Below are 72089 nucleotides of genomic sequence, written 5' to 3' on the forward strand. Positions count from 1 at the left end.
TCAGCATAGCATTCTAAGGAAAGGAAATGTTTGTGATTATATGGTGTGTGTTTGTCAGGTGGTGAGTACTTAAGAGCCCATAACTTAGATGTTAGAAAATCCAGACAAGCACTACAAAGCACAGGAAAGCAGGCTCCAGTGTTTCTCCTCCTTTTGAAACTACCTCATTCAGACAGACAAGCTTTTGTCACTTCAGAATGACAGGACAGTTCTCAGGAATAGGCCATTAATCAGTGGTTATCTTTTAAAGCTCAATATGAAAGATGAAAATTGAGTGAACGAGTTACTGTTTTGAACTTGATAAATATCAAGTTCCTACTGGTAACCACAAAGCAAAGGATGAGCAGCAGAGGAGAGAATTTCTGGCTCCAGAATCTTTGGTAACTGTACATTTCTCTGATAAGGAGCCTTCACCACTTTATATTGAGGCCACTTTCCACTGAGGAGCAGAGCTTTTGTGAAAACCATTTTCACAGAAGAGTAGAGATTTTCATTTAACAGGAGAGAGATTGGTAGTGTACCTTTGTTCGGGGGGGGGGTGGGGGGTGGGGGTGAAAAGACCAGAAAGTCTCTGTTCTGCAATGACATCGGTTAATCAGTTTCTCTATAATTACCACCATATGCATATAACAGTGCAATGCTACATTTTCAATATGTGAAAGTTCCATGGTTGCTCACCAGAGCTGATCAATAACACAAGTTTGAAAAGGTCTGATATCCTGGACTTCTGTTTGGGTAAACCTTCCTCTGCTGCCAATGGGAGCTGTGTTTCAGTAAAGACATCAGGATGAGTTCTCTGGTTTTGCTGAACTAGAAGGCCTATCCTTGCCACAGTATGTCCACGTTATTACAGAATCACAGAATCATCTACGTTGGAAGAGACCTCCAAGATCACCCAGTCCAACCTCTGACCTAACACTAACAAGTCCTCCACTAAACCATATCACTAAGCTCAACATCTAAACGTCTCTTAAAGACCTCCAGGGATGGAGCCTCAACCACTTCCCTGGGCAGCCTGTTCCAATGCCTAACAACCCTTTCAGTAAAGAAGTTCTTCCTAATATCCAACCTAAACCTCCGCTGGTGCAACTTTAGCCCATTCCCCCTCGTCCTGTCACCAGGCACGTGGGAGAACAGACCAATCCCCACCTCGTTACAGCCTCCTTTAAGGTACCTATAGAGAGCGATAAGGTCGCCCCTGAGCCTCCTCTTCTCCAGGCTGAACAATCCCAGCTCCCTCAGCCGCTCCTCGTAAGACTTGTTCTCCAGACCCCTCACCAGCCTCGTCGCCCTTCTCTGGACTCTCTCGAGCACCTCGACATCCTTCTTGTAGAAAGGGGCAAAATTTTGCTGCAATATTGCTGCAAAACAAATCACTGAGGTCCATAGGACTGCAGTAGAGCTATCATCCTGGCAAGGCACAGACATGAAGAATTAGGGAATCAAATAGCAGGAAGCTGTGTTGAGTTTTCATCTCCCCATGGCAAGTGAATCCAGCCTATGTGAAACACTGACAAACACTCCAACTGACTCTGGACTAGTGACAAGACTAAGTGTTTAACTTGGAGTCTCTTTTCTAGGAAGAGACAAAGGCCATGTTCACAAAGAACACTAGTATCAGAGGCCTTTATTGCATTATGAACTAATTTAGTTTCACATTCAGACTATTCAAGCAAGTCTAGCTTTCTATTTTCATCAGCTGCTGTTTATTAAGAGTTTGAAACAGAAAATGATGGCAAATCATTTTCTAATTTTTAATTTTAGTCCAAGATTGTTCTGATAACCATATTGGCTTGGATATAAACAACAATAAATGCAAATTGGCTTCCACAAAAAGGATAGACAGTTCCCTAACCACTGTAATTAATATTGCTAGGCTGGGTACTTTAAGGTCCTTGTGTTTCTCAGAGTTGCTATGTGCTAGCTAAAATCTGTTCAGTCAGGCTGATTTTGGCGTTCATCCACATATATTAATTTGGCCCAGAAGCATTCCAGAAACTTAATTAAGCTGGCAGGTTGCATTCTGTTATGGTCCATCTTGAACACAGTCACATTTTTAAAACTTGAATTAGCGAATAAATTAATTTGGGCTGCCTACTTAAAACTCTAACAAAAAAAAAAAAAAACTTCCTTTAAAAAAGTAGTGTGGTTTATATTAAAGTGTGTTTTAAAAGCACCCATTTTTGTGGAAGTGAAGACGCAGACTTTGCAGTGAATAGCTGATTAATGCCTCAAAGACAGTGCACACTCTACAGCTGGTTCCTTCCTTCAGCACTATAGTTCATTCCCTGCCATTTGTGATATACTCAGACCTTGACTGTTTAGCTGCTGGCTCAGCCCACCTAACTGTTCTAATCAGCCATGAAAACCTTTTTATTTACTGCTAAGCACAGTGAAAGATGGACCTGAACCAACACTTGAAGTTCAGAAGCTTTCTACATTCTAACCAAACACTCAGAGCAGAACCTTACTTCTATGCAAGAAAATAGGTACATTTTTAATCATTGTAATGTATTTTTACTTGTGTCTCCAGGTGGTGCCTGTGCTCTAATTCAGAGGCTACAGCAAAGCTTTTTCTAAAATTTTGTTCTGGGGTGCCTGAATATAGCCCTCTTTTACCCTAAAAGATGAGAAATACAATGGTTAATTTTTATACCCATTTATGACGCTCAAAGAATCTGCTCAGAGATCCAGTGATACATGGTGACCTGTGGGTCCTGGTTCGTGTTCTGTGGCAGAACGGGGTTCTATAAGGAACTGCAAAGGAGTTAGGTGCAAGAGAAAACTGATGTCCTTAGGAAGGCCTGCTAGCTAACAGAGAAAACCCTGACTTAACCCAAGATAGAAAGTTTTCCCTTATTTTCCAAGATGAAGGAACAAAAGTATAGGATTTTTTTTTTAATTCATGCAGCTAGGATTCTTCCAAAGAGGGGGTGAAAAAACATCTAGAAATGTCTCAAAGCACACCTGCTACACCTCCACTGAGTTCTACATTGGTTTGCCTCAGAAGGGGTTAATTGATAAGGCCTTTAAAATATTTGGTTTATATTTGAGTCCCTCTATGTGCTGTATTTTGAAGAACAACTTCTGGAGGAGGATTTGCATGTATTATTGTCGTAAATGGAAACTCCCATTGAGAAACTGAGCATGAGTATTATTTCACCTAAAAGTCTATTGTTAATAGCTGCATAATATATTTATTGAAAAAGATTTTAAATAAGCTAATTCAGTGAGTAGTTGATAGCAATTATGTGACTTCCCCATGCTGAACACAAGCCTTCAAACAGAGAATAGATCAAAACAAGGAAGCTCTTTGTTTTTCCTACTCATGAAGTCCCAAGCCACCTATGTTCAAATGACACATTCTCTATTCTGCCTACAGAGGATTTAACTGAAAGAAAGTTATTCCCTACCCAAAGATCAAATTAAGTCTATTCAGGAAACAAAGTTAGAAACTGAATTTCAAATAATTTAATTACACTATATAATTACTTTACAGGATCCATAAAGTATTCATTAAACAATAGTAATTCCTACCTGATTCCCACTATGACACACATTATGCCTCTGAAACATAAAAGAGTTTAAATTCTTTCTTTTACTGAGCTAATGAAAATGTTAAATTACACTAGCAAGAGCCAACTGAGCAATTGAAACAACCATTTCAAACAGATGATCTGGGATGATACAGTATGTTTCAAGGTGGGAAAACATTATTAAATAAATTGCTAGGGCATGAATGCAACACCCGGCAGTTAAACTCAGCGGGCCATAAATGATTCTAACTATGATTTCAGCATTATTAATGTGTTCATCTATCTTTCCAAAACAGTCAGTGAAAATATGGATAAATTTTTGAAGACAACTATTCTGTAACAGAAAGAAGTCTCATGTTGTCATTTAGTTACCATATGCATTCATAGAATTATTATTTGTCATTTAAATAACCACTGATTAAAACAAACAGAAAATATATATATATAAACCTGTATCATCTTTAGTTGCTATTTTGTTGTTCTAGTTCACTGGGCATTTAATTAAGATTTGGAAACCCAGTCTGCATTCTGTAGTCCCCATAGTTTCAGTGGAAATGCTGGTTGGAAGCATACTGCAATAACTGTCCCTTTTTCCATCAAAATTGACACCAGTCTCAATCCCTCTACAATATGAGAGTTAAGCCTGCATGCATTTCTCAAAAGGAATTACAGGGTGGTTCTTCTTACTTGAAGTAATGACATGTCAGCACTGCAAAACGCACTTAGACAGTGGCTGTCACTAATTAGATCTGGATTTGGAGTCCATCAGCGCTGAGGTTTGACTCACTCTGCCCCACTCTGGGGCAGAGCACTGCGACAACCAGGCTGGGCTGCTCTCAGGACCTGAGCTCATATCTTACTCAGGACTCCAGTGATCACTACATTTGTATCAGCAAGATGGGACAGTGCAGATATACTCATAGAAAGCATGACTCTGTATCTGAGGGTCTAGGCTGCTTGGCTCCCATCTCTGCCACACATCTCTTTTGTGAATGCAAGCTATTCACTCTCACTATTTTTAACTTCCCCATATCAAACAGAGAAACTATGACTTCAGCTTGTCCAAGTTGTTGATACAGACTTCCAGCCTCCGGGGCTACCTCCTGTTGGGCACATTTACTTAAATTTAAAACCAGGGACTCTGTGGTCCTAAAGCATTTCATGTCTGTCCTGCTTTAACTATGAATTCAATTTACAATGCCACCCCCACCCGGGGTCTTGAGAAACACCTCTCGTGATCGCTGTCATCTTGATACTGAAAATTGCCTTGATGGGCAGATGGGCAATCCCAGCTAGCTTTGGAGTTCCACCCTCTCCTGCTATGCATGCAAGAAAGGTTCCCATTTTTAGCTGGCTTAATTTAATTGTAAATGTGGCTACACCATCTTTAAGCAGTTCGTGGTAGAGAGTCCCAAGTCAGCTCATGGCCCTCTGGGCATTGCTACCGTATGAATTTTAAAAGCTATTATCAGTATGACAGACCAAGGTTTTCAGTAAGAACCAGTGACTGCCACAGAAATTGCACACAATCCCAGGGAGCCCCCCAGTCAAATAGATACCATCTACAGGAGCACACCAGTACCTCCCCTCTATTATCTGTTGTCCTGGTTTCAGTTAGGACAGAGTTAATTTTCCTCCTAGTAGCTGGTAGGGTGCTATGTTTTGGATTAGGATGAGAAGAGCGCTGATAACATGCTGATGTTTTAATTGTTGCAGAGCAGTGCTTACACCAAGCCAAGGACTTTTCAGCTTCTCGCTCTGTCCTGCTAGCGAGCAGGCTGGGGGTGCAGCAGGAGCTGGGAGGGGACAGACCCAGGACAGCTGACCCAAACTGGCCAAAGGGGTATTCCATACCATCTGACGTCATGCTGAACAATATATAGGGGCGACTAGCCGGGGTGGGGCTGGCTGCTCGGGGATAGGCTGGGCATCGGTCAACGGGTGGTGAGCAATTGCATTGTGCATCACTTATTTCATACACATTATTATTAATAATACTATTATTATTATTATTATTATTATTGTGGTTATTATTTTTCCTGTCTTAATAAACTGTCTTTATCTCAACTCACAGGCTTCACTTTCCCGTTTCTCTCCCCCATCCCAGAGAGGGAGGGGGGAGGGTGAGCGAACGGCTGTGTGGTGTTTCGCTGCCAGCCAGGCTAAACCACAACATCTGTAGAATGAAATGAACAAATTTAAAGCAGATGCATTTACAAGGAAAAAACTCTTCATGTCATTTGAGAAACTTTATGTTGTTTTTTTTTCACTTAGTAGGCAGTCCAATCACTAGAAACAAATGGAGAAGAGTGTGACCATTTTGGAGAATCCATAGCATTTTTCCAAGTGTTTTAGGCATCCTCTCAGACACAACATTGAGTGACCGAGAAAGGGGAAAGAGCTATTCTGAGAGCTGGATGAGATATGAAATTTCTTTATGTCCAGCAGATAATTTTTTACTTCCAAAAAATCATGTGTGTGCCAGAGGCACGCAAAAGAACTTAATGAATTGGAGAAAACTCACAAGTTTCTAGGTACCTTTCTTGCAGGTTCCTCTGGATATCCCATTCAGTTTGTCCAGGATCATGTAACAGTATTTTGACCCATAAGAGAATCTAATGGGACTTATAATAAATGTTTTAGTTCCCCTCTCCAAATTGATGAATTGTTGATGAGGTGGTGGCCAGTTACATAATACTTAGCACACACAGCTGTGTGTTTTGCAGGAACAAAAATAACCAAGAAACTCCAAAAAAAAAAAAAAGGCAAAGAACTGCCACAAAAATGCAAAATACCTGCCAAAGAACACAAGAACACAAACACAAAAAACAACTCATCAAAGAACACCACAGTGCCAAAGAGTGAAAAAACACAAAAAGAAAAAAAAATGCCAAAACACCTGCCAAAATGCCTTAAATGCCAAAACCTACCAAAAATGCAGAAAAAGTAAAATTTCCAAAACTCAAAGACCCCAAATTGCCAAAATCCCATGCCCCCCAAATCCCATGCTGTATTGCAAAAATGAAAAAGAAAAACCTTCCAAAAGTGTAAAAAAATCATTCCCCAAAATGGCAAGAAACCACACCATAAACTCAAGAACCAACAAAGAAAAAAAAAAGTAATAAAATCTCCCCAAAAATGCAAGAAAAGCTTGCCAAAAATGAAAAAATGGAGGAAATGCAAAGAAGCCTGATGAAACCACAATAAATACTCATCAAAAATTCAAAAATAAAGCATGCAAAAAGCAACCTATGGTAATTCCTTTTTATTTTTATTAAATTGCTCCAGGTGAACCTTGAGCAGGGTTACACTAGGCTCCATGAATATCCATGGAGACACCTATGCCACAGATAATTTGTTCTTATGTAGCAAAACCAGTTTTATTCCTATTTCATATACAGCCTGGAAAGAAGCAATGACTGACTCAGGGACACAGATAGAAACCTTCTGAGTTCAAGACACCCCCACCCTACCCCCCAAAAAACAGAAAAGCTACTGAAAAACATTTAAACTCAACTTAACTGAACATATCCCACCACAGAGTAAACTAAGACTGCAATACATCATCAAAGAAGTTGAGCCAGCCTGAGCATGACTTTCTGAAGGCAACTGTCACACTATCAGCTGTCTATACCTTTTTTGCAAGTTGAAAACACCACGGTACATTTCCAAGGTAAGAGGGCTGGCAATAAACAAAAATAAGTGGTTATGAAATCTTATTTGCCACTAAACATTTCAATTTTCGTAAAACTGCAGATTCTCCTAAGCTTCTGTATTTCAGTTAGGCTGGACTTGAAACATTCCCTCCATCTGTATCAGAGGGTAGGCAATAGACATTACTGCAATATAAATGACAAACACTAGTAACTGCAAAGTTTATAGTGCTGCAACATATTTCTAAATATTCTTGTTTGTAGCAGGACAGGAATACACACACATTTAGCAAGCCCTGGAAGAAAAATTTCTAGTACGTAAGAAATCAATATAATATGTTTATCATGTAATTTACCACAGTAAATTACCCAAGCTATGAGCAGGGATATTATTTAGATCAAGACTGTTGCTTTTGCATTTTTGTTTCTTCACCTAATTTATTCTGGTTATTCTATATCTCTGCAAATGTCTACCTAATTATGCAGGCTCATAATTTGACTAAAACGGCAAAGCAACAGTAAGAATCTATTACTAATGATGTGAAAGATTGCTCTCTGTTTATATTTATTGTTTAATTCCCTGTGCATTAGTTCTTCAGCATGTCTAGAAAGATGCATTCATATGATCGGTAGTGCTATGAATTGGTCTGCAGGCAGATTTGTATTTCAGCAGCATGAAAGTGATCTACAGACACCCTGTGCTCTGTACCAAAGAATCATTTAGAAAAATATATTGTAGCTTATGGACTGCTTAACCCTAAGATATTTTGAATGAAATAACTCACTCTGAATTCAATTATAAGCAGAGCACCACCTTCTCTTTACATAAAACTTTCATAGTGACCTTAGGAAATGGCGAAACAGAACCATTTTCAAATAAATTAACTCACCATTGATTTCTTACACATGAGACTATGAGGTCACCAGCAGCTTTTTCTGAGTAAGAAGCTGAAGGATATTTTACTTTCTGGTTTGTGTTAGGACTAGCAGTGAAAGCTCTTACAGAGCAAATGGGCACTTGCTATCGAACATTTTGTATTTGATATCAACTACTGCTATGAGTTGGACTTGATGATCCTTGCGGGTCCCTTCCAACTTGGGATATTCTATGAGCACAGAATCAATTCACAGTGGCCACCATCACCTGAGACAGATGGCTCTGTGGTGGTGTCCCTGGAGCGCATCGCACGCAAGGTAAGGAGAAGCAGCTTAATGTTTATAGAGAAAGATTAGGCTGAAGTGCGGTTGTGGTAATTCCTGCAGACTGATAGCAAGCTGCTGGTTAATTAAGACAGCTGATTCGCTGCAGTTTTTTAAACCACAATAATTTGGTTGTATATCTAAGCCTAAGAAGAACTTTCACCATTCTGTCCCATGTGAGCTACAGTAAAAGAAATATTTGCGTTTCAAAACTGCCTGAAGGAAAAGCAAACTTCCTAGAGAGTGCACCTGAAATTTCGCAGTTGTTGCGTCTGCTGGCCCATCTGCCCTTACAGTAGTAAATGGAATAGCTTACCTGTACAAATTGCTAAAGTGTGCTTTTATGCATCATACCAGAAGCCTCAGACTTCTGTGGCACTGGCTTGGCACAGAATATCTGCAGTCTCCTTGGCTTCACTCACCACCCCTTCCCAGCAAGTCAAGACACTGAACAAGAAATGGATTTCTCCAGGCCTCCGCCTCTTTTCAGAGTGAGGTAGAACCACTGTCAGCATCCCTTCAAGTTGTCACAGACCAGAAGGCAGATGCTGTCATGGCTGATACTCTGTTCTCTGTTTTGGGGAGGAAAGGGGGCAGGGAATTGAGCAAGTCGTTTAAGGGCACTGTGGTTTAGATCCCACAGTGAGCATATTGCTATCCATCACTATCAGCTGATTCCTACAGATACGATTCAGATATCCAGCAGGCATGTAATCAAGAGATGACCACACATCCTAGGATTCATTTTAGCTGATGTGTCTCAGAATCAAAATCTGTGATCTGAGCAAAGAAATCTTTAGCTGTAGCTTCTAGGCTCTAACTCCCACCACCAGCTGTGGTTCAGAAGCATGCAGCCTCCCAGTCCCAGCCATGTACAGACTGTCTCTATTGATTGAGGGTTCTTAGTTTAGAAACTTCCTCTTGCACACCAGCCAATAATCTGTCTGCCAGTGTCTCAGTCATGCCTCGCTTCCTTGGGATCATGTTCTCAGACTGCAAGCTTCTGCTGTGACAAAAAATGCTTAATTTGAACACTGGATGACTAAATACTAACTATAAAACACTAATGAATGCAGAGAATTTTGTAACACTGGTTTGGATAATAAACTCTTAAGGCTAGATGTTTGTTTAAACTTTCCAAATCTGTTCTATCATCTTGTTCTGGAGGGGAATCCACTCGACTAGAGATTTCTTTTAAAATGTCAAGGCCTTTCGCTATCCAGTTGAAAGTCTTTAAACATACACATCAACTGCATGGAGCACTAGTAATTCAGAAGTAACTAACTCAGAAGCCAGTAACTCTGGCTTTTAAATTAAGGAGAGTGAATAAAGTAACTCTGAGCAATTCAAAATCATTACTGATGCTTTTCCTCCTTATCATTCAACAGAGAAGCCTGATCAAGATGCCTAACTTACCCGCTTGTACTAGTGGTTCTCAATACTGCCCAAGATTGCTCAGTTCATTTGATAGCCAACTACCACTAGAACCCCAAAAGCCTCAAAAACAGAAAATATTTTTCTGATAACAGCCAATTTCCAGAAAACAAGCTCAGACATTTAGGCACTTCTTTTCCTTTTTTTTACAATGAATTTGTCTGTCTATTCCCTTTTCTTGGAAGCCTGACATGACAAAATACACATAATTAGCAACACGCCAGCAGTCTCTTTAGGGGTGTGTTCCTTTTATTTTGAACTAAAACCAAATGTAAAGAATTTTCATTTTATATATATCTAAAATAAAGAAACCCTGTGAAGTGTAGCTAGTAGAGGCTTGCTGTGCTTTCAGTCATTCAAGTCAAGATCATCTAGCAGCTATTTGTATGCATATTCTCCCCAGACTGAGTTGGTTTTGTCTCTGTTGATCTTTCCTGTTTGAACATACTTGTGCTCATAATACCTCTCCAAGGATAGCAGCAGAGTTATTTCTAGCAGAATAATTTCCTATTATTATGATTTAACTGTTGGGGAAAAAAAAATATTCCAAGAATCCGAATCTTGACTTCATACATTCCACCAGTGTCAGCAAGAAATAGACTCACATACATTAAGGTCTGACCCAAAGTCATTTTCAAAGGAGCACAGGGCTGACCAGCAAAACTCAGTTTTCCACATCCTAATGCAGTGCCCTAACCACTAGATTACTTTTGAACTCGCTGTGCACAGTCAGGGATTTGATTTTCAGAAGCAAGCATTTGCTAGCTGTTCTTTTCCACTGCTTAGCAGAAACTTGGTTCCATCAGGTTAGATCAGTGACTTGGAGATATAACAGAGAAAGAGAGACAGTATCTTCATGAAAACTTAAAAGGATCTGAGGGACTTGAATCAGGAGAATAAAGCCTTTGCCCACTCTATTTCACACACAGTCTGACAGGGAGACCTTGAGATAGCAATTGTAGGGAATAGCCATGATTTCTGATTCCTCCCTAAACCCCTAGTTATTCTTCTTCCATGGAAATCATTGATCTAGCTCCCTAAGATTAGCACAGAGGAGTATTCACAGGAACAGTGCCATCCATACATGCTAGGGCAGATGATCCTCAATGCAATTTCACATAAAATTTACAGAAGCCACTGGCACAGTTAACACTTATTTAAAGCATTTTTAAAATGTGATCGAGGCATGTTTCTTCATGTGGAACTTAAAATTATGTTTTTTATGTTGCCATACTGGCCCTGCAACTGCACATGAGAGACCTGAACCGATCATGTGGGGCAAACTTCAAAGTGAGATGAGTCAGAATTGCTATCCATCCATAGGAGGGATGCATGAAGCCTATGTATGTATATATGTGTATATATACATGTGTATATATAATATATACATATATATGTAATATAAACATATTTATAATATGTACATCTTTTACGTTATATTGCATATATATATAACTCTCCTAAAAAGAAAAGAGAGTAGTAACACCACCTACGCACCCACAAAATCAAACCCAAATAAACAACAGGGAGCACTGCACACTGAGTTAAATTCTGCTAGCACCTGTGATACAGTGAAATCTGCAAGCATAACAACTTTCAAATAGATATTTTTCTTACACTAATTATATTGTGTAGCAAATGATACAGGTTCATTAGATAGGGTTACCCTTGTCACCACTATTTGCAGTGGATTTAGGTCCAGCAGTTGGGAGGATGCGCTGTGTACTAGAATGACTGACAGCCTATATAAATTACTTCAGGACAAGGATGGCACCCCAGAATTAACAAGTGAGCTGTGTCAAACTGTTCCTCAAGCTTCACAGAGAGGTGGAAATTTCTCAAGGTCTGAAACTCAGCTGTTATACATCAGACAACTCATCCTGCATAAACATTTATAATGTTGTTAATTGTATATGCTTTGAGGGATTTAATGCATAAACACAATATATGCAAGATGCATATAATTTAATATACACAAACAAATGTAAACATAACATACATACATGCACATGTATACATGTAGAAGAGAAAGATACCTAAAATAAAATTCACATACAGACATGGAGCCCACTTTGAAATCAGGGACACTGGTTGATTTAAACAAGAGTTCAGAAAGACAAACCTTTTGATGATCATTTTAAAAATGGCATTCTGGAATTTACCATTATTTGCCACCTCTCAAATGTCTGATTTCTTTCAAAACCGACAAATGAACCTAAGGGACATATGAACCATTAGAAGGGGTCTGAAAAGTTCTACTTTGAATTGCCCTACCTTCTAGTAATTACTTCCCTTTGCATGGCATTTGTCCCTGTCATTGGGGACTATGGGTTGTCCAAAACAAGGTTCTGGGATGATTACTTCCAAATTCAGAAGATTTAATTATCTCATTATGGAAATTAAGCATCATCTGATAACTAATCCTGCTGCATCTTATTATAAAATATAATCAAAAGCAGACACAGTCTGATATTAAATACAAATTAGCATTAGAATAATGTGAATGCTAAGAAATAACCTCCATGTAAATAAAGATTTAAAACTGCATAATATTAGAGGAGCTATTGTAAAGCCACACACAAATACGTAATTACAGATATTTTGCAGAATGTGCATTATATTATCATTACATTATAATGTGGCCATTGGGGTCCAGAATTTACAGCTGTATTACAAAAGGGGCTCCTTCTAGCGGATAGTGGAAAGAATAACTGAGTAAGAACATCATGGCAAAGTTTAATTGAAATTTTATTAATACTTCTATGCATCACGGTTCGATTCATTCAATTTATAGCAGGTAAAATTTAAGACATTATAATTTTTAAATTAATAAAATAATCCCCAATCTCCACAGAAAGCCAACTCTTTTATCTGCTACTTTTCATTTTATAAAGCTTTAGCCTCCATGGGTAAAGAGATTCTGTGCAGAAGTTAGCAGTCAGCACTCATCTCTCTCCAGAGATACTTATCTGGTCTATCTCATGAAGTTTTTTATTATTTTTAACTATGTATAGATAAACTTGGCTTACAGCAAAATTCTCACAATCACAGCATCCTTTTGAACATTTCTCTAGCTTGTTTATTGACAAGGAAATAGAGATCTCTTTTCTTCTTTGACCTAATTACAAATAATTATCCCCTGGGGTACAAGGTTAGCAGCAGGCATACGTGGGAATGGTCACTTTCCTGCATTATCCATTAACACAAAAATACACAACCTGATTATCTATGATGGCCTGCTTCCTGCAATATTTTATCTCATGATCCTATCTGGATTAAAGACATTTTGCCTTTGGGAGCCATATGGTTGTGGAATAACATATATTTTAAAATATATAAATGAAGTGATAAGGCTCTGTGTAGAGATGGACTTTTACTACTCTGTGTTTCCAGGGGTGGGATGCGCACGGAAAGATCCTCCACAGCTCAAGATCCCTCACGCTCCTTGGCCACACTTGGTGGGAACAGACTCTGTGTGAGCTGTGCCAGGGTGTGGAGGTGCAGCAGAACAGCCCATCAAGGTGCCTTGCTACTTCCTCAGTTGCACAGAAAGACTTGATGCAGGTCTGGCTGCACAGACTATGACTGACATCAAAAGGAAATGGGGTGTAGCAGAAAACAAACTTCAAAAACTGGGAAGAGGCCCCCGTCCTAACAGCTCCTTTGGGGGATCACAAGAACTGGTTATGCGGCTAAGTCAATGTGATCCTAACAGTCCCATCAAAATGAAACTCAGTCAAGAGCAAGCGACTGAAGTTCAGAGCAAGGAAAACTGAGCAGACTTCTGCTCTCATACATACTAGTAGCTATATGCATATTCTGAATGCCTAAGTAAGAATAACAGTGCAGCAGTGAGTGCCTCACCCTGCTTAAGCTTATATTCTTTTTTAGTCTACCTGACCATCGTCTGCGAAGGCTGAGATTGCAGTTCTGAAGTTGATATGTGAAAATCTGGTTTTGAAAGATCTTCAGGGATCTGTACACTGACAGACAAAACACACTGCAGTGTAAATAGGACTCATTCAATCCATACCTGGTTCTACTCTAATCCTGCAGAGAGATTATAACTATTTGCTGGCACAAGTGTGTAACATAAAATCTGCTCTAGCCATTTGCAATGGGAATATGTCTGTCCCTCAGATGTTTACAGAAATTTATCTTTAGCCTCCTAAGCAAAAAATGCGTTTTTGGAAAATTTTTGGAAATTTTGCATGTAACTTGGACATCATTGAAATGACCTCTAAATATAACTACATTAAGTATCAAATATACCTTAAACTGAAGAACTTTGAAAAAAATGAGATTTTATTTTATTTCTTTGATACTGTACATCTGTCATGTCAGGGACCAAAAAGGGGGTTATTAGAGTACTATTAACTTGAGAACTCATCTTGAGAGCTTCAATCCACTGTGGTCTACTGTGTCAATGCTTATAGAGAGAACGTTTTTATTTCACAGTCCATTGAGTCAATGGATGGAGCTGTCTCAGTCTGCTGGGTTAATGTGGGTGCTGATACATAGTAAATGCATTTACAGTATTAAAGAGCATCACTAAATTTTTCATTAAAAAAGCATGAAAAGCTCCATATTCTGAATAATATCTTGGCAAAATAAAACAAGTCAATTATTTGTTTTTCAGAATAGGAAAAACAATTAATTCATACTGTAAATTATTTGCTAGCTTTGCCACCGAGATTAAAAGGGAAAAATAATTTTATTTTTCTGAAGTTACGATAGCCCAGAGAGCATGTTTAAAAGGTCAGCACTGCACATATCAATTCATATGAGGGATAATTATACACACAAGTAGTTCTGCATTTATGACAGATTATATTCATTAGTAATGTTTTTCAAGGTCAAGTTGTTGCTAGTTGAGACTGAACAATTTTAGATTTCGAAAGAGGCAAGCAGCTCCTGCAACTGCAGCAAAAAAAAAGGTGTTTTGTGAAGTGTCCAGTCACACCCATGTTCTGTGCAAAAGAGGTTACACCGTTAAAATGAGGTTTTCGGAACAAAACTGATGAACAGAATTCTAGCACTGGTGGCACAAATGGTGCTGTTTTAATGTTAGACCTTCCTCAGAGTCCTGATAACTCGATGATGATTCCATTTAATTCATGAAGCATGTGAAAGCCTTGAAGGGCTGGCAGTCTCACAGGAGACACTTCATTGGCGTTTGTTATCTGCTGTTTTGCTGACTCTTACTTTAGGAAACTTTAATACAATATGATAGAGGTTACAGACAGAAGTTCCACTGACTTTCCTTGTGAAAGAAGGTAGATTGAAATCAAGACAAATAGCAGCTGTCTAGGACTTAATAAAATAATATACCTTCATGAAGGAAGACTCATAATTTGCATGAGGACAAAGGAAAAAAATAGAGAAATTCGTATGTACTATGAAATTTGTGTCAAAGTGTCATTTGGTTATTTATATTTTAAGCATCACCAGTTGGAAAAATATTTAACCTTTGTCCACTGACAGAATTATTTCTTTTTGACATTATTCAAAGACTTAATCAACTGGGAATAATGTGCAAAATCTTCATATCACGTCTTAGCACAATATTCTTTCATACTTATTGTAGATCCTTCTTAAATCCTTACATTTAATGAAACCATTGTAATAAAATAAACATTTCTAAGAAACAAATTAGAGATCTTGTAATATTTTTAACTTACGCGCACGCATATTTTCAGTCCAAATACATACCTAATGGTTAATTAAGTCCTGAGAACATTGCAGTTTTCCAAACAGTAAAATTATTTTGAGATTTTGAAGAACTGGATTATTTCCTTTGATACAGATAATTATTAGCACTAAAGCTACAGAGAGAGCCTTAACTTTACTGGACTTCGCTAACACCTGCACAAGAAGCATCACTGCTGATACTGCCTCATATAAAGACTCCCTGCCTAGCGTCCACAGAGGCTTCTACAAATTAGGTAGTCCCTACAGGTGCCAATGCCAAGTTCTCCCTCCACTAATACACATCTTACATGCCTGAAAGAAAGAGTAAAGGGGTCCACAGGAGAAGGAAGATCCCCAGCACATGGCTGAAAAATTCATCTGCTAGTGTATCTAAGCCCAAACTAGATATTTTTGTCCTTCTACTGTGCTTTGAGTACTTATGGACAAGCAACACTCCAGCACTATGGCAGTTCTGGACTTCAAAACATCTGAAAATCATTGCACTAGCAACCAGAACCGAGGACATTTTTGTGAGGCAAAACAGGGCTTCTATCATCATATACAACACCAAAAAAAAAAAAAAGTTTGTCTTAGGGTGTGAATTTCCTTGTTTCCTATCTCTGGTTACAGAATTTCTTAGTTTTAAGGAACAATCATAGGATTATTAATTGAAGAAGAAACATATCTCCTACTGCACCATCAAGGTTAATATGTCAAAAGAGTCAAAACTTGCTTTGCAAGACAACAAAAAGTAATGCAGATAAGAAGCATGAAGACAGATCGTGAAATACATTCCCTTTCATTTTACAATCCCATTAAAAGTGGAAAATAGAGTTGACCTGTTTCCTGATGAGAAAGTGGTCTTCCCCAAGCTTACAGTATTTTTCTTAGTTGTTGATTTCCTTTAGACGGTGTGCTTCTACCATCTCCTGGTCTCAAAATGCTTAGAAAATCCCATGTCTATGTTTTATTTTTCATTTCCAAATTGCATCAGGGCATAACTTGTTACCAAGTTAACATATGTTTATGAACTTACACTCTCTCATGAATAGTATTATAGTAATACCTATGACCCAAGAACATAGAACAAAACCTTAACTCTGTCTCATACAGGGAGTTTCATCCTCCCAACTTCTGACAATGTCAGTGCAACCAACTACTGAATCAAACAACCATGAGCATTATTTGAACAAAGAATAATTTGGCTAAGAGGTTGGAAGTGATGGCTGTAGTACACCACACATTGTGGCACAGAGTAGCTATGAATTTACATTTATAGAAAAGAGTGTTAGCTATGCATATGGCACTTCCAATGAGAACCAGTACAGTAAATAATCTGTGTGTTGACCAGCTTATTAATGCCTTTACATTAATTCAGAATTATTTTACTTACTGTATTGTCTTCTTGCTACTGGTGGATGAGAAGGGTTCAATATTCAAGTGGAGGTAAAGTAATTCAGGATCTAAAATAAGAAAACAACTGCATAAGTCTTAGTTATCACATCCTGAAAAACAACATTTTAATGTGAAGTTGAAAGACAATTTTCAGGGTAAAAAAGAAAAATCAGAACAAAATGTAACTGTGTTCAAAATGTGCAAATTGCTTTTTATTCACTTACACTGGTATAAATCTATAATAATGCAGTGACTAATTGTGCCCTGAGTAGGCAGAAGTGTGCCTGACTAAAAAGATTGGAAATGGTAGTTAAATAATTAATGTAAAAATACGCTGATGATCCTAAATAAGAAAATGTGAGATATTTGAAATGAAATAGATGGAATTAGGCAATCTACTTACTACATAAGAGGCATTAGAAATATCCATTAATTGCATATGCCACAAATAAACAAGCCTATGAAGGAGACATTAACATCTTTCCACTTCTGCTTAAGAGGAATGTGCCACAATGCAGTTAGTTTCTCAACAATTAAATAAAGGACTCTACACATCTAAATACATTTACAATACAAATACAAACCACACAGCTTGTATGATAGTGAAATTACGAAATGAAGTACTAATATAAATGCTGGGGAGAGGGGGCAGTGATGGAAGAAAACAGACCATACACACTTACTTGATATTAAATGAAGATTGAGATTAATTATTTAGGTGCATATTGTAAAGCAAATTAAATTAAAAGTTGTATTCAAAGACAAAGCCAGCATAGGAAGAGTAATTCAAACTAGGTGCACTAAGGTAGCTGTAGCTTTCTTCTGAAGGGCTTTGAGAGCTTGATGCAGAGAGAAGCACAGGAAAAAAAAAAAAAAAGCATTTTGAAGTCTTTTTGAGACCAATTTTCTTAAGAGTGTGTAGTTGTGGTTCCTCTCTGACAGAGCAGTAGCATTATTCTGAATAGTGAATGGATGAGAGAAAGCTGGGGAGAGACACCTGAGCCTAACAACACAACCGGGCAACTTCATCAGCATCAGAGTTAGCACTGAGAGTCTGAAACAGCCTATGCAGCTGGGAGAGCCCTGCCTCAGACAGCTAATGAGGCATCGCGGTAAGTAACATTTTCAGCATCACTAAAAAAAGAAATCATTCAGCTTCCTCTGCCTGCATATTCTTCCCTCTCTATTTTCTTCTTGAGCAGACAGAGTAGAGCTGGGGGCTTTATTGTTGCTTGGTTTTACTACTGATTGAAGAGATATGTTTGTACTTTCAGATATATTTTGAAACCCAGCCTCCTTTTGCAGTAGTATTTAGGCCTGCAAAACTTCTATCCATGTTTTAATCCATGTGTAAACTTCTGGGACTGAGCTTACAGCAGCCTGTCAGAGGAATGAGTGCTCCAAATGATGCTATCCATCTTGTGTCCATGCATTTTGCAGGTGCAAAGAAGGATAAATGATTTTAGTCTAATCTAGTACCTGCCTTAACAGTACTCTCATCACCATGGTAACCATGAAGGAGAAACACACAACTAACCTTTAAGTGTTAGCAGTACGGAAAACATGTTTTGTTCTTTTCTTTGGGATTTTTTTTTTCAAAAAGGTATATAATGCAAAAGATTCAAAACCAAAGACTCTTAATTTGCTCCCCGTGCTTTGAGAGGCAATTCTGTTGTGCTTCTTCTTTTGCTTTTGTAAATTCACACTGTGCTTCAGGGAAGAGATTTTCTTGACAGACTTGCAAATCAGGAATAATTGAGGACTTTGACGAACGTAAAACTCACGCAAAGCTTCTGTGACCTTGGCATCATCTTGATGAGTAATACACAGTTTCTTGACTTCATTCAGCTTAGCACTCAGGTTAAAAACAACACTGAGAAGCTTCAGCAGAAAACTATGTACATACAGCCACATATAAAAACAAAGAGCAGCCTGGCCATCATAAAATGAGCCCTGAAAGACTAAAACAAGAATATATCTGCCTTTAAAAGCCAGCTTTGCACACACAAGCATTAACTGCTTTGGCACAAAGACAGTTTATGTGAAAACTCACAGGGGACTTAAGAGAAAGTCTTTTCTCTTTACAGTGTCAGGAAAAGAAGTCACACTGATGCTGCTCCGTTTTCCACAAAACTTGTCAGAATCATGCATTCACATAGGGCCAGCAGCCAGTAAGTGCCCAGCACATAGCCCCGGTTGACACAGCACAGTGGGAAGCAGGCTGGAGAATGACTGATAGGATTAAGGTCCATTCCTGGGTCTTGTGCTGGCACGCCAGGTTTGCAATGTCCCTGTGTGATGCAGATGTGATTATGTGTGTCACCCAGTGAGGGCTCTGAGCAGCCTCCGTTACATTTCCCACAGCAACACCACTCTGGCCTTGCGGAAGAGTGCCCTGGGCAAACGGCACCACTCTCCAGATGCGTTCTGCCCTTTGACTGTGAGCAGGTTGAGGAGACAGGAATCCACAGCTCCTCGTCGCTTGCTCCAGGCAGACATCTGTGTCCTCCTGTTAGTCTGTTCATCATCTGACAAAGTTTTAACCCGGGCATAGTCAGCATTTGTGAAAAGTAGCATGCAGTATCATAAGCAAGTCTACAACCATATTTCTTTTCTCTGTTACATCTAGTGTTTGTAGCAGCAAATCAAACAACAGATGTATAGCATCTAGAGTCAGAAAACGTGTTATGTTCCAAACAGATTTACTCTGCAAATATTGGAAGATATTTTCAGCAGCTAATATTATAATTTCTACATTTTTCTTATGAAACAACCAGGATATAATACTTAAACAGACCATGTACCTTAAACAACAATAACAAAAAGTTTATCTGTTTAGAAAAAAAAAAAAGAAATGCAACTTGAGAAAAAAAAGCAATAAATTACACTGAATTGTGTATCTGTTTTGCTCTGTTTTATATCTCAATAATCAGGATCTTTTAAAAAAATTACAAATGCAGGCAATCTTTCTAGTATAAATTCATTTGGGAGAATAGAGATTTAATTACTGTTTTCAGATACTTAAAGTGAGTGTAATACCTGATGACAGTGTCTAAAATTATTATTTTCCCCGTAAGTTTCCTTTCAAGTTAAATATTTAATTTTCTAATTTCAGATTTGTTTACTAGTCCTACAGGAATACACCAGTAGAATGTGCTTAAAAGAAGTGCTAATAAAAACTATCAATTGAGCTTAGATTGTCTACAATTTGAAAATGAAAATCTTATTTAAGTCCTCAACTTTAGTAATATGCAAAATAAAAGAGACAGAAAACTAAAGAAATTAAGGACCAGAAGTCTGATCTTATTACCATGGTACCACTCATAAATAAAGCCACTCTAGGTCACTCAACAATAAATGAAGATTTAAGCTAGGCAATAAATGAAGATTTAAGCTAGGTCACATTTTGAAAATCACAATGGATATCAGTCAGATTTTAGCCAAAAACAGTTGTAGCGTGTGAGATGATCTCTGATATTTAATACTTAACTAACACTTACTAAAGACTATAACATACAAGTTTCAACTGCACTTAAAAACTCACACTCATCTAGGTTAACAGTTTAACAAAAGCACAAATGTGACCTCTCTCCTTCCAGTCTGCTGTTTGGTGGTTGCCTTATGAAAGACAATTTAGCTAATGATTCAGTTAATCTTTTTCTAACCACCCTCATAAATCTTGGATAAACCTTATGAAAGTTCAAGCATTATTTTAAATTACTCCTATTTATAGTCATGTCCAAACAAAAAGACTATAAAGTAAAATTCTAACAAAGGTTTCTATCCATATGGTATTATTCTAAAGTAAAGATTTCTTCACATCCATAAGCCCCTTCTCCTGTCATTTTAAAGCTGATGCACTTATTTATTTCCCTTTTCCCTTCTTTATTTCCCTTCTCTTGCACAAAACTGATCTGCAAAAGACAAAAATGGGCAACAAACCTTTAGATGTTGTAGTTAAAGTCCATCTATGTCTTTTATGGTAAGCAATGCAAATTTTGGCTTGTAGAAATAACCTTATTAGGTATGCAGGCTTTTCTTTAGAAACACTATCATAAAACCCACAGCTAAGTCATTAATCTTTTCAAAAAGCTTGTTGAGATCCCCATAGGCATTTAAATGGATCATAACAGCCTCACATATGAAACGTAGAGCTGCAGCCAAGGATTTGACAGAAGTGCAAATTTGGACAAATAAGACCATCAAAGCTTCAGCTGAAGAGCTTTCTGTCCTCTCCCCAGGACCAGGGGTTGACAAGACCCATCATGGCAGATGAAACTATAAGGAAAGAGATAAAAATGCCAAATTCATGCCAGCAACCCATGGACTGTTAAAAGCCTCCCTGGTTGAAGCCATCAGATATTAAATGATTATATTATTGTAGAGAGACTGGCACCAGAGGATAAGAAATAGAGTATTTGCCCAGAGGTCAGTATCCCCGTTTGTCTTAGTGGGTGATTATGTTGCACTCACAGGAGTGAGCTGAACACTTGCTGTATTGAACCGACTGAATTATGGTACTCTGTTACAAAGGAGATACACAAATAGCGGAAAAGACCCAAAAAAAAAAAAAACAATCTGGGATAAACCCCACAAATAAGCTGTTATAATACCCACAGAAAATGAAAACTGGACCAAATCCACTTACGAATAAACCAGTCCTCTGAAAGAACAGGCCCAGATTTCACTATTCATCTCCAAATTTCAATATTCATCTCCAGACCGGTTCCAGGCTACTTTCCAGATTAGGTATGTTTGCTCCAGGTTTTCTTACAATACCAGGATAAAGTATTTCACCCAGAGATCCAGACCCAGATCTATTGTACTCTAAAGCTGAGATGGTCAGAGTCATCCATCAAAACTATTCAGACAGTACTATGAGTTGAATTGGAGTTAAAGAAGCAGAGAACTTGACAGATGCTGCACAATGAGACCAAAAAAGCTTTGCCAGATCCTGGAAAATACATGAATTTCTGAGAAACAACAACTACAAAGTGTTTTTGATGAGATTTGCAGAGTAAAAAGAATCATTGGCCAGGAGAGAGACTGCAGGTATGAGAAAAATGAACAGAGAGGCTGCAAAACAAACCTCACAGCTGAAGCAAAAGAACTAACCAATGTTCTGCTTTACTAAAATTTCATAATCTTCAGGAAGAACTTTGAAAACACCCACACTATTTGTTTTCATTAACCGTTCCTAGTTTGTGCTTTTTCAGCTTCAGCCAGGTAAATATGGAGGACTTCAGTAGTAATTTAATGTACAAAATACACATTTTTTCTTCCCTGCCCAGTCTTCATGGAAATGCTTAATGTTGTGTAAAAAAATAAGCAGCACATTTTAAAAGCTATACTGCAATGAGACACAGAAGACTGTGAATGTGTGTTTGCATTCAGGGAGAAGAGATAGGCAGCCTTTGTGATAAGTTTCACTTTTTTATACAGGCATCTTCTCTGAGATTTCTGCTAACTGAGTAGTTAATTTACTTTTTCTTTTTAAACAGGGTGTAAAATAACTGGGAAATGTTGCACCAGCCACACGGAGAATTATTTCCAGTTATAGTTAGCATGCAAATGAAGCATCGCTCCAGCATCTAATCACGCCTCATTTTGTTATAGGTCTGAGGAACTCATCTGCTTTAAGCGCATCAGTACTTTAGAGAAACATTTCATGATAGGCGTAAAAGGCCTGTGAGTATGCAGGATTAATAAGCAGAAAAATAGCTGTAGTCTTTAAGTTCAGCCGCAGCCAAGAAACCTAATGACCATACTCTTCGCTCCTAAAGCATGTTCAACTCCTGCCTTGCTGTACTGTCCTCAACAGTTTTGTACCACACAGGTTTGATTTCTCTACTTGAAAGTGCTGACTCCATCCCTGTCACCATGGGGAAGAGGACAAGCAGAAACCAGACTGGCCCCATCGAACATCAAACACTTGACCAAGGATGCATATTGGAGCTCAGTATCCCAAAGCACTGCCTGTAAGTACTTCAAATGGACAATTCAGTTCAAAGCCATAGGAGATGAATCCTTGGCTGTTCCTACTACTGAATTAATCATCAAATCAGGAACTCATATGTTACTGAAATAGACTGGAAAACTATCTCGCTGAGGTGAGAATTGAAAGAAAAAGTAAAAAGCTAAAAATATTTTATAAGCTGAAAATAGAAAGAAAATCTATGCTGGCTCATCTGGAATGTTTGGTTTCAATATTTTGTGTTTCATTTAATGTTATTCCTTCACAATTTCCAACTAAGAATTATCTTAGCTTTCTAAAAGAAAACCTATTTCAAACAAAATCCTGGAACATTTCCATTCTGAGAATGTCAAAACAGAGAAGAGTGACAGATCTAGAACTTTTTGCAAAATGGAAAATGAATCAGAATGACTACTTCCCCAAGAAAATGATGAATTGGTATTTCACAAGGACCAGATAGCAGAATATAACCAATGATACTTCTGTTACATTCCAGGATCTGTGAGCTGCAAGCACTCACCCACCCTCCTGCGTCAAGGAGAGAGCAGCAAGCTGTCAGAGGTGGAGCCCAGGCCCGGATGCTCTCTGGATTGCCTACCCTCCCCAGACAAATCTAAAGTCACTCTTCCTGCTCCCTTCATACCAAAGAAATGAGCATTTCTACTAAAGCAATGCTTCCTCCTCCGTTTTTGCCAAAGAGCTGTTTTCTCATTTACTCTTACTTCAAGCTGCTCACTACCAAAAAGAATCAAAAAGTAGAATTTGTTTAAAGACCCTTTGAGAGCTACAAAAAATCACACAGAATTCCTACAAAGTCCATTTTGGGACATTGTTCCTCAGCTGTTCCAGTTTTTAATAGGTTGTCATTTATGCTGTTGTTCCTCAAACTGTCTCGTGTTTAATTTTGTAAATTTACATAAGGAATGCAGAATCATGAAACCAAAGTTACAGATGCTTTACAGCCAATCAAAAACAAACCTCAAATATTATTTTGCTCATCTTTTATTTGTCAGTGGTCTTTTTTAGAGACTTCATATAGGTTTTGCTTTACATTTATGTAATCAGACTGCTTTTTATTGCAGCAGAAAGCTTCCTGCTTGGAATGCATTTAGTTCACAAGAAAATGCTTATTTATTCAAACCAAACGTTTTTTGCTGTGCTGTAAGTCAGGCTCACTGTGACTGTCTGTCTCTGCTCCAATTAATATTTAATTATTTATTCAAATTAGAGCAGCTTCTATGGGACTGTGCCAGTCCAGAATAGCCAATAAGCTGGGGGACAGAACAGGCATTTGCAGGTACCCCAAGTTCAAACTCCTATGGTGATTTAATCTGGGGGTCTGAGAGGCAGGACGATGACCACCTCCCCAGTGATAAGAATCACAGCCAACCTATTTTGACTTGCTGCTGAGAATCTCAGTGTCAAGATCAAAGTCGGATCTGTTGCCTCATATGAAAAGTGGGGATGAGACTAAATTACTTCACAGAAATGTGCTGAATAATTAGCAGTTGTATGGTGTTTTGACATTGCATGTTTTTTAGGTGGAGGAAGGGATATTGTTATGAACACAATTTCCTAACTGTTCGTGTGTGCCACTCATTGTAAATCTTCAATCAGAATTGGGCCCAGGAATGGCAAAAAGATTCCAGATGTATAAAGATATAATGTATGAAAAAGAAACATCACCGTTTCATATTGGTCAACATTATATGGTTACCAAGTCTGTTTTTCACAAATACAAGCAGAGCTACAAAGAAGTAATCCTGTCTAGACTTATTTATGTTGTTTTCATATTCAAGGCTTGCTAGACCCCACATAATCAAATCTTTAAGTTCAGTGAAACTGTATTTTGAACACATTCAGGAATTACAAATATAAAATTTTAGTTATGCTCTTTTTTTCCTAGAAATACTTTATGTAATGTCCTGTAATATTCATGAATATTTGTGTGCAGACAACTCCACAGTAAAATCTTCCCTGGATGCTAGCAGAAGTACCTCACCACCTACCCCAGTAATGCCCTACATTGTAAAACTTCTTTGTGAGCTGGCATATGAGTACCAAGGCAGGCTGAAAAAAAAAGTGTGCCGCATCTGTGACATAACTATGAGATGACATTATTTTCTCTTTTTCTTTTTTTTTTCTTCTTCCACGAGTAATTTCCTAATCAAAGCCCAGAAGTTGTTGAGCTAATGAAAATGTCACCTGCAATTTGATGGAGATAGTTTTGATTACCTAGGTGTCATCATGCATACTGCAGTGTTTTCTCAATGACTGCAGAATATCTCATTTTCCTCCCCTGAGTACAGGCTCATTGATAACTGGAGGAATGATGCAGAGAAACATGAGCTGTGTGGCTGGTAGTTATCAGCCTCACACACCGCACCAGTTCCTCAATATGTCAGGACTTCTATCAGAATGAGTAAAGCTGGTTAATGGCTTTTCAGTGCTAAATGAGTTAATTGATAATCATGCACCTTCAGATTTAAAACATTGCCAAAAATAGTCCTGATGCACACAGCAAATTTGTGAAATTGTGTACTATTGGTGCCAATTGCTTTGCATCAGACCCAAAATATTGTGCAATGTAATCAGTACCAATAGTACACGAGGGCTGAACACCAGTGTGTGTAGTTTTTGACAAAGAAAAATAAATACACCTCTGGCAACATCTTTCACACATTCCAGTCAAATTCACCAACCTCTGAGTTTAGAAACAAAAGGAGCCATGAGAACATTTTTCGATATTTCAGAACTAAAATATCTGTTTTAAGAAATGTAGCATGATTTTTCTTTTTTAATTTTCTTTTAATGCCCTTGTAGAATAATTAAGTTTTAAAATATTGTGAATAGAAAGGGGCTGTTTTTATTGAGTATCAAAGCTTAAGCAATTTTTTCAGTTTGTTTCAAATACTCAAATTATTAAAAAAAATAAAGAATACCAATTAACAAATATATACATGTATATGTAGTTGTTCTTTGATTGGGTCTCTACGTTATGTAGACATGGTTCACTTTCATAGCTTTCCAGGATTTGAAGGTACCACTTGCAGTCTGATGAGTACTCTCTCAAGTACATTACCTACCCACATTATGCTTCAGTTTAACATAAACTAGAAGTAGTAATACTCAGCTTGCTCATTTAAATCCAACTCATTGAGACCTGAGTACCTAATCCCACTGTGTTGTTTTTTTTTGTTGTGTTGTTGTTGTGTTTTTTTTTCATAAATTACCATTTTGGTATTTATATGCAGAGATGGTCAGGATATTTTATCATTTTTTTTTAATGATTTTTTTTGAAAAAAAGGTGTGTTAAAGTTTTTTTCAGCATTTTAAGTTTCTGACTGAAGAGAGAGCATGACTTGAACTGCTCAATCCTATGCTGCTTACCTAGCAGAAGAAGTAAAATTTTGGGCTACAACACACTTCCTAAGATTATCAAAGATTTGCTATAAACAAAGGAGTTTGCAGATGAATACCATGGCATGTTTGCATACAGGTTGTTCACAAGATATTCGTACAAATTCTTCCTTTCTGTGGCATCAATGATTAATGAAACAAAATGTGTAAATTTTGTTTCTGTGAAGGGAAAGAAAATACATATCACCCCGATGAAGTCCAATTCTGTTGAAGATCAGAAAAGGTTTACCTCAGCACTAGTACTGATGAATCAGCAAGTAACCTCACAAGCCCTTTAGAAGGACTGGATGCAGAAATAATTATTTCTTGAGACAGTCCCGGACAAGATTGTTGTTTTGATGAATTGGCACACATGGAACTCAGAAATGATGAATTGCACTGACATTAATTCTATTAAAAGTTGCCTAATATGCACATAATTTGATTTATGAATTTTTCAACATAGAAGAGCACCCTCATCTCATATAAAGCAAAACTGTCCTATTTCTAAAACATAGCAATATTATGGACACTAGATATTGAATAACATCTTCCACTCTGTAGCTCTTTACATTCTCAGCAAGTTTTATTGCAGAATATGACAATCGATACATATATCTGCATACTTGTAAAGTCAGACCTGTCTTGTCTACTGTCAGAAAAATGACAGTGAATATATCTACTAGTTCTACATAGTCAGCAGTGTCTCACTTAAGTTACTGTTTGCTAAGTAGACAAAATAAATGTCCGTGAGGTGTTTCTATCTCAGTACACTGGGATACATCACTTTTTTAGGTTCTTTCAGTCATGCAGTTCTACAATTCTCTGATCCATAACACTCATAACAAAGCTAAGCACAATGGAATAGAATAATTTATAAAAACTAAAATACTTCATGTTTATACATATTTGATTTATATCCCTCTCCAGAGTTGTACTGGCACTACAAACAAGCTAACATAAATGCCTTTTTCCATGAAACTAACCCTGAAACCCTATACAAAGCCATTTTTACTACTGCAGATGAAGAAAAGAGAAAAAAGATACTTTATTTTATAAAGAGAAAAAATGTTTTTCCCCTTCCTCAAGGGTAACCCTGGCCATGAATATGTGGATAACACAAGTTAACTCAGAACAAGCTGAAAATCACCTGGGGAAATGAAGAACTACCAAGATGAGCCAAATATCACAGATGTCAGTGTATATGCTCTCGAGGACTCATCAGAAACTAGAGCAAAGGGGTTTAAAATGTATACAGCTAAAACAAACTGGCAGAAGTATTTTTATTCCAGTCAAGTAAAGTAGCAAATTTCTTGCAAAAAATCTATGTATGCATGTATACGATGTTTTTCCTGCCTTGCGCTTGTTGTCTTTATTCAGAAGACCCCTTTAAGTTTCTTTGTAGTTGTAAGACAGCAGAGGAGAGACCACACTTGCAAATTCACCCAGTCTAGGGAAACCAGTAACTACAGAGTAATGAGCATCCATATACTGCCAGGTATCCAAAGCCACATTTATCTAGCACTGATGAGACAACAGCTCAGTAGGTTTCACTTGCGATGATGATACTTCACTGTGATGATACAGGCAGAACATCAAACATAGCTAAAGCACACATGAAAACACCTGAGAAGTAATAGGCATGCTAAAGGAACTGAAGGGCTCAATCTGAAGTCCAGAGATGTATAACGTAAAAGGTTTTTGGAGGTTTAGTTACGCTTTTTTTCCAAAGGTCAAGAAGGAATTGATTTAGCAGAAAAGGTTAGAACTGTTTTGGTGCTGTCTGGCGTGCTTTGCCCATCTGTAGGTGCTAATGGTGTAACAGTAGGTATATTTCCAGCTGAAACTAGAAGACACTGAACTAAACTCTAAAAATTATTCAGGAAATTTGCTTATCTTTGCCTTCTTGGCAATCCTTCAACCTTAATTATAATTGTGTTGGAAAAACATAGCATTCTTTATGGAACTTTTTTAAGCCTGACTTGTTCTGTTGCCATTATAAGCAAACTAAATAGCTGAGCAATTTAATTTAATTTCTCCAATACTGCCTTATGTTTTCTAAACAGGAACCATAGCTCTTCTAAGTTTGAAACATCTGAGATATTGATTACAGTACACTTTCTTTTGAGAGTAAAATGGATTAAATGGGTTATTTTTCTCATTCAACAAAAGCCATAATGAAGCATGGCTGACTAGAATGTGTTGTCTATACATTTTTGCTGTCCTATTAAAACTGAAATAAAACAGAAAATTTGGGGATGAGTAAGCACAGGGTTATATATTTAAACTGGCAAAAGGAAACTTATTTGCGCACAGAGATACTGAATTCATAGCTACAAACTGCCTTCGTATTTTGACTGGTAAGAAGGATTTGATTAAGAAAAGGTGATTCTGTGAGTTCTGGTTTCCTGTGGAATTGTGTCTCAATGTGGATTTACTAGATGTAGGATTTATTTTTTTTTCCTTCTGTCTGATCAAAGCCTTTTTGGCATATAGTCAATATTTTTTTTTCTCCCCATGTAGATTACAGGGGAGTTTTCAGCCCTTTCCTCACTGGAATCCCTAATAACCTCCCTTTTTGCTTTCTCTGGGTTTGAGAGGAGAGAAAAAAGACAGAGTTGGCCAAATACAGGCAGGATACATAAAAGCTACTGTCTTGGTTTCACTACCTTAGAATAGTACACTAGAACATTCACACAAGAAAAAAAAAAAAAAGGAAAGTAAAAAGAGAAATGACATAACGCCGCTCTTTGTTGGAGATCTGTAGCTCTCTGAGTGCTCCTTTTGGGACTGGGAGATGGGATATATTTCAACTCACACAGTGTCAGAGGGATTGGATTGACCTAAAGCAGATCAGGCAAGAATATGACATCTTTAAGACATCTGTGCACTTTCACCTTACAGGTCTACCACCTCTGCCCAGTTCAGCTTCTACCCAGTTTTACTGATATGCCATCAAATATATCAGCCAGATAAGAAAAAATGCTGAGCATAAAAGAGCAGTTCATGCTGTATATTTTAGCAAACTTGTTCATAAGGCTGCAGACCCAGAGATCAATCAAAGCCAGGTAGCCACAAGAGTTGTGACATCTCAGACCAGGTGAACAAAACCAGAAAAAGGGAGATGCTGCACTGAGAAGCTTCTGACAGGGGAAGTGTACAGGACCAGAGAATAAAGCAGCTGGTCACAGGTAGTCCTGGAAAGACCATTCATCATATATATATATATATATGTGCCAGTAAATGGAGGGAATAATCACTACACTAGATGAGAGCTTTTTCCTTAAAAAAATAAAAAAAAAAAATAAAGTTTTATTTGTAAACACGTAATTTTAGAATTCATTACACCAAGAATGTGGTCTAATGTGGCCTTATTCTCCCCTTATGGTTCCCCTGAGTGTCTTATCAAACCTTAAGCAGCACATGCAGCCAAAAAATCTCGTGTCTTGGTTAACCTGGAGGTTCAAGCCACCATTCCTGTCTGTGTCAATATCTTTTCCTGTTTAGTTAGACTTATTTGCATTTGTGAATCTGAAAAATACCTGTATTTCATGGTAATAACTAGTTTTGCACCTCAAGAATTCTTACATTGGCTTTTGTCAGTATGAAGGATTGTTTTCACTGGTAAAAGTGGCATATGTTCATCCACAGTAAGAACTGCAATGTACTTTAGCTTCCAACAAGAACTTAAGGACTTCATTAATTTTTGAAAGAACAAATACAAACAAAATGCCTCCTGTTCTCTCTCAATTAACATTCTGTGAAGCCTAAACAAGCACATAGCTACATTTTTATCAATACTCAGCTTCCCATAGTAATTGCATTGCAGTAGTGGAACCAACCTAAAGTTATAGAAATCTATTGTATTTGCCTTCCAAACGCACAAACAATGATGACAGGTAAAATCCTCTGTGGTGTACCAAAACGTCTAAAGAATTATGGAAACAACCAAAATAAAAGACAGATCAAAGGGACAGTGTTTCATACAATTTGAGTTGAAAGCAAGCAAGCAAGGAAATTTGAAACTTCATTGATTTAATAAATTAAAGCATAATCAGAAAGAACCCGTCAGCTACCTTCTTGTACAAGACTATGGCAAAGGGTCATCTATTTAGTCTTTCAGGATCATCTATTTAGTCTTTCTGAAATGGAACCAAATACAAAGTTCTAAAGATAAAGAAGGAGAACCTTTCTAACAGTGCCACTCCTCATGATCTCCATTTTCTCAAGGCTTCTCCATTTTCTGGTCTGAATTCATTCTGCATGCGGTTGGGCAGCAGATGGGGTGTTACAGAAATGCCATAACAAATCTAATAATTAAATGTCTACATTTCATCAACTATTTTAGCGTTCTTTCCCATCTCCTCCAATGATAAGTGCATGCAAAAATTTGCATTGATACAATTTATACAATCAAATTTTACACACACGAAAAAGACTCACAGCTTAAAGAAGGCTGACAATGCATATTCCCTTCATCTTAAAATATACATATATATATATTTAAATTTATATATGTTCACATGCATATATGGGGGGGGAGGGGAGAGAAAGACATCTCATAGCCACCACAACAAATTATAAATGATGCATGAAATGAAAAATTCCTGTTGAGTGCACTGAAAAGTGTACAGAGTGCCACAGAATCGTCGTTTGCCATGTTATTTACTTAGTGAGAGTCACTGACTCAAAAGTCAATAGAAGAAGACTCTGCAGTTATACATTTCAAGCTGCACAGTATATATGTGCATTTTTCATTTGTTTTTCAAACCAGTTCAAAAGTAGCATATTGCAAAATTTCTATCACCCCAAGCTTTCTAAACTTCCAACTATTAGAACCTAAAGTAGCTATGAAAACCACCTATAGCAATGTGCAAAATTTCTAAATAATGAAATACAATAGTCATTAAAAACAGACTGGTAAGCTGCAGTTACATGTTTCTGTGTTATAAATAGGCAGAGATGGTCAGTTATCCCAGATAATTATAGAGGAATCTCAATGATCAGTGGATTGCTAAATTGGGTCTTACCACTGCAATTAAAAAAAAATCAAGACTTAGTTTACTCTGAATTATTATGTGCAATCAGACTGTAGGTTGATTTTTACTGTCATAGCTATACTGAGCAAAACCTTAAGGAATTTATAATTGTGTAAAAGTTTAACTTTGTGACCATCAAAGCTATGCATTTTCATTCTAATTTCTATGGAAGAGCAGTTTCGCATTTTAACTTCATAGCTAGAGTTGATTTTGAGAAAATCTGCTTATAATATTGGTTGATAATCTCTGAAGTTTTGAGAAAAGATAAAACTGACAGAATAGCTAGAAGACAGATCCAAGAAACTAATTCCTATTAAAAATGAGAGATTTTTATGTATAAAGACAGACAGGAGCATCGTTAGTCTGCTCTGATCTTCTGTAAATTACATGGATTCTCTATTTGTGTAAGCTGACTATGCGCAAAGGGGTAAACACAACATACACCAGCAGCTGGAGACAAAGCACTGCTACATACCTTGCTGTACATAAGTAAAAATGTTATCCAAATTTTCCTAAAGACTAAGTAGCCATTCAGGACCTTCATCCAGTCTGAAGTGCACAAAGCTCATAATATATTTTGTTTTGAGAACTGGGGAAAGCCATTTGAACATCCCATTTAGAGGGTGGTGAGGCACTGGCACAGGCTGCCCAGAGAAGCTGTGGGTGCCCCATCCCTGGAGATGTTCAAGGCCAGGTTGGATGAGGCCCTGGACAACTTGAAGTGGTACCCAAGGCAGGGGAGTTGGAAGTGGGTGGTTTTAAGGCCCCTCCCAACCCAAGCCATTCTATGATTCTATGATCCCTTAGATATTATCACTGTATGTGTCTCAGAACTAAAATGCCATCATTTCACAAGCTCATCTCCTGTTCTGCAGGCAATGCATCTCTGAAACTTTAATTCAAGCACAGGTGCAGTTCCAGATACTTACGCTTCTAATTAAATAGTATTGAGTTGCAGGTGTAAATCAGTCAGAAGCCGATTCAGATTTTAGTTGGACTTCATTATTAGGTGCAATTTTAGCTTTGGTAAAATGTCAGTCTTAAATTTGTTCTCTGTATGCAAAGCTAAACTCAAAGCATACCTGGCTCCATTATATGCTATGGCAGAATAGTTCTAGCTATCCACATATAAAAACAATGGATAAATTACTTTCAAAAGGTGTAACAGACTGGTATTATATACAATCTAGAAAGAGACAAAAAAAGAAAACCTGACCACAATCAGCTCCTTTCAGCATTTCCATTTCATCTGCTTTTATGTGAATGATTAAAGAACTATGACGCAAAATGATGTTTAAGAATTTGCATAGTGAGGACGAGTGCAGGATCTGTCACATTACCTTCTCAGAATGCATCCCAGGACAGCACTTGCCTTTATCTCATTAAGTACATGGCATTTTCTCAAATCTTTTTCTTGCTAACCAGTTGAGATGTCTGAAACCCCACAAGCTTCAGAGCTAAGCTGTCTTGAACCAGTGGATTTACTGGCACAGTACACTATTTGCAAAACCTCTAACTGTATTTCATCACCTTATCCAGATGAAAAACAACATCCAAAATGAAAATAGCTTGGAAGCCCCATTTTAAGTTCTCTCAAACTCTCACATATTAATTACGGATTTTTTACATTGTCAGCTTTGTATTTTTCCTTATTCTTACCTCTTTGACAGTCTCGATTAGTTGGTATTCAACAGTAAAACCCTTCAAATTATGCACATATGTTTTATTCATATACTTAAAGATGATCTTTCAAACGCTGCTAATGGACCCCTCTTTCCTTTTTAAATCACATATTAGAATTAGAATCATATCTTGCTATTACCTGAAAACTTAAAATGGAAACCTGGTGGCATCTGTCACAGCACAGGGAACTCCGTAGATTCTAAGTAAATAGCCATGGCAACTGAATAGCCCTTCAAAATCATTTTACAACTAAAACCCTAAGGCAGCAGGTTCACAGTGTCAACCAAGGAATTTAACTTCCCTCCCAGTTACTCACCAGCAACAGTCTGGAAACAACGTGAATACAAGATGCATAACTGAGCCAGATGCAACCTAATGAGGGAAACTGTTTATTTAGCACAGCCGTAACTAACCATGGCTCAAGTTCTGTCCTCAGATGCCTGTGCAATAAAATGGGGATTTAATCTATTATGAAGATTTCTGGTTTTAGTAGCTTCATTGTCTCAACGACGGACGAACTCATGACAGATGATGGAGCTAGCCCTTTTGTGCAAGTGGCAGAACATGTACTTTCAGGCCCTGAATGAGGCCTAAAGAATAGCTTAAAGCTTATTCTTTCAGGCTTAAAGAATAGCTTGTCTGTGTGCAAGTAGCTATACACTCAAGTGTTCTGCTAGGCTAGAGCCTCTCCGTTCAAGGCAGGCAATCCACAAAGTCTTGCAGTACATATACATGTGTTGTCAAGCATTCCAATGCAGGCAAAATAAACTTCCATGCATATGAGGAATTTTTTTTCCTGTCTCGCTCAGCAAGAGGATATGAAATAACAGCACAGAACTAACAGTTTTAGAGATGATAGTCTCACATAAAACTTATCTACTAGCAGATTTGTGATCTACGAAAGGAGATGCTGAAAGGAAAAAAGACAGAAATGAGCATATTCACTGATATTTCACTCTGCCTCTTCCATTTCCATGCATTTTCACTTCTTTCACTCCTCGGTACCCTTTTTCTTCTGTGAATGAATGTGAGAGCCATGGAGCTGTGCTGTGGCAATTACACATAATTTTTAGTATGAAATACTGCATTAAGCACAGCAGCAACATATTTAGGGTAGAGAGCTTGGACTGAATGCCAATGATATAAGACTCTTAATATCAGTACCTGGAGTTTCACACACTTGACTTTTAAAAGTGGAACTCTTACATCTAGGCAGATGTTTCTTAGTTCAGTCTGGGAAAATAATGCAAAGCATTTATTTCTGTGTAAATGATGCTTTGATGAAATTTAGTATCATTACAAATTGAGTCAGAGAGATAGGCATATAATACTTCCACTGAATTAAAAGATTCTGTTGCCACTTGTTACATATTCTATTCCTGTCTGATCTGCAGATCCTTGAAATGCATATGGCAGTCAGTGTAGTGACAGCAGAAAAAAGCACAGGCTATCCCTAGTCTCAAATAAGGTTAAGCCATTTGGCCCAGCAAACTGGATTGTAAGTCTTTTCACTTTAGCACTAGGACGAAGAGAATACCTGGAAATCATTCAATTTCTCTTCATTGCAATAAACTCAGAAATTGGCACAAGTTGATTGTCAACATGTGTCTTCATGTTTCTTACTTCCTTCATATTCGACTTTTAAAGACACCTTGTTTTCTTTGCTTTTACACCTTCCTTAAAAACCCTCTCCAACTCTTTTGATTTCACTATACTTTTCCATTTTTTAAAATTCTCTTTGATGAAGAAAACTCATGTGGGGAAAAAACAAGCTGAATATAATGTTAAAACAATGAAAAAAATCCATTTAACACAGAAAAAAAAAATGAAATCCTATTGTTCCAGATTCATGGCGGAGTTACATTCTTAACTATTGCTTTTAAGATTGAAGCATATTTACAGGCAGAATATAAATTCAGTTTGACAATCTCCCTCTAAAACATCTCTCTCACAAAGGAAAATTAACCTCATAGGTAATATTTATACTACTTTGTAAATAGTATTCCTGGAAAAAGTAAAAGCCAAATTTGTTTCACCTGATTACTTAACAGAAAACAAAACAAAACTGGGATTTCATTTGTTAAGAGAACTAGAAAATGTGCATGCTTCATATTAAGCAAAGTAAACATACTTTGAAATAACGCATGACATTCTGCCTTTATTGCTCAGTTTGCACTGATTAAAGCATAGCAAAAACAACTTCAGTTTGTTTTTTTCTTGCTGGATTTCTGTGACTTTAAACTAAACTCCGTGTTAAACTTCCTTAAACAGTTTTGCAGAGGACATAACTTAATCAGGCCATTAATCTTTGCTACATTTTTTTTTTAAACCTTTTCTCCAGACAGACGTATGCCAGTCATATGGCATCCATGGAGGTCTTACTAATTCTAAAAAATTAAGACAGCAGACCATAAAAAAGTGTCATTCACTGAAATACAAAGCATAAGAAATAAAATATCTAAGAACCATAACAGCAGTAGTCAGAAGCACAACAGGTGCTACTGAAGCCAACTGGTTCATTGGGAAGCCGTTAGCTTCCTCTCCGTTTCTTCTCCACAACAAAGAAAAAAATCTCAACAATTCTGACTAAATTTACTGCCAGTCACAAACTAAATTTAAAAGGTTGTATTTGACCAATGGCAGGAAGGTTGGAACTAGAGGATCTTTAATGACCCTTCCAACACAAGCCCTTCTATGATTCTGTGACTACAAATAAGAAAGAAATCAAGTTAAATATCTCCACCACCCAAATTCTATCATAAGACCCCTGTATAAGTTTCATAGCAGGAAGACATCCCATGAGCAAGTTGCCCAGGTTCTACTAATCTGGTACCAGTTTTCACCAGCTCAGACTGAGATTAAAGAGTGAATTCTTAATCACAAATTCATAATCTTTTAGCTCTACAATTTAAAGGAGGGGATTTTTAACCAATTTCATAGCAAATTAGCTGCTAAAGTAGCATAAATGACCTTGAAAATGTCAGCTGGGATTATTGGAAAATTTAGAAGTATAGGTATAGCAGAAGTGGTAAAAATAACCATTTTTTAATGTGGTAAAAATAACCAATTTATTCATCTATTTCTCCTCATGAGAAATTTGAAAGACTATCAGATATGTCAATAATAAGGAAGCAATAACACATTCTCATTTTGTTTTTAGGACACCAGTTCAGTTCCATATAGAGGTAACACACATTAGCTGAAAACCATTCCGATCATTTGATAAAACATGATTCTCAGAGGGTGAATTACCAGTTCTTCCCTATCATAATCCTAATAACGTACTCTCCTTTCTCTTCATACCTTTGCTTAAAAGAAATATTTAGATTCTAGCACAGCACAGCTTTCACAAATCAAGAGGTCTATATTCTCCTTTTTTGGTCTAATGTGCTATTTAGCAATGAAGAACTGAAAAGAGAAAAGGCAAAAAGTGATGTTGGAATCAGGTGATTGCATATGGACCTACATGCAAGCCCAAGTGAAAGCTAATATACGCAGCTATGAGAAGATGTACAAAACAAAGGTTCTTCTAAATGATTCAAGAGAGTAATGATCTTCTAAAGAATTTGTGCCTGCATCCAAAGTCTATCTTTGTGAAAGGCCAAGAAAAAAAATGGATTTATGAAAACACAGTAGTTCTAGTGACCATTTCGCTGTCTTTGCAGATTTTATTTGGGATATGTCTGAATACCATGCTGACAGCATAAATCCTAAAACATAAATGCAGACCTGCATTTTTGATTCAAAGCCATCATTGCCAGTAAAGGCATTTCTAGGGACCTCAATGGGATTTGAATCAGGTCCTTTACTTAATCCTTACTTTACCATGATATTTTCATAGTGGATAAAACTGAATGTTCATGCGAGTTATTACAGGATTAGAGCACTGATTTTTCTCTCTTTCTGCCAAGGGCTTCTTGTTTAAAATATTCCTAAAGAGAAGAAAGGAAAAAAGAGAAATCTTTAATTGTTAATTATCTGAATATATATTTTAGAAGTGTTCACTTACAATTTTGAATGCAAAAGGATTTATTTATGAAGCATAGCAACATGTAATATGCAGTTCATTAAAGTTAGCTTATGGTTCACTTTCATTAAAGTTGAATAATTTCTTACTGAGTAGAATCACTGTATATCTAATTTTGTTGTGACTGTGATGAATAGTCAGTAAACAACATTAGTAGATTTTGGAATCAGGTGACTACTCAGATCAAAGTTTTTCCTAGTAGTTATCATCCTGTTAAGAAGATATAAGACTGCAAATAAGAACAATAAAAATACCATATTCTAGTAAAAGAGCAGAATAGTTTTATTTTCCAAGACAAGCACTCAGTTACAAATTCTAAGAACTGAATAATTCTGTTAGAGTTAATAGCAATCGGCTAGCTGGGCCTTACATATCAACGCTAACGAGAGGCAAGCAAGAAAAGGGCTGCTCTGCAGAGGCTGTGGATTTCCAGCATTCTTACTATATACCAGGTTATGCCATCTTCTGTTTCCAGACAAATGTTTTGAGGAACAAGTTTGTCATGGATAGCAAGCAGTGGTGAGTGTTACCCAAACTAATATACTTCATATCTTTACAGATACTGAAAAGAGAGGCAGTGTACATAGCTGTGTGCATAGCATTAAGCAGCAGCTGAAGAATTAAATTGAAAAACAATGAAGTGAGAGCAAAGAAGCTTGAGAACTGTCTTTATGGGAAGAAATTTAAAGATATGTGAGCAAGCCCCTCGTTATAGGTTACATTAAAGACACATAAGCCACCTTTTCTAATGTTTCATATGTTTATCCCAGTCCAATCCACAGTCTGTAGCCATAATTTTACATATCTGAGTATGAGAGCATTGATTTTCAAGAACAGTGAAGATTTCAAAATTCCACTCAAGTTTCAGAGGGTTTGAAATGCTCCACAGCCTTAGAAAAACTGTATGTTTTTTTTCACATTAGTGCTCCCATATTAATTTACTTTGCAACACCAGGAGCCCAACTTTTAGTATACTGATCTGACAGAATTTGTGCTACCTTAGCAGCATGCAATGTGCAGTCACTCTATAGCACTGCTGTTTATTCAGAGTGAAATGTTCATGGTTTTATTAATCCCCAAGGAGAGGCAATGACCCATAAGGGAAATAGGGTTTAATCCCTCTGGATCTGTTAAGCTTATGTTAGTGGCTAAATGAAAACAGAAACATGTACAAGCTATAGCATTAGTAAAAACAAGAAGGACCTGTTTCTCATTTATAGAAGAAGAGGATGATTGTTAAGTCTGCTCTGCACAAGCATGAGATAAAAGAAATAAAGGAAGTTTCAACTGCAACAACAAAAATCACAGAGTTTACAAAGTGTTTGAGTAACAGCCTGCTTAAGTGCAACATGAGTGGTAATACCAAGGAAAGGAAGATTTCTGCTAATAATAAAAAGTGACAATACATGATTTCAAAAAATCCTAATGTTTACCAAACTTTGAATTAACATAAAATGAACTTGAGTAGGCACCAAACTCATGTGTTAGAGAGACTACTATGCAGCTAAGATTATTAGAAAATAATAGAGATTTGAATGTGAAATATGTTTCAAATGTAATGCTATTACCTACCTAAAAACTTCATTATCTACTTTAGATGTGAGCTATTTGATGGAAAGACACTTTAAAGGGTACAAATAAATACACCAAACAAATTCACTATCCATTTTTCTGACTTTATGCTTACATAAGCCAAAGTGCACTTAGTGCATTCTACTGAAACAATGTATATAGACGTAAGCAACTTCCATCATGGTATCAAATAACTGAGAGCGCAGTCAATATGGTAATGACACCTTCCTACAGCAAATGCCCTGTAAAATTCCCTGTAAGGCTAATTTAAAAGTAAATATTTGGTTGTTAGTAATAACTGTTTGTGTAAAAGTGAATATGCAAAGATGCACAGCTTTTCAGGTCATGATTCTCAGATCCTGTGCAATTATTTCAGAGTTGCAATGCTAATAGTTGGCAATTGCCACTGCTATTTTTGAATACCCAATCCCATTTGTTAGCAAATAAAATGGAATTAACCTAGTAAAGCAGGAAGGAGAAAATCTGGCTTCATCACTTTTATACTTTGTCTGAATATTAAAAAGCATTTGGAATTTCCTTTTACTTTACATGTGACTATTTTCTTCAGTGCTTCATTCATTTCTAACTCCTCTCAGCTACAGTGTACAACATGATCCACCCCGGAAGGAATGATTCCCAGAATCACTATTCCCAGAATCGGATGTCATATATGGACCTCATATATGTCTTTACTGCTTAACTATCATGCCACAGAAACAAATTAACTCCCTAACGAGACATATCCAGCCACATTAGAACGCGTTTGCTAGAGCCTTTACTTCAAAAATACCAGATGCATGGTAGTGCATGTTGAAGAATTCTGGAGAAGTCTTTATAGACCTCATCACAAACCAGCTAGGTCAAAGAATACCAGGGATGGCTCTGATACCTGAAACCACGAGGAGACAGGTTTTGTTAATGAAAGCCTTTGTAGAAGGCTTATACATGTGAGAAGGCTTGCATATTGAAAGATCTGTTCTTAGTCGCCCTTTGTAGAATCATAGAAACATTAATTCTTCACTGGCCTGTTACAAGCATTAGCATGTTTTTACCAAACGTGGCATCTGATTCCCCACATACGGGACTAAGCAGCAGAATTTATGATGAAACAGAACCACTGCAGGTGTGGCCCATTTCCTTTCAGTCATTTCACTTTTCCACATCCATCCCTTTCTTCTCTTTAAGAAATCCTATAAACCCTTAGGGCTGGGCCACAATGGCAAACATCTGTATCGCACAGGATGCGTCTGTGAGACCATGCCAGAGGCCAAAGTCTGACATCAGCTGACAGCTTACCTGCTACAACGTGTCCAGGACCAGCACTAGGCCAGCTAACATACACCATGGGAAAATCTTGCATTCAGTAAGTGCCCTCTTACACCTGTGGACCTCCTTGTCTGCAGTGCAGAGAGGCCACAGCTCTTTGAATGTGGTTTAGTCACCTGCAGGGACCCCTTTACAGGGCCGTAAGATGTCATGCTGTAGTGCTGTAGCCTCAGCAATATATAAGCAAACAGCAGGTCTCAGAAACACTGTAGCCTCTAGAAAAAGGAGAGTAGCTCAAACTCTGTATTTATGCTGGCTGAGTAGTGGGTGCATGACACGAGCAGCAGTCAGGTATGCTTACAGGCCCAGAGCGTTGTTAGTATTCATAAACACTCAGCTTCTCTCTAAAGCAGAAAAAGCCCGGTCCTTTAATCTTTTCTCCTCTAAAGACTCTGAAGCAGAATCCCTTGAAACATGTTTCTCTTGAACATTCTTCTACTGCACTTCATTTCTTACAAAACAAGTTATTGTTGACTTGATAAACTAAATGGGAGCTTGGAGCATGATGTTTTTTTATGCTAATCCAGCTCCTCCACATCCTTAGTCCTCTAGCTAAAAATATGAAAACAGTTTTGAAGTGCTCAGTAAGCCTGTACAGCTAAAATTCTTTTGCTGAAGCAAACAACTCAGTCATATTTGTCTTGCCTTTAAAATATCAGAAACATCACATATGACATGATGGACAAGGAACCCACAGTGTTTCAGTTTTGAAAATCACTCACCTTGACATCACAAACTCAGTTTGAGCTATAAGGGAATGCAGCAAACCATGCTTTGTCAGAAGTACAAATGCTACCTGAGGACAAAAGCTGACGTCACAGAATCATGGACTATCCTGAGTTGGAAGGGACCCACAAATATCATCCAGTCCAGCTCCTGGCTCCACACAGGACCACCCAGAAATAAAGCCGTATGTCTGAGAGCACTGTCCAAATGCTTCTTAACTCTGGCAGGCTCGGTGCCATGACCACTGCCCTGGGGAGCCTGTCCCAGTGCCCAACCACCCTCTTGGTGAAGAACCTTTAACATCCAGCCTGACCTTCCCCTGTCACAGCTTCATGCTTCTAAAAGAAATACCAAGGGTTGCAACTTGGGATTTCTGGTGGGTTTTGCTGCAGTTTTTAATAAATCTTGCTCATACATTATCTTAGATGTGGATGTCTAGTCCTCCTTGAAAAAAAAATTCACTTTTAGAAACCATTATTCTAAGTAGTCTGATATAAAGCAAGTAACTAAGGTATTTGGACATATGCCAACTGGGAGAAATTATTTTGAAAGTACATTCTGGATGGAAGTAGCATGCACAGAAATGTGTAGCACACTTTTGCCCTTTCAGTCTCCTTAAGCTGGATTCTGGTGTATAATGGAATTATATTCTATCAAGAATATATAAAGACTGCACAGCGCTGTAAAGAAATTAAAGACACTAATCTGTTGAAAAACATTTTCAAGTATTGTTGCATGCATATCTTGACACACACCCATAGATGTACATACACACAAGCAGCATGGTTACCTCAGATATCTCCAATAGTTAGGAGCAAAATGGGATGTTGGGAAAAGCATTTCTAATGATGAAAACCAGAGAATATTGTCACTTTCGTATTACATAAATTATTTTGCAAAGTATCCATTCCTTCTCTACTTGATATATTTTTTCTTACTCTGCACTGGCTTTATAATAACAATAACTGTCTTGATAAATTACTTTCAGCATTATTCAATTTCAAGTAGCCACATTTGTTTTCTTGTTTCCAGTAAAATTATGACAATAGAAATAGATTATTGTAATTGCTTCTTCAAGCAAGGACTACAGGTTGTTTGCTTTTTTCATGACTAATAACTTCCATTTTGCTCTTCATTCAGTTGCTGAGATGTTCAGACTTTGGGTTGGGGGGAGGTTATTGTAGCAAGAAAAAACAAAAATGATTGAGCTTTAAAATATCATTGCATGTATACATTAGGGTGATGATGATAAGAGATAGAGAACAGTAAAGGCAATGAAAATTATTTCAGGAGTGTCTTTCGGTAACAAGGAAAAGATGAATATATGAACATTTTTTCCTTGTTTTAAAATAAACTAGAGTGAGCATCTCATCACAAAACTACGCTGACATTATTTGAGCTCTACAAACAGCTATACTCCTTTATTTTATCTCCTTTTCATATTCTCAAACCTTACTGTTATTCTAACCTGACTAATATTATTCTTAAGGAACACCTGCAACCTGTAAATTCCTTCTGAACAGGGCAGACTGAAGAATCTGCTTAGGTTTTGCTGTTTCTACTTTGCTTCATATTTGACCTAGTTTGTTTTCTATCTAGTTGCCTAAATCATACAACCACGTCTCAGTTACCAACATGTTTCAAGCTGCAGTCATTTCCACCTAAGACTTCCTTTGTTTTTTTATTAAAAAAATAATAAATACATAAATACTTGAGTCACACTAAATACAAGTATAACAAGTCTGCAGACAACCATTTAGCTGAATTAAAGGTACTCTGTAATTGAAAGATTGCTTGCAAAGGTTGTTTCAATATTTTAACAGAGCCTGGTGAATTCAGGAAGGGTTTAGTCAAAACAATCACCTAAGTGTAAAATCAGGAGATAAAGAGATGATCAGAACAGATTTGTGGTTTTGACAAGAAAGGAGAATGACAAAACAGGATAGGAGAAGGTCTCTAAATTATCTCCTAAAATGTTGACAAACTCAGGATTTTTTTGCTCTTGTAGGCAAACTGGGAAATTCCTGTGCTGCTCCCAGTCACATTAACGTGCAGTGAACTGTGCTGCTGCAGGCAGAACACTGTTCTGCAGGTGTCCCCCTCCCGCAGTAAACACGAGTGTCACCAGATGATGTTCACATGTTGTATGGCCGACTGGCACCTCCAGGTGAAACTAATTTGCGTTCAACAAGATGCTATGAAAAGAAGGTCACTCACCATGGTGGAAGGCACAGTTGGCACGTTGTTACATTTTTCATAAGGTGTCCAAATCTGATGTGATCAGAATTTCAAACTGCAGCACCAGCTCATTTCAAATTATTACAATGCTTCCAGGTTTTGCAAGTGATCTAACTTGAACAAGAGCCCAACAACACATTACACCAGAGATTTAAACCATACGGACTATAAGAGATTTTAAATATACTTCTTTAACATAAACTATCACAAACAATAGTTAGAGGAAAAAGCTGAGGCATTTAATAGACCTCACAGTAAACCATAAATAGACAGAAGAAGTGAAGTTATTAATAGCACTCCTAGAAAATTCAGGCTCAGTGTACCAAGGCTAGCAACATGAGCCAGTTTATGATAAATTACTGTTTCAGAAACTTTTATTAAAAACAGTCAGGGTATACTAATAATTTAGTAAGAATAAGCAATATGTTTGCACTTCAAGTTTTGCAGGCTTCTTTCCCCACTTAGTTCACATTCACTTTACAGAAAATTTCTCTTTACCAGCTATCTGGAGAGATTTTCACCTGGGAAGAAGTCTTGCACAATTTGCTTACCTTTTATGTTTATGTGAAAATCTTTCATTAGCAAGGCCCTGATATGGGTTAGACCTTCTGTAGAAGTGCCCATGCTTAACAACACACATAACCAGCTCTCTGGTAACTTAAGAAGAAATAAGAATGCCAGGGCTGTGGCCAAACTACATTTCCCTACCTCTTTAATGGTCCCTCAAAGTTGCTGACAGCCTGTCCGAGATGCAGTAGCCTTTAAACTGGAATTCACTCCAGGGAAGCCTGGCCCAGGATTAGAAGAATGCAAAGGTGCCTTAAGGCTACTTTCACATATATCAGGCTGCTTTAAATGCCCTCAGCTGGAGCTGGGAAAGAGATTAATATTTGACACAGTAGCAGCTTTTTAATGCAGCCTCCCTCCAACAGAGAATTTCTTGCACTGAGGGATGGTATCCATGAGTTCCTACTTTAATAAAAAGCGGCACAGTGCTGCTGCACTCTCTGCCTTCCTGAGAGGTAGAAATTTAAAACTCCAGCTCTCTGCATAGGTATTTGTCGAAGTCTGGTCCCAGCACAGCTGATTGAAAGAGATGCTGCAGTGCAAGCTGCATAGCCAATACACTGGAATGGCTTTTTAAATTCTCTGCCACAGCAGGGCTCCTCATTTATGCATCCTGCACTGTATATCTGCTCTTTCACCTTTGCTTCCTTACAGTAATAAGAATAAATGAATGCACTGTAAGAATGACTGAAGGCATTGTACATTACCATACCCTTCTTGGACTCTGCAGTAAAAATTATTCATATAACAAAGTGTTTCACTTCTAATGCCTTTATTTCAAGGCTATGGCTTGAGCATTCTAGACTAGTTTGATCTCCGTAATGCTTCTAATGTAATACTTAGAGCAATCGACACCAAACCAAAGGCTATACTTGCCCAGAAACCCTTGCAGTTCTTTCTCTGTTTTGTTTCCTTTCTGTCTGCTTCTAGCAAGATGGTCTCAGGCAGGAGCCAGATGATATGCTAATCATATTTTTTATCAAGGTTTTAAATTCACGAGTACTTGCAGTGTCAGTTCACTCAGTGTGGATATGATTTAGAATAAAAATAATCAAGTTTTGATTTCACTTTAATAGAATTTTTGGTGCGGTTTTATAAAAGGGCTGAAATAGAATAGAGGCCTTGTGGATGCTAATTTCCGATTTATATATTTATATATATAAGTTATAAAAATTTTAAATGGAGTGTCCATCTCCTGGGATTTCTGAGATTCTTTTCATTTAAGGACTCTATTGAAAGTCTTAAAGCACATCTTTCCAGCCTGTTTGTTATGACCAACATAGGACTTCTTGCTTCTGAGAAATTACAATTTGTTTAGCCACATGTGTGCTGGAGTCTGATAAAAAGTTAATAAAGTACTGCAGTTTCTGAGACCAGAACCATAATCTCTGCATGAGGAGATTTCCACCATACAGACTGTCTGATCTGAAGTAGTCACTGTGTCCTTTAATAGCATGAACGACTGCCATCAGGGAGCTACAGATCTCAGAGTGAATTTCATTCTTTGTATATGTTCCAGTAAGATTAATTTAAATCTAGAATGGTCTGGGTGTACTTTGTACTTCACGAAAAACACTTCTCTTAAATAGAAGACAAAGCAATAGATGCTGTGATTTTGGATGCATATAATTATACCAAGTATATTTAATTTGTAACTATTAAAATAGTACATGCTCTTTCTTACAAGGAATTCTCTCACTTCAGCGACACAGATTATTAACCTTTAATTCACATCTCTTTAAACCTGCTCGATAAGTAACAGAAACCACAAACACTGTAAATAGTATTATTTTTAACTTAGACTCCCTTGGTGATTTATTGGCTGAAATGTGTACACATTGCACAGGTTAGGTGAAACGGATACTCTGCCTTTTCCCACATACTATTAAAATTGGAATATAAGGGTTCTCCAACCTAATACTCCACCAGAGTACTAAAAGATTGGAACGTAACTGAGGTCAACATGAATGCTGTATATGCATGCTGGTGCTACCTGAAGAGAGATTCTCCTCTTGTTCCATTTCACCCTCTGACAATCAGTTGGGCTACTAGCCTTTAGTAAGTGCAATATATGAAACTGTTACTTTGGTTTACAGTAAATCTCTTATCTGATGTCAGGTCAACTGTTTGTAAGATTTCCTGTCGGTCCTCAACCAGAGATAATGATCTTCTGTACATCTACCACGTTAAGTCCCGCGTATGGAAGATTTTCATGCTTTTGGACACTCCCAAGCATAAACACTGGCCTAACAGGCTTGCACATACTTACAGCTTCTGCACTTAATTATTATAACATTGTATATGACATAATAAAGCCATGCAGAAGCTCCAAATGGAAGAAAGCTCAGCAGCACATCCTGCTTTGCATCACAGGCCACTCTAGTCCCTGCTTTTCACTGCCTTACTACAGGGTACTGCAGAAATTACTTAGCTTCAGCAAAGAAGAGGGCTGATAATTATGCTGCACTGGAGGGAATTGGGAAACCTGTGTGACAGGGAAAGAAGAAAAGGTACAGACCAAGTAACATTATTTAGCTTTCTCTGACACACAAAAATTTCTGTGGTAACTGAAGACCAAGAAAGGCTGTCAGCATTTATTTTCAGAGATGGTAGAATTTACCACATTAACTAGCATGGGCCATACTTCATCCTAGGGCAGGCAATGGTGGACTTACAGAAACACTGATGAAGCCCACATTGTATTTTCCAGAAAGTCAGGGTAAGTTACTTGCACAGCCTCTTCAGGCCTCCATGAAAACCTCAGTAACAATCTACTTGCACCACTTGTTACTTAAATGCTTTTGAAAAACTGATTCCATGTCCAAATTTCCACCCCTTTTGAGCCGACAGACAGTTCTTACAAATGGATGCTAAAATCACGGATTTGTGTACTCTTGTACAAGACACCGGATGAGTTACGTGGCACAGGTGTGCACAGACAAATGAAATACTGTAGCCGATATGTGCCAGGCTGATGTATGTACTGTTATGTATATGTATATGCTGTTAGAACATAGCCACGGGGATAATGTATTACAAATACAAGTTAATGAAAATCATATACTCAGTCTGAATCTACTATCCACACATTTTGTCTCTGGACAAAAATGACTCACTCTTACAGCGAGTGCACAGCCTGCTTGTTGCCATAGCCCCGCAGCAGCATATCCTTCTTATAATGCAGTACAAAAAACAAACACATGCACAGTAATGCTCCAGCTGTGAAGAATAATGAAGCATTTAGCAAAGCAGACAAAGACCACATGGCTTCAACTCCCTCACCACAGCAGAACCTATTACTGGATACAATAATTAATAAGCTAATGACAGACCTTCAACCATCCAACAAGTTCTTCTGAAAGGTACAGGCTTTTGTGGTTTTGTTTGAGGGTTGTTTTTTTCCTTCTACTTGAGGACCAAATCAGTCAGACATCTAAAATTTTTAAACGCTTTTGGCCCATACCAAATTCACTCCTACTGTCAAGCAGTAAAAGTTGAACACAACCCTAAGGACATATTGCAGAAGCAAGTGCTTGTACAGCTACTTTGGGAAGCATGAGCACTTCCTAACTTCAGGCACCCAACTGATGCTGACTGAAACAGGACACTGAAACTTCTCTATGGCTGGCAGAGAGGGAGCCAAGCTGATTGGGAAAACCTCCCCCCAAAATTTAATACAGCAACATACCAGTTAAAAGTTTCACCCACTACGTGGCTGAGGATAGGAGAAAAAAGACTACAGTAACTGTGGGCAGATCTTGCCAGGATTTCTGCAGAACTTTACCCTGGAATCTGTTCTGCTTCCCAGCTCCTAGTCTTTCCAGGGCACGCTGCTATCTGTTGGCCAGAGGGTGAGTTTCAGCAAAATACAATAACTTGCAGCAAGCACAGTTTGAACTTTAATTTTCAGAACTTTGTGAAGGAGACCACAAGTCACTAATGCAAAGTCGAGCCATCTTCATAGACCAACAGCAGTTCTTGTCAATGCTGTGAAGGGATTTTCTCTAATAAAACCAAATTCAGTCACTAGCCCTCTAATTAGTTATTTTTTTCCTTCCAGATCCATTCTTTAACTGCTGTAAAATGAAAGAAAATCACCTGTGTCTCAGGGCTTGGTACTGAGGGAATGAAATAGTCCTTCACTGTGACTGGAAGCAAAAATACATGCTCTGCAAAAAGTCATCTGTTCATGACAAGCAGTTTGCCGGTTCAGGTTAGCAAGCCTCACACTGAGAGAAGCTGTGATCATTCACTAAAACGTAAGAGAGAGAAAGGGACTAAGGAAGAAAAAGGTCTATTTAAGCTCAAGGGCAATCTTTTCACCAGAACAAAAGGCAGATGAACTTACCATGAGTAACTCCGAGCTACAAAATCAAAAGGCAGTTTCTAACAGAAATGAGGTCTCGAAGTGTCTTCCAACATGACAGTGGGGTTTAAAAAAAAAAAAAAACAGTAACCACTTTTAAATTTCAGAATAGGCTTCCTTTCCCTTCTCTGCCTCTCCTGGGCAGAAGAATTACACAAACAAACAAACAGTTCTTTTAAAAGAAAGAGTTGGAAATAGGGAGCATAACATCAGGCAGAATATACAGGTGCTGTAAGAAGAGACAGGCTTCTTACCCTCACTGGGACGGAGCCTCCACCCCAACACTTTGGCCTTTGCTTTCTCTCTTCAAAGAAACCACACTGCTGAGGGTCCTTTTCGCAGTACCAACATGCAATATTGTTAATGTGCTCAGAGAGTTTTATTCACTGAGAGCAGGATCCTCTGCAAGTCTGAACTACATAGTCTTACCAGTCTACTGGTAAATAAAAATAATGCCAAAAATTTTCAGCATCCAAAGGTTCCCTTTTGTTACAGATTTAGATAGAAGATTATTACTTTTTGTTTGCTCTGATGTTTTTAACTCATGTTTTAAATGGAAGCAGTGGTGTGCAAGATTTTATTTTTTTTTTAAATAAATTTTCTCCCATTTGAAATTTTTTTATTGGAAGTCAAACTTCTCATATTGTATGACTCAAAGCATTCAAGCAAAACTTTGCCACTGTCAACATGATTAATTTTTTAAAAAATAAAAACAAAATTGAAACAAATTTGTAATGCCGTTTCTTTTTAATATCTAGTACAATCATGCTCTTAACAAAAGGTGAAATGGAAGAACGGTCTTATGATTTTTCTCAGCTGGACTTTAGAGCAAGAGGACTGTTCACAGAATTTTTCAAGTCCTGATTTTCTATGCCTTATACAGAAAATATTTTCAAAATTTTTCCTCTAAAGAGAACCAGTTATCACTACAAATATGAACACAGTGTATATAAAGATTTTCCTCCCAATAATTCCAAGAAATAAATTAATCATATTTATCTGAGCATCTTCCCTTTTGTTCCCTATTAATTTCACTCTTCTCACAGAGGAGCCTCGCTTTCTCCACTCTTTGAAATAGCTCTGAGGAGGAAGAGGACAAAGAACCAACAACTTCAATACCTAGATGTATTCCTGGGTTTATAGCAGGTAAGCAGTGGTGGATTTTTGTGGATTTTTTTCAACCTTTTTGCCACATATCAATACATTTTTCAACCAATCTGGTATTCTTCCTGTATATCTCTTCACAGTCCACTTGCTCTCCTGGCTTAGCCCCTCTCTGGACTAATTATTCCAATGAGAGCATTCTTTGCCCCAACCATTTTAAGTGCTGTGAACACTTTCCTTGCCCACACCACTAAATCATAGCATAGAAAGTGTCCTAGTTAAAAAGACAAGGAATATTTCCTATTCTGCATGTTTCTCTGCTCCTCACACATGAAGCTTCAATGCTGTGATGTATTAAATTCTTGCAATTACTACTGCATGGCTATAGTAATCACAGTAATTGCTAAAGCAGTTGTCCAGGTCTGCAGGAATTGATTCTGACTTCTGATATATGATGTAGTTGATGCTGCAGCATCTACCTGCATCAGCATATATTGTTTTTCAGCAGGGAGCTCTCAGAGAAGAGTCTGTAAACATTTATAAAATACAGATACTGTTCGTTGCAGATGCACTGGGTGAAGCTTAATACTGATTTGGATGTGTTAAGTGGTTGTGAACTTCTGAGAGGATAAAAAAAAACATTTTGTAAAATTTATATCTTATTACAGAAGCATTAAATGAAAATCAGAGCTGGATAAATTGGCTTCTCTACTTTATGGGTGGGTTTTTTTGTTGGTGTTCTTGTTTGTTTGTTTGTTTTGTCATTATCTGCAGTACAGATTTGGGCAATGAGAGGAATTCCATATGGTTGAAGATGAATTTCATGTTTAGTTTTAAAAGCATCATGGATGGGTAAATAAGTTTTTGGGGAAAAAAAAAGAAAAAAAAAACAGGATTTGAATTCATGGCAGTACATAGTTAAAAAATTAAAGCAAAAGATTATTCCTTGAAGTAAGAATGAATGTATACATTTGTATTCCCTTCTGCACAATTGATTGAACTTCCTTTTCAAAATGTCAAGGATAAATATCCTTCAAGTGGTTCCATTAAAACAATGATAACCATAGTAACTGTGTAGTTTGCGTATGTGTTTTTGTTTCTTTTCTTTTCTCTTTTTGGCATGTATTATTTGCAACTCTGTTGCTGCTAAGAGACCTAAAGAAAAGACATCCCTACCAATGCCAGATCAGAATGTGGGTGTTCGTAGTCTTCATGTTAAATTGTGAAATGAGCTTTTGTTTGGTAATTTAAAGATCTGTTTATGGATATGAAACCTGAACAGGCTATTATGAAAATACACTACCACCTGGGGCACTCGGTACAGAGGGGATACTAGACACTGTTTACTACTTCTTTTCCCCAAGGAATTATTTGCATTTTTATAACAAAATCAGGAGAGGGTAAAGTATGAAAACAGCAAATGTGAAAATGAAGTTAAAGATGATTAAGACATCCAGTTGCACAGCCCCCAGTTACTACCTGTGCAAATGGATTTTATGTTTTAAATCCCACCGATATCTGGGGAAAAAAAAAAAAAACACAGACATACATTGCTTACATTAATGCAAGGTGCTGTGGCAATATGGTTAAGGCAGTTACTAACTAATGAACACAGATTCAGGTCTTGTTCAGTCATACCAATTGTGATTCAAGGGAAAGAAGCAGCTTGTTAAAGGAGCACTGAGGCCAAGAGCGTGCAGAGGCCCCAAGAGTCCTGTGTGTGCCACTGGTTCCAGAAGCACACTGCCATAATCCCTCTTCCACAATGCATGAGTCAGACACAAGCTACTTTAGGTCTCGACTTTTAGATTAGTACAGTCTGATTAAGAATGAGAATTAATCCTAAGGAAATATACTTCCCAGTACTGTTTTTCCTTATCCTTTCCTTACATTTCAGACAATAACTAAAGGCTGAAAGTACATAGAGAATAATCCTACTACATCAGAAGAACCCTTTGTGAAATTATAGATTTGAAGTACCTATATCTCTGTCAAGAAAAGAATGGGCAAAGCTTGTATTCTTTTAGAGTAACCAGATAAATTGGTATTTTTATTTTATATTTTTCCTTGACAGTGGGAAATGAATGGGTTGTGCTGTTACTGCACATACATATATATATATATGTATATACTATATCTGAGAACATACACTTCTGATCTAGTGTATCATTCTAGGCTAATTTTGCTGCAATAAGCAGTTTGGCTAAGGTTTTACTCCCTTGAAAGCAAAACCTTACAGTGGAGACCTGAGCTACATACATCTTTGTTCTCGTACCAGCACAGATCTTAAAGCTGGATTTTTCTGTCTAATGGAAGAAGCACACCTGCATCCCGTGTCAAAATACCCTGGGGATAGGAAGGATTCTTTCTTCCTGATTTCCTGTGATAGGACAATCACAATCTATTCTAATCCGTTTAGGTTAAAAACTTTATGTACAGGAACAAATATGCAAAAATTGCACCATTAAATGTACCACAGAAATTTCTTCAAATGCACGTAATTCTTTGAATACTGGTAATATTTACCACTGAAGTTCTTGGTAACGCAGTTTCACTTCACATCTCTAAACTTCAATGACCTTTAATTCATGTGATTTTGACTGAAGATCAGAAATAAAATCTCCTTAAGAAGTTTGAGCAAAAAGCAACTTGGCACTTGTTCTCTTAGCACATAATTCTCCAAATACTGCAGATAAGATTTTCATGCATTCCTTCTACTCTCTTGGAATATTTTTTCCCTGACTAATCCCACTTTAGTTACAATTATATCAATAATTTATATTGTGATATTTTAATCAGATATTTCTACATTAACCAAAAATTCTTAATTGGGATAATCTGGTTAAAAATACATTTCTGCACCTATCTTGTCACAGAAAACAGAACATCATGATCAGTGAATCTACCAGCAACAGCATGAAGTTTTGTGGTGCAGGCTTGGTGTGGTGGTTCTTATGAAAAATTAAATAACTACTGATGAATTTGAGATTGAGTATAAAAGCTGTCCTTCCCCATTACTATTATTTGAGTTCAATACAGTCAGCACTTTCCAGCTGCTTTAGTCAATGGGGATATATATGAGGCAGTAGTACAGAGACTTTGTCTTGGATTTGTTGTGATTTTCAGCTCAAGATGTCCCTTTAGTGCCTGAAGTTGTATAAAGATAATTATTCATGCATAAAAGCATGGATATAAGAAATTTTTCTTTCATAAATAATGCTCTGCATAAACAATAGGGTTGGTTTGTTGGTTTTTGTTATTGTTGACCTATGCTTAGGACCAAATTTTGTGTCCTGTATCTACTGTGAACCTATTTAAAGTGAATTCAGGATGGGAACTATGTTTTTTGTTTGTTTGTTTTAATATGCATTCCTGCTTCATTCACTTACCCATCACAAGAAAAACAAATCACTGAGGAAACTCAGACTAGATCAAAATTCTTCCTCCTGAGCCTATGTCAAGATTGTGAGCTTACATATTTGTCTACACATTCAATTCTAAAGCACCATACTGGGACGTTACAGACAGTTTACAATTTCAGGGAAGGATTAAGAAGATGGTCAGGGAAATTCACCACCTGTTTCGGTACTGTCAAAAGGAAAAATGACAACATTAGATGCTGAAGAGCTTTCCTGATTCATATGACAAGTTATCCTTAAAGGTTGAACAACGTTTTGCTGAGTTGTTTCTTGAGTTTTCAATTCAAAATCCCCTAATTTGCAAGCCTTTAGAAATGCAGCACAGTTAAATCAACTACATATTACTTTTTTACTGCACAGCCAATTCCTTTCTTTCTGCTGCAAAATCCTTGCAAATGGTACACCACCCTTCTCACGGTTATCTAACATTTACTACCACATTCCCCATCTGATCAGAAACAGACCTTATGGATCTTTTACTCCTTTTAAACATTAATCTTGTGGTTAATAATGCACTTCTCTCACTCACCCTTCCTCATATAGAAAGAATGACCTAACATCTCCATTTTTTACATTTGTTACATGAACAGATTTTCACTGATTTCTCAATGAAAGGTGTAGTATAGTCTCATGATATCTTATCCGGTAAGACAACACACAGGTTTCTGTTATGTGACCAAAACAAAAGGAAAAAAAGAAAAAGGTGCCTTTATTTACAATATGTAATTAGAATTATTTCACCATATAAATGGTGATGCTTTTGCAGAACATAAGCTGTAAATTTTATCGCATCTGCTCTTACAGTGAGCTTATGAACATCTTAGCGAGTCTAAGTTACAGATGTTTTATCATATTACTGAATTACTTATTCCAGTGACTGCCAATACTTGCTATCTCTTAAGTAAATGGTTTGAGTTTGTTTGTTTTTCCCAATTTGGGATTACCTGTCACTTGATATCAGCTGTTCTTTTTTGTATCTCTTTTCTATACTAAAGTTTCATTGACTGTCAAGCATTTCTTTTTCGGTTTTGGTTTCTTCACCCTCCATATTCTGATCAGAAAATGTAATTGTATTCTCCAGTCAGTGCACTCTCTTAGTAAAGTCTTTTTCATGAGTTACTTTTTATGCATTTTTTCCTCCCTAGTTTTCTGAATTATTTCACAAGATAAATAAAAGCTAAACAATTCTTTGTGAACTTTACAAGGCGTCTTCTACCACTGACTCCCTAACAGCATATTTGCAGTCATGGGAGTTAATCAAATTTTCCCTTCTTATTTAAGTCAAGCAAACAAACTTGACAAGCTCTATCTTTCTAAAGCTCCAGAATAGACTGGCACTAAAGCATATGTTGTTTTCAGAGCATAATCTGAAAATTTTCTTTAAAGACTAATTGCAGAAAAGGCAGGAGGGCCTGCATATCAGGTGCAAGACAGTCATTTAATTCCTTATATATATGTATGTATTCCACATATATATATATATATATATATATATATACACGTATAACACCATAAGTGGATGGGCTCCATATCTGACAAAGGAGACTAGTTTTGTTGTTTTCTGAGTCATGAGTGGACTCCATATGTGCTCTGCAGCACTCCAGAGGCTCCACAGCAAGAATTGCTGAACTGTATTTTTATGAGGCACACAATGGCAAGACGTTTTATCTAGTTTAATTCTTGATCTAGTTTTAAGTTCCTGAATGAACATTAGTATCTCTCTGCATGCAAACACTTCCTCTGCAGGCAGCTCAGCTTTATTCCACCTTCTACTTGCGACTCAGACTGACAATTCTGAGCCTAATTTGAAGAAAAATGTACCAGAAAATGCACCACCTACTTATTATTTTACCATGTAGGTGAATCAGATTAGATCTGTCTACAGTTCTATGTCATCTATGAACGGGGAAAATTTCACTTTTACTATTTATTTCTTGGATTTGTTAAGACCACTTGCAGACAGGTAAAATTGACATTTGTAAACAAACTATTGCTATATAAATATAAATAGTTCAGAACAAGATTTGAAAACAAATCAGAGCTAACGATCTCACGACTAAAACCAAACAAACAAAAAAGCACCTAAGCTTTGCTTTTCATGTTTGAGAGATCACTAATCTTTTTTTTTTTTTCTTTACTTCTGAGTTATCGATACAGAACACACTTCTAATGCAGACCACTCTTCTGCCAACAGTAGATGGTCACTAATTGCACTTTGTGTAGCTTTACTGGGAGCTTGGGATTCCCAATATGGCCATTATTAGAGTGCCAGAAGTAAGATTTCAGATGATGAATGAGTGGTAAACAATGCATTCACATGCATGACAATGATATTCTTTTGCAATTACAATACTACATCTTATTTTACCTTTAGGAACGCCAGCTTCAGATAAACACTGCAGCACCAGAAAGATAAGAAATGACTGGTTTGCCTGTACTGTGGAGCCCTTTTTATGTTGCTTTACAAAGACCCAAATTTAACCAATGGCAGATAATTATATTGTCAGGCATTCCTGTTAAACTCCTCTATTTACCCAGGAGGGTAGAAAAGCTTTGAGAGGGATTATATATTGACAAACTTAAGTTCCTTCTACTTCAAAGCATATCACCCTAAAAGAAGGGCCCTGCATATTCAAACGATAAGCACCTTTCACTATTAAAAAGCTCCAGTTTCCTAACAATTTTATAAATAAATCAGATGTTGATATAACTACAAAAAATTCTTCTTACTTTGATTGGTTATACACATACCTAGGAGTGGATAGGAGTGTAAGCCTGGCACTCTGACAAAATGAAAAATTCTCCAATAAATTCTTACAGGGCCTACTATGAGAAGACTTTTCAATTAACTGTGTCTATGGACATTTTATTACTCAGCAATCTGATTTTTGACAAAAACTGCTAACTTTCTATTTTAGATTAGACATTAATAATGGCAGAGTGACCAATATATATGTATATATCCTAGTTTCAAATGTTTTCACTGATCTGTAGAATGTCTGATTATGTTTTTAAAAGATATGAGGAATTACAGTGAATAGAATACGTCATATATATTCACAAAACCTTTGAGAGACTTAGGGTATTTTTAATGTATAAACTAGTTCTACATCCCTATATTGATTTAAATGGGAACAGTGATTTTTAAGTATTTACTGTCTATTGAGCGTTCCTGTCATTTTTAATTTTTCACAAAAAGCATCACCTCTGTAAACAAAGTTAAAACTTGTTATGTATGATCATAGTGAACATTTTCTTTGAAATTTCTATCACAACTCCTACTGTTCAGGTTACCCCTTTGCACTGCAATCATATAAATACATTTACAGTATTTGCTACTGTAAACAGTTTTGCAACTAAATAACGTAAAGTGAAGGCCTCGAAGACCAACAATTAGAGAAGCCTGAAAAAAATTTGCTGCAACTGTACAAGCAGTTGAACACCTGTTCAGTAAAGTTAGGCTACACTTTAGTGATTAGCACACAGGAATGCACAAATTATATTTTTGTGACCATTTCATATTATGAAAATAAAGGAATTCTCTTTTTCTAGTTTATATTCCATCTTGGGTTAATCCAACTCTTGTGGACAAACAACAAAAAAAAGCATACAGAACAGACAAATGAAAAAACTGTGCAAGGTAATTTTCAGTACGATATACTTTATGGAACAAATGTTAAAAAATTGTGCTAATGATACATGAAATATCCCTTGTTTAATACAAAATAGAGAATACAGCATCATTCAATTATCAAGAAATGTAAAGCTCTGTAATGACAACAAGTACTGGGGAATAAGACAGATCCTTTGATGTAAGCAGGTAAGTTTAAGTGACTTCAGCAGATTGCAAATTCAGCTTTAACAGACCTTGGTTGGTAAAATAAACAGTAGCTGCAAGTTGCTACTTTGTATTTTGATCTATTTACACCTGGGTAGCTGTTGGCAGGCCTATTTTATTTTGCAGACTTTCTGAGTCCATCTCTGTAGGAGTGGATTCTAATGAGTCAAGCCATTAGCAACAAATCTCAGGCAGCAAGAACAAGACAGCAGCAGCGTTTCTACTCATTGCTCAAACCTGTATGGGTGTTACATTCTAAAGGAACAAAGGCAGACAAGGTCAAACCTGAACATCAAGCCCTTTGTGAAATGTTATTTGCACACAGTACATTCCTCATTAATCTATTTCAAATGCCTACTATATTCATCTATTAATGCAATGTCTTGTGCGTGTTGTTCAGCCATTTTCTCCTTTTTGCACACTACAAAGCTCAAAAAGTAACAGCAGCGAGAAAAAGGTTTCTTATAAAGGTTAAAGGTTTCAGATTCTTATATAAATCGTTAGCCACCACAGAAAATCAGTGTTTTCTCAGCAGATTGACTAACAATATTTATTAATTAATATACCAGAAAGCTCTACTTCTATTTCATTAACTATTCAGTTCCTCCAGTGACTCATAAGAACAGCACGTTGTCTTGCTTTCTCCTGCTTTTCATTTGCTCTCGGAGCGTTTTTGTAGCATAAATCTTAGCCTTTCCTTGAGCTTTTGTTGCCTTGTTTACTTTTTCCACAAACCTATCTTAAATTCTCCAAAGTTGAAAGAATTACTTTGATAGAAGAGTATTAATTTATTCTATTTCCATGAATATCCTAAAGCCTGCCACAGGAAGAGATGAGGAGAAGATTACAGCAGCAACTTCTAAACCACATGATTCCACCCACGGATACTCTGAAGCAAAAAGCTTCTCCTGGGTAACATGACCTGTCAAACACAAAGATGTGAATTGCAAGCAACTTTTCCCCTATTACCAGAAGAGTTATATTCAATTGCTACTTTCTCCATTTAAATTCTTCACATGTTTTCCCCAGCAATTCTCCACTCTTCCACATCCCTTTCAAATTCATATGTGCAGAGCTAAACAAACGACAAACTCCAGTTATCTTAGACTTTGCCCTGTGTTTTCTGTTATTAATTATCAGACTTCCCAGGGCAATACGTGCCAGGGTATCTAGACCAGTATGTTTCAGGGCACCCACATTCTGAAAACATTTGCTTATTATTAGGAAGGGAAACTTAACAGGTTTTTAATTACAGCAGGGAAAGTGTACGATCTGTAGAGTCATAGAATCATTCAGGCTGGAAAAGACCTCTGAGATCATCTAGTCCAACCTTTAGCCTAGTACAGACAAGTCCACCACTAAACCATGCTACTAAGTTCTACATCCACGCGTTTCTTGAAAATCTCCAGGGATGGTGACTCAACCACTTCCCTGGGCGGCCTACTCCAATGCCACATAACCCTTTCAGTAAAGAATTTTCTCCTAATATCCAGACTAACCTCCCCTGGCACAACTTGAGGCATTTCCCCTCGTCTTATCACTTGGTGCTTGGGATGAGTGGATCTGCTGTTTCCTTGGAACCAGCAAGATTAGAGCTCTTACCCAAGGTGATGTTCCCACACACTCACTTGCTTCCCCTCAGTAATAAAGTCACCAGCTCTTGATGTCCCTTCCTCACGGGCAGTGTGCAGCTGGTCCAGGAAAGTATACTCTGCATCTTACAACATCAAGCTTCCTCAAAATAAAATAACTGTAACAGAACAAGGGTTCTTCCTGATATCCTGGCACAGGGAGACTGAACCTGCAACTCATTCCTCTCCTAAGGCCAGGCGAACTTTTTCAGACACTTTCCCAGGACCTCCTTCTAACTGGCAAAGTCATCTTTCTACTTTGCTGACAGGTTTTAGACACATGCTGCAAAAACAATACTCTAGTACTGTCCACATCTACCACATCTACAATTAATCCTGAATGAATTATTATAGGCACCCCTTCTTCCTCTTTGCTGGTCTCATTCACATGATTACTATTATTTACATTCTGTTTTCTTTCTCGTCTTTCAGTGCTTTTCATCTGAGCTGCTTTTCATTCTCCTTCATTTCTCCATCTCTTTCAGATCTCAAAAGCTCTTTACTTCATATCAGAAGTGACTTTTCACATGTCACTTTTATCTAGCAGTGAAAAGTTAGGTGGATTTCCACTCATTTTTCTCTGTGCTGTGAGGAATTTTGTTTTGAGCATACACGACTTAAGTCTTCATTATAAATCATTAAACCTAAGTGAATATTGTGAAAACGTTTTATTGTGAAAATGCAAATATTGTACATATTAAACATCTGTCAGAAGAAAAATTGAGAGGCAACTTACTTGCCTTTAATTTAATAGCCCACCATGGGTAAGTAATAGGAACTGCCAAAACTCAGAACCTCCCCAAGTCATTTGACAACCTATTAAATATTACAGTTTTGAAGGTGATCAGAAAATAGCAGACTACTTGCTTTAGTTTTAAGAACTCATTATTGATACAGACTCAAAATACAAAACCAGATAGAACTTCACTTGTGAATTGTGCCAAATTTCTTTAAGAACAAAAACACTCATTCAGTTTTAAAGGCATTATATATATGAGTACATGGTACATGGCCATATAACTTGAGATACTATATTTGGCTCCCAAAACTCCATTCTCTGTAAGGCTGGGGCAGTGCTCAAAATGTTGAGAATGGGAAAAGCCCTCAATTCATGCTGTCAGAACATCTAACACTGAAAATTGCTTAGAATAGGTACACAGCTCTCCACAAAATGAATTCCCAGTTATTTTCTCAAACCTTCAAAATCTCCCCTCAGTTCTCAAAGCCTGAGGAAGCACTCAGCTTTTACCCAAAGCTGCTGTATGCAAAACTAAAAGTAATAATGCAATTGAAGGGGTTTTGCTCTTTTCCCTGTTGCCAGCAGTGTCTACCCTTACAGTACCTGTAGACAGTTACTCTTAGAGACAGCAAGAGATTTTCTGTTCAAGTTCACATCTATATCAAATAACCGCACATTTTTATGGATTATCAGGCTTTAACCATCTCTATTTTCACATAAGGATGCAAGAGATTTTCTTGAATGTGATTCTGTAGATGTGGTTCTGCTGACAAACAAAAACAACTGAGAATATTTAGCATAAGTGAAATGATAGGCCTGTTAAGTTTGGGGTAATATGATTTAAAATGAAACAGCAGATGTTGGTCAAAACAGATGAAATGGTTTAAGAAAAGACTAAAAAAAAACTTCTATTAAGCCGTTTAAAGTTAAGACAAGCAAGCAAAACAGATGGGACATCACAATTTACCTTTAAGATTCTACTTTAAGACAATCTCCAGTATGAAGAAAGCAGCATGATTTGGCTCTCAAAAGAGTGACAATATATTTGCCAGGGCTTTTTTTTTTTTTTTTTTTTCCCAGTGCTAACCTTGTTTATTCTTAAGTTATACCTTTGTCTATTCTTACCAACAAAAAGCTAAACAAACTTCTCTTGTTGGAATTCTTCATACTTTTAACACTGAACAGCAAGCGTCTTCAACACATACTAACCGTCTAATCCAGATATACACACATTGATTTTCAACTTTAAAATAGTTTTGCTGAAGTCAGTAAGATTTTTGCATACATGTAATTAAGCCTATTTCATGGAGGGACTATTTAAATAGGAAAAGAAGAACTAGTGTGAACTCGATGCTTAACTCCCAAAAAGTAAGGATGAGGATGGATATATAAAATAATTAAATTACTGAGAGCTCAGGGCACCAGTTTGTGTTGCAGTTTATGAAAACATGAGAAACAAAATGTTCAGTGAGTAAACAAAATACTAAGCTACACTGAATTTCAAACAGCCACAAAAGACTTTTAAACCAGATTTTTCAAGCATCCTCATCACTTTACCAGTATTTACATGATATTCCTGGAAAGGTCTACGTAAACAGATTCAAAGGTACTGTCCTGATTTGTCAACCTAATTCCCTGATAACCCTTTAAAACTTTATTTCACACCTGCTTTCATCCAATATTTGAACACTTTTCACCATATATTATTCCACCACCGTCACTTCAGACCACGATTTACAGGCCTTCCCTTCAAATTAAAGTGTATTGGATGAACAAGACTCTACTGTGCATATTCAAGGTCCTTATTTACAGTCAAAATGTTCCGGTTTATTACTTTTAAAATCCAAGAGATTTTTGTCACTGCTTTTCTCTCTAATTTTACCTAAGTTAGCAGCATGCCAATACTCCAAAAATATGAAGTTACCATCTCTGTACAAAACAGAGAAGTTTGGTTTACTTTTGTCTATTTAAACGGTAAACACTGGTAACTTTAAGTAAGAAATCAAAAGAAAAAATGCACAAAGACCACCTTAGTTGTTTCAATGGGGAAATGGTGAAAAAAAATACATAGAGAGAAGGCCTGAAAGGCATACACGAGACCTTGAAACACTGGTAGGAAAACAGAATCAGAGGTAGGAGGACTGGATTTTGGAGAAACTGAACAATTAACAATGCAGCCTGGTCTTTAATAATGTATTTCTATATATGCATTTAAAATAAAATACACTTTATAATAAAATTAAGGATTAGACCTTAAAAATCAACCAAAATGGGCATAATTAATGGAAGAGTTTCCTAAAAGGGAAAGAAAGATATAAAGAGACTGAGGTGCAGGGCAATTTGCAGGTAATATAAAAGGGATGGAAGGAATCAATAACTACTCAAAAGATAACTTGTAATACTGGACATGGGGTGAAAAAGAGGAGGTGGCAATATTTCTAGAGAAAACACGGTTGCCCACATCAGCTTGATTAAACTTATGGTACAACAAGATTCCCATCAGAAGATGTGGAAGAGAAGGTCAGCCATAAGACTACGAGGGAAAAGTGAAGTATTACCAAAGAGACCAATCAGTCAGCAAGCACAGGAGAAAATGACAACGTGTCCAAAGGCAGACTTGCAGGGGAACTCAACAGAGGCAGTAGAAAATCAAGATATGGTAGAGATAATAGAGGTGTGTAGTGAGGAGGGAGAACGGAACCAGAATGTTTTATGTTTGGTTGATATTGCATAGCACTGAAAAGAGAAGACATTTCAGACAGAACGCTTAAAAATATCAGACTTTACAACTTTGATTAATGCTGTTGTTTTAAGTGAAACTGTTCTGTTTCACAGAACATCTGCAAACCAGTGGAAACATGAACAGAATCTTTAGAACAGATCTTGTAATATTAGTCACTTTATCTGCCATCTGTTGGGAACTACAACTGCCAGTTAATTTAGTTTTCTAAAAGCTGACCCTAAAATAACTTCTTGTAAAATTACACTATTTTTCATACTTGCTGTAAGGAACAGGCACCCTACCTTCTTTGAGCTAGGACATAAAATTGCCTGCAAAATATCAAAATGTACTTAATAAAGACACACTAGCTCATTCAACTGATATGCCATAAAGTCAGAGAGACCTTTAATATTCCACTAATTTCACTATAAAAAGCAGTTCTCTGAACAGAAATAAATTCACGGCCTATGAAGGAATCTTCATGCTCATTATTTCTTTTGTTGAAATAGAGAGAGGCCTGACAAAGAACTAAACCACTTGCAGCTGCTAGGATAAAGTCACTAGGCATCCAATACAGTATCATACTAGGCAGAAATATATATAATACCTAAACTTCTAGGGTGTTATATTGTAGCAATAACTAAATGTCATGAAAAATAACCACGTAAAAATCAGATTTATGCTGCTTAAACAAAATAAAAAAAGGCGGGGGGGGGGAGATTAGAGAAAATAAAATAATTTACTGGGTATATTTTCAAGGAAGAAAGGAAAACTGAAAAAGAAAATATATCACCTCAAATCATCTTGATATGTTCTGAATCTACAAAAAAAAAAAAAAAGCTATCCTCGGAATTTGATGCAGTTGCTGCTATTCACTGTAGTCTGCCCAGATGCCATAATTTTTATATCACAATAGTGTCACAAAGTATTCATATTGTTCAAATCCATTTTGGTAAGGTTTTCTGATCACAAAAACAGACATGTTAACTAATAGTTTGAAGTTTTAATTAAGATACACATGTGGATTATTTGGGAAAGGTCTATAAAACTGTAGCAGACTTACATTTTAGAGAAATGAGTGATACCAGTAAACTGTCCTGATGCAGCATAAAGATCCACAGATGGAGTGTATTCTTTTGCATGAACTCCGATAACTAACTGCCTGTTTCTTATGTGGTTTCCAGCTGAAAGCCTGAATTACTTTCATAAATACAGTTTCTATATCCTCATGTCACAAGGGAAGAAAGTAGCTCACAGATTTGCTCAAGGTTACATAGAAAAATAGGGACACTTCCCTCTAATAAAAGTTAGTTTTGTCCTAGAAGTTTCAGGTTGGATATTAGGAAAAAATTCTTCTCAGAAAGCATGGTTAGGCATTAGAACAGGCTGCCTAGGGAAGTGGTGGAGTCACCATCCCTGGAGGTGTTTAAGGAAAGAGTAGATGTGGTACTTAGGGACATGGTTTAGTGGGCAATATTAGTTATAGGTGGATGGTTGGGCTAGATGATCTTAGAGGTCTTTCTCAACCTTATTGATTCTATGAATTCCTTAAGAGGAATTACACATACTTAAACGAAAGTTTAACCTTACCAAAAGGCATTGAATAAGACCTTCAGAAGCAAGGTGAAGGAATATACACATTTATAGCAAATAAAGTAACTCGCCAATAAAAATATTAATAACCAGATACTGGAAATGGATAGGAAGCAAATGAAAAATTCACTTCAATTAAGATAATGTCTCTGGCTGCTAACAACAAACAGTGCTGTTCTGCCTAAGTCAACAACCAAGGCAAGTCAGATACATAGCCAAAATCATCAGTTGCTTTTAAGGAACTGGAATAGTCCAGCGGACAGAAAAGCTTGCTGTCTTCATAGACCCAAGCTGCCCGGACATATATATATATTCATGGAGCTATGAATCTTAGTGCTTAGGTACATTTACTTCAGTGGAACTACCACAATTTACAGCTATGCAAAATATATTTCCATAATTCTGTTTGTACAATTAGGCTATACCTAGCTTCCAGCTGAAGGCTTTTCAAATATAAGTACAATAAAAGATGTGTGAGTCACTGTGCCAAAAATTAATGATTAATTTTAAAAATTAATCGTTCTTCCCTTGACCTGAATCCAAGGCAAAAGTTTGGAAAAAATGCCAAGTTATCCATTTTGCTATATTGGTTTTGCAACAAGACATTTAATGCAGTTACACTGGTAAAGAGCCAGTGAATTCAAGCAAACAGTCCCAGCATTTAAAACAGAGGTGGTTAATTTTTCACAAATGTAGTTTTCCTTTCCATAAAGTGATTTCAGTTTTAGAGTGACAGAATCATTCTGGCTAGAAGAGATCTCAGGAAGTCAAGTACCCCAACTTTCCTCTCAAAATAGTTAACACTGAATTCAGACCAACCTGCTTAAGGCCTTAAGAACTTCCAAAAACCATCTGAATTCAAACCAGCTGTACAAGGTAGGAATTACATTCTACAATATACTGTAGAATGTATTCATTTTCACATCTGGAAAATTCAGTGGAAAAGGAGAGTACATTACAAAGTAATGCTTCACAGTAAAATACGTTTAAATCAGGCCATTTTCTTTTCTCCTGCTCCATTAAATTTATATATACATTTTCTTGGTGGTATCAGACTCCTTTCACCCAGAATCCTTTCCTCTGCCATGTGGCATTTTCCTTCACCATATCTTAGAAAACTTAGAACTAACATACATTAACAGATGTCTTGGATACTGAACTATATTATCTACACGTCTGTGAGCGTACAGTGTTTTCAGTGCCTCAACACTAGTTAACACTGCTGTGCTCCATCTGGAGGCTCTTTACAAAGTGATACTTACAGAAACAATAATGTAACCCCTTCTTCAGCCTGGCTTCCACCCCCCATTTTGGAAAGAGATATAATTTCTCTTTCACATTCAAAAGAAAGAAAGTAACTTTGAACACAGTCTCTATCTCCAGCTGCAATGCGAGGATAGAATGCTTCCAGCTACCAGGAACTCAATTATAAAGGCAGAAGATGTGAAAGAAACTGCATTTCTTAAAAACAGAGATTTTATTCCTAGTTAAAACGGAAAGAAAATGCTCTCTCCCAGTGATGCAAGGTGATATCCCCTGTGAAAGACGACTTTGGACAAAGGTTAAAAAAATCAGTGTACAAATATTTGCCATTTGCTTCTATGTGCTGGTGACAAGGAAGATATAACCCACAACAACAAAGAAGAAACAGCTTCTACATTTATTATCAGTGCCTACATGATTTCCAGGCTAGATTCTCCACAACTGGATTAATGCTGTGATACCCGACAGTACAAGAATTGAAATTGTTCCTGGCTGATGATCTGTGATAATGCTTTCACTTCTTTGAAAAATGTGCCTCTTCACAAACCTATCTAGTCTTGTTTTTACCTACATGAAGTATAGCAGTATTATTTTCATACTGACTTAGGTCAAGGATCATTTTTTGCTGCCCTCAGTCAGATTTCTTTCCACTATGACTTAATAGTCTCTCTTTTCCTAAAGAGATGGTTTATCTCTCAGAATTTGCACCCCAACATTATTCTTTCGTATTATTTTTGATTGTCACATGACAGTACTGTGCTCCTCAATTCATTTTCTTTCCTTTGAGCTTTATTTTCATAAACTTCTTTGCTTCTGGTTTGTGCGTTGGCTTACCCTTGTGTTTGTTTACCTGCACTGGCTCTGGGGGGGGAAAAAATTCCTGTGGAAATCCCTGACCCAATTCCTATTTTTATTTTGATCTCAGCCTGTTTTATTTTATTCATTCTTGTCCCTTGGATAGTGTTTGGAGTATGTTTCAGAGAACTAGCAGAAATGTTTTTCATAGGAAGTGTCTCCCTTTGAAAATGAATCAGCATGTACAAATTCATATGCTTTTCCTCCTTAGGAGCAGATGTTAAGGGAATGTAGGTTAAGCTTTAGATCCAAACTAGTCTCTGCAGGACTGTAATTTGCTATGATAAACAGAAAAATGGAAATGCAAACCAACAAGGGCATCCCAGATTTATCATGCCTTCTGTTCTGGCTGAGATACACTTGACTCTGTCACTTGCAGATATAATTTGCTACCATGGTAGTCAAAAACAACACAGAAATATCTCTTAATCATTAAAAGATTGCTAGTCTTGTCTAAAGCTGTAGACATGTGGTTCAATGGAGATTTAAAATTTTTAATATTCCAGATAAAAGCATATTGTCCAATAATGTAATTTTTCTTCTGATAAACACATTTGTAAGAATATTTGAAGAAGCCATAAATGTCACACAACGCCAGAAATGAACAAAAGCTTACATAAATGCTCCATAAGACTGACATAATCTTTAATTAGTTATCAAGAGAATGCTGACATTTTTTTTCATTGCCTTTGACAGTAGGGGAGAAAAAAAGGAAAAGGATTTGTTTGTGTCTCCAGTCACTGCTCATTTCTGCTCGGTACCTCCAGCAGACTTTCAAAGCATGCTGGATTGGGGCCACCAGCCAGCCTTGAAACATTCTCTCATTCACTTGCATTTGTTTTTCATTATCATAATTATCACAGCATATCTCCTATCCAGAGACTTTCTGTATTTAATAGCATTTGTCTTGGGATACACCTGACATACTTGTCTTGGTTTCTGTAACTTATTTGACGTTTCTTCCAAGGAGACAACTCTTAGAAAAAAAGCACTACTTACTAGGCAGAAGTACTAGAGAGGAAAGGCCATAAGCCTTCTGTTCTTTTGTCTGCATAAAATTCTATTCTAAATAAAATATAAATCTCAATCATAGAACGATTCAGATTGGAAAAGACCTCCAAGATATCTAGACCAACTGTTCCCCTACCACCAATACTACCCACTAAACCATGTCCCTAAGTAAATAAGGACAATGATATATGTCCAAATCACTTCAGAGAAATTCTGTTTCCAAGATTATTATTGTGATTATTTCCTTCAGATTTAGAAGAAATATGGTTTAATTTGAAATATGTTCCAGATAGGAAGAAGATTTTTGAAAGCTCTATATACAGTCACATTCCAAACTTCACATCAAGTTAGAAACACAGAACCTTCCACAAAAAAAAAAAAAAAAAAAAAAAAAAAAAAAAAAAAAAGCAGTGAAGCATGAAAACAGGACTCTGTAACCTCCACACCAGGAAGACTTTCAGACCTGGTTTTGACATCATCCAGGATTTGGCCCAAAATGCTATGTAGGGTATGCTTTCTTTAGCAAATAGTGGCAGGCAAAAGTAGATCTGCAGAGCCAGAGAGATGGTGACAAGGACTTGACACCTTCACAAAACATGTTTTGAGGTTTTAGTTCAGCCTAGGTCTGTATCTAGGACCTACTTGTTGGAGAAAATTAGGTGCACTCCTGAAGCACTTATTTCAGTTTAACTTCATTTGAAAGGAATCCATTATGTCTGATCCATGACTGCACTGGAATATGGGATGTAAAACAAAGTGCAGTGAGTGGGGACAACTGGATTTGCTTCACAGATGCACCCTTGATCAAAACTAAAAAGTTAATGCAAATGCAACCAATATTTATGACTATTTTTTCTAACATATAAAGCGTCAAAGTTTAGTACAGAACCTCTGACCCTTCACTCGCAATATTACCCCCCGTACGCATTCAAAAGAAGAGATACCAAAGCAAAAGAGCCTCAGTGTATGCTTTGCATGTCTTCTGGAATTAGGTGTAGAAATGGTCTTTTTTAGTACTGACAAAAGAGTACTTCTGTAAATAAAAGAACATGGTAGCACACTTTGATAACATACTGCCATAAGAAAAGACAGATCTTTCCACTTGCCATGACTTTTTTTTTTCAGAAATAATACAGAAATAATGCCTTTTTGTAAATAAAATTGCATCTTGATAGAAATTTGTGTAGTACCTTATTCAATCCCAGGCATACATAACAAAGTAATTCCTTTGTAAATTTATGGCAATTATTCCTTAGCAACTTCTTTAACATTCCGAGTTTTTCCTTGACACATGCAAAATAAATGTCATCTATTTTCTGCAAAGCATAAACAACCATGGAATTACTTTGCAAAAAGACTGCAATTATCATTTAATCATGCTTAATTTTATGTGTAATGTACCTTGCTCAAGTGTAACAGAAACTGAGAAACAGATACTCCGTTACAGTTACAGAAACAGTATTAAAACTAACAGATTATTGGCTGCCATTGAGTATTGTACTACTATTATACCCAGAGACTTCCAACTGATTTTTATTCAGAAAGCAACTCACACCATGGAGTTTGGGGGACAGGGGAGGAAATTAGCTGCTTTCCAGCCCATGCTCCCTGACACACTCAGCTGGGACAAGGCCTGTGGTTTACAGTGAGTATGCAAGAAAACAACCAAAAAAAAATGTAGTTATGTTATAAAAGTAGGACCCAAGACTGGAATTTGAAGTCTCATATCTTCTGTTTCAAGAGTTCCATTGTTGCTTATCTACACATAAGCTCTCTCTCTCTTTTTTTTTAATTACATAAACATAATCAAAAGCCTCATAAAAATGTACCCATGACTCACTGAGAACCTATCATCACCTTTTTCTTAAGCGTCATCAGCACCAAGTACACTGAATACATAGAAAGAACTGGTGAAGGAAAACCTGTTAATTCTGCTAAGGGCTTTTACGAACCAGAGGTTTTGTGCTGTTGTTGTGGAACACCTTCTCCACAGTATTCGGTTCTTCCTCCCTAAAATAAGGTATTTGGCAATCTGAGAATCAAGACTTACATTTCATAGCAGTTAAGGTATGAGCAGAATTGATTTATGTGAGGCAAGTGCTCTGGCAGTCCTGGATATGTTAAACAGGACTACAGATTAATTTTCAGATGCTTGCTGAAAACACAGTCTGCAGTGATGTATAGCAGTCCTACCAATCACTAAATCACTTATTTGACTTTATAGAATAAACATGAGTACATTCTTTCTTTCTTTACTTTTTTCTTTCACCCATGACGTGCTAGCTAAACCCTAAAGTTAAATCGTTACTGATATTTGTAAAGAATTTACTACACAGAAAAGCAATTCCTACAATTGGTACATAAGACTTCAATTCAATGCTTTAATAATGAAGAGCATCCCTTAGGTAAAATATGGTTGATAACCCTCTGACTTAATGTTGGCATATAACAATTACATACGTAAAGATCTTTGGCCTACTTTCTACTACCCATTGCAGAACAAATAATCTGGAAGACTAGAAGTAAGGGAAAAAATATTCTATGTACCTTTGTTTTTAAACAATCACCATATATTTCTGACAAAAGTTATTCAACTGTACACTAAAAGTCCAGCTGTACACTTAAATGAGCTACTTTAATTTGCTCCCAATGAAGCCCAAGGCAAAGATGTCCAATAGACAAGCTTTCATCCAATGTTTCTTAACAGTCACATAGGCTAGATTTTACCTGACTGCTCAAAAGCATGACTGGCTACAAAAGGGGTCAAAGATTTCCCCAGCATAGGCATTATGCACAGCTGCGGTTCTCGTGTTTACAATGCTATGCAAGAGTACAATGATAAGGAAGATAAAATGGCAGATGTCAAGTTAAAAATTGCTTTTCAGCTCCAAGAATAGGCAATTTGATGGTTCCACTGAAGTAAATGGAAGATTTATTTTATTTTTTTTTACTGACCTCAGCACAATGTTTGTTATTTAAATCTTGTTCAGCCCAGGATACTAGCTCTTCTGGCCTCAATGTCACAAAATAAATGGCAAAACATTATTAAAGTAGTCATATGAGATGATCAAACACACATTTTTAATTACACGCTGTTTTGTATCTTATGATTCAAGAAAGAGATTTTCCTGCTAATGATTTATTTAAATTCTGTTTGATACTATGCATCATCTGTTTTTGTTTTCTTTTTTGATCTTAGACCATTATTTACCTTACAAATATTTCATGCCTGCTTAGCATTCTCCAGAGTTGTGAATCATGCTGCTTTATCTTTCTCAGAGCCATTCATTCCTTCTCTTTTATTGATGTTCTACCTCCTCAAGGTACCTGATCTTTGTCCCTTTATTGATGCCTCATTGCATGCCTTTTTCTCCGTAGTCAAACAGGTTTCTTAAAGACTGTGCAACACAGAGTCAAAGCAAGACATCTAAGCAATACTGAGAAAGACACGGGGCAGAGGTTGCGGAGTGCAGCTAAAAGCACGTTGGCCCTGGGGAGAATGGCCTGGCAGACTGGTTAGCATGTGGATGGGAAACACAGACAGGCAAAGAAGGATCATGTGTAAGATTAAAATAAAAAGTTTAGGAGGGAGAAAGTGAAACAACCACTGGTAAAGGGAAAGCTGAAGCAAGACCAAACATACGGAACTAATTAACCAAAATAAGACTAATTGCCTAGCATTTAAGAAGTAAAAAAGTATTGCCAAACGTTGAAAATGGACCAAATTGTGTTCACCTGAGCCTGCTGAGTTACTTCATTTGCAGCAACATGTTATAGTCCATCTACTAAAGGAAAGAGGTATTAGTCCTGTGACAGGAGAAGCCCTTGCTATTGATGACAATTATTCTTCCATCCAGTGGGGCATCAGCATGACCTAACCTTCTGCTACTTTTCTTCTGCATGATCCCCTCACTTCATTCAGGTCTGACCTTTAATTGCTGGACAGATTCTTGTGGAAATTGGTAGCCAGGCAAAGGTGAGGGCCCGGGCATGTTTCAGCCTGTTAGATCCCTTGCACAGTGCAAAGCCGTATAGAGCTGTAAAGGATAAGATACATCTCTGGAATAAGAGGGTTAATTTAAGCAGAGTTTCAAAACTACCAGTTGGATACTTAACTCCCCACAGAGCCAGATCTAGGAAAATTTATCAACATGGGTGCATGGACCTGATTCAAACTCAGCAAGACACAGATTTTACCATTAGCTTCAATGGGTTTTCAAACAACACTTGAAGAATCTGCCAGCAAGCCTGCTCAGTGCCAGATCTACTGAGTTCCTTCTCTCTCAGCACCTGAGATTGCTTGTGTGGGAGCGCATGACCAAGCAGGGCTGAGTGACAGAGAAGAGAGAGATTACAGTAGCTGACAGCAACTGGAGAAAGGCCCTTCTAGAGCACAGGGGTGTGACAGCAGTGACAGTGATGTGAAAGCAGTAGCTGGCTCATGGCTGATGGATGGGATTGACCAGCTGCAGCTGGCATACAAAAAGTCAGAGCAGGAGAAAGCCCACAGCACAACACAAGTAAGACCTCACTGCAAGGAATGTGAGCATGAAGTTAATGACTATATATATCTCCCTTGATGGAAGAAATGTAGGTGAGGTGATCTTTGAGTGAGATAACCTTATGATTAGACATCGCATTTCATGTTGCCAAGCTGGAAAGTGGTTATTTCTACATTGTCACTTATATGCATAAAGCAAGACTCTGTCTGGTGAGATATAATTATGGAAGTAGAATCAGACCTAATAATTTGCTCTTGATAACAAGTGGTACTTAAGAGAAAGTGTCTTCTCTGTGAGGGGGTGATTTTTTTATTTTTTAATGTTTTTTGCTAAATTTCTAGATACTGTGGACACTATGAAGAATAGTTAATACTATCTTCTGTCTGCTTGTGTATAAATAGCCAACAGCACAAACGTTTTGTCATTTATTGAGAAAAGAAGCCTGAATAGATTTGTCCAGACTCTCAGGCCGTTTAACTAATGTTGATCATTTTCATAAAAATGGCTTTTTTGTGTAAAGTTAAGTAGTCTAGAAGATGATGCATGTGTCATGTGAAATGTCAATTACATTCTTTTACGTACGCACTTTAATAGCACACAATCCAAATTGAGTTTATAATACTTGAGCACTCTACTACTCAAAAATTGAAAACGTTCTGATTATGCAAGTACTAATAACAAGGACTTGAAATGGCAGGTTAGTTTGTAGGTCTATTAGCATTCCACTTAACCTAGTTTTATCTCCTGTTTTTATAAAGGGCGACATTACATTGTAGTAGATAGTTCTTTTATGAAAGTGACCTTTACGGAATCATTTTTATTTAATCCAGTGTAATTAGGGATCAAATTCAGAACTATCACAGTTTCTTTAGATCATCACTGATGGATCAACTTAGCATAAATTTCAGCTTTATTTCACGTTACCCATTGCAAAGCATACTCCGAGGCTTCAACTAGCCTCTGTTGAAAAGAGTTTTTTTCCTAAATCAATTTTTACTTACTAATCTAAAAATAAACAAATAATGTCCTATGCACACAGTATTGGAAAAGAATCCCTGTGACTGAAATAATAAGGATGCTGAAAAATGATAAAGTCACGGGGTATTATATTTCTCTCACACCTTCAGGTTAACTATATTTTCACATGCAAGGTCACTATCTCCAGGCAGAATGCAGAAGGAAAACACGGACCCTAACCAATGAGTCCACAACTCTTAAATCATATAACTGTAATTTTGCTCAAGTCTTTTTCACTTCTTACCATTTTTCTGACCTGGTTGTGAAAGACACTTCTACAGGGTAGATACCAGTAAAAGATAAAATGACATCTCAGGTTCAAATGGACATCCCAGATTTTCAGAGGTATTAAACTCTTTTATAATGCTAATAATAACCAGTAACATTGTCTTGATCTGAACAAATGAATAATGTTCTTTTGACCCTTGATGGGAGAGAAGTCAAAACGTGTTATAGCACCATATGTATTCTATTCAATGAAACCAAATGGCTTTAAAAAATGTAAGAGTCAATAAAATCAAGGGAAAAAATACCATGGGATAGGCTTCATGACAGTACCATGGAAACGC

At 37.1% G+C, this 72089-nt stretch overlaps 1 long non-coding RNA gene across 1 annotated transcript; it reads left to right on the top strand.

The window, feature by feature from the left end:
- Positions 1–8273: 8273 nt before the first annotated feature.
- LOC126913458 (uncharacterized) lies at positions 8274–25590 on the top strand. The gene is made up of 3 exons (XR_007708792.1): positions 8274–8383; positions 22746–22887; positions 23380–25590. It is a non-coding gene; the product is annotated as an uncharacterized LOC126913458 (long non-coding RNA).
- Positions 25591–72089: the final 46499 nt, after the last annotated feature.

The sequence above is a fragment of the Cygnus atratus genome, chromosome 13 (genome assembly GCF_013377495.2).
Source record: "Cygnus atratus isolate AKBS03 ecotype Queensland, Australia chromosome 13, CAtr_DNAZoo_HiC_assembly, whole genome shotgun sequence".
NCBI lineage: Eukaryota > Metazoa > Chordata > Aves > Anseriformes > Anatidae > Cygnus > Cygnus atratus.